Source organism: Marmota flaviventris, chromosome 19, assembly GCF_047511675.1.
Source record: "Marmota flaviventris isolate mMarFla1 chromosome 19, mMarFla1.hap1, whole genome shotgun sequence".
NCBI classification, from domain to species: Eukaryota; Metazoa; Chordata; class Mammalia; order Rodentia; family Sciuridae; genus Marmota; species Marmota flaviventris.
The window spans coordinates 27,264,695-27,333,155 of NC_092516.1; the positions used below are offsets into that span (position 1 = coordinate 27,264,695).

Sequence of the window (68,461 nt, forward strand, 5' to 3'; positions counted from 1 at the left end):
GCTTCTCCGGACCCACAGAGCAGCTTCAAGTGCAAACCCAGCCAGAAGCCTGGGGTCTTTGGTCTGTCTGGCAGCCTTGGGGGTCCTGGCCCTGGCTGTCCCGTCGGTGCTCCTCTGTCCACTCCCACCCAGGTTCCCCTCTTCCCAAGTCCTCCAGGACTCCTGAGCCCCGGCTCCTGCGAGGCAGCCAGGCTGGGCTGGCACCGAGTCCTGGCCCACGGTGCCCAGAACCGAGGGAGGCTCCGGGGGTGCCCAGGAAGCCGCGGGGAGAAGCAGACAGCGCAGGGTGCTACACCTCGGTCACAAGCTTTATTGTCCCGAGCACAGAGGCGCCACACTTCCACAATTCCACTGGGAGGGGGGCGGGGAGGCTGAGGGGCGTGGCCGGGCCACACTGGGGCCACCAGGGGAGGCCGGGGCTCCCGGGTGGCTTCTCGCACACCTGCTACCTGCAGCCCCCGGCCCTGGTCCCTCGGGTCCCTGCTGCGGCAGAGCTGCCTGGTTTCGCAGGACGGGTGCATTGGCCCGGATCAGCCGGAAGCATCGCATGGAGGCGGCTGTCGCTGCTACGCGCGAGAAGCTGCGGGGCGTCAGGAGAGGACACCGGGAGGGGACGCCGGGCCATCGCCCTGCGGGCTGGGCTGCGTTGGGGCAAGAACGGGGGTGGCCCTGCCGGGACCTGTGTGCTCGCAAGGGCGCCGGGGCTGTCCCTGGGCCTCGCGCGCCAGGTCTGCGCGTTGTCCTCCGCGCGGGCTGGGCACAGGGCAGCAGCCACCAGGGCTGTCACCAGGACAGGCGGGCACGGCCGGGCAGCAGGCAACTCGGGAGGCTGAAGGGGCAGCCGTCGCACTCTGAGGCGCCTGCGAGGGACACACGCCCCTGACCGTGGATACAAGTGCCCTCGGGGCAGCCCTGCCATCCTGGAGCCCGGGCATGTGCCTCTGCTGGCCGAGTGTGGCCAGCTGACAATGCCCGGCCACGTGGCGGAGTGTGGTGCGCTCCAGGGCGCAGAGGGCACACCCGGGAGGCCCGGTCCAAACAGCTGGGCGCCAGGGACGTGTGTTCCGACCCTGTCAGGGCAGGCCTGGCTTACAGGAGGTCCCTGTGGGCGCGGAGGGGCCGCAAGCATTCCCAGTACTGCAGCTGGTAGCCTTGCTGAGCGTCTGTGGGCAGCAGCTGGGGGCACATGTTGGTGAGGTTCTCGGGGAGGAAGGACCCTGTCCCAACACCTTGAACCTGGGCCCTGCTGGGCAGAAGGCGGGGAACCGGTACCACTGTGTGAAGGCGGTGCTGGGCGTAGGGACAAGAAGCCCCAGGTCCAGCCTTGGCCTAGAAGGGGGCAGAAAAGGGTCCTGCACCGGCTCCTGGAGACCAGGTGTCCCTCCTCGGTGCCCTCAAGGAGAAGCTGGGCCCTGCTCTGGCCCCAGGAAAAGGGCAGGAAGCACCCAGGGCACCCAGAGGGGCCTTAGGCAAGCTCGCCCTGCGGGGAGCAGCCCGGCCCAGTCACCGGGCCTCCTAACCAAACTCCCGATGCCGCCGGGCAGTGCCACTCCACGGAAGGCGGCTGGAGGAGCCTCCGGGCCCGGCGGGGTTCGGGCGGGGGATTGTCCACGGCTGAGTCTGGCATTGGTACAAACACTGTCTTGTCTCCAAGTTGACAGTCCTGACCCTGCTGGGAGGGGATGCCACCCTGTAGCCTGGCAGGGCTCTGGCGTACACTGGGCTGCTCCACCGTGTCCCTCAGTGTCAGTGCTTGTCCTAGAGGAAGCAAAGGTTTGATCAGTGAATCTTCAAGACCTTTGAGGGATACGCAGGTAGCAAGAGGGTCAGAAAGAAAAGGGGGCGGGGCAGGGCAGGAGAGTGTGCTGGGTAGGGAACAGCATGTGCCAAGACCCTGAGTTAGAAGAAGCCTGGGTTTTATAAGGAGCCCTAAGGCCTATGTGGAGCTGGACTGCAAGAAACGTAAGCCGGAGACTCCAAGCCTGAGTTTCTTTTTTTTTGGTCCTGGGGATTGAACCCACGATGCTTAGCCACCAAGCCATAGCCCAGTTCTTCTAATTTTGCAACAGGGTCTCACTAAGTTGCGCAGGCGGGCCTCAGCCTTGCAATCTTCCTGCCTCAGCCTCCTGAGCCACTGGGATTACAGGCGTGTGCCACTGAACCTGGCTCAGTTTCTTAATCTGACCCCTGAGCCTTGCAGGGGTCCTGAGAGGACAAAGCCTTCGGAGGTGTAGACATCAACTCCAGGGCCCTGGTTGCCAAGGCAACAAGCCGACCCAGCCCTGCCTCTGCGCTGGCCTCAGCACCTGACCAGGGCACCGACTCCTGTCCCTCCCACAGGCCAGGACCCCGTAGTCTGCTCCAAAGCTTCTCCTGTGCCTAGTGACCAGCTGTGGTCTGGGGACTCCAGTGTCGGAAGTGAAAAGACAAGGAGCAAGCCCGACCCCTGCCCTGCTTCAGCTGCCCAGGTGACACAGTGGCCAGGGACAGAGCTGCTCCCAGACAGGTTCTTGTGACACTGTGGGCGAACACTGCACTAACCGTGGGGGCATGGAGCGTGGTGGCCACCCAGCACCTCTTAGAAACAACTCTGCCCAGGGTGGGGCGCAGTGGCACCCGCCTGTGATCCTAGCTGCTCAGGAGACTGAGGTAGGAGGATTGAGAATTTAAGACCAGCCTCAGCAAATCAGCAAGGCCCTTAGCAAGTCGGGGAGGCCCTGTCTCAAAATAAAAAATGAAAAGGGCTGGGGTGTGGCTCAGTGGCACAGCGCCCTGGCTTCAATCCCTACACCAAACCCAAGACCAAGCAAAATAAAAAACAGAAAAGGGCAGAGGGTGTTCTGTAAGACATCAATGACATAAAGATCAAAGAGAAATGGAGGAAGCGTCCAGACCGAGGAGGCCAAGGAGACAGGACACTGAGGGCAGGAAGCCGGCTTCCGGCTCGGCGGGACCCTGCGCTGGGAGGAAAGGGCACAGCCAACCCCTGCTCCTGGGGACATCAACACGGGAGCGCAGAGCCCCAGGAAGACCAGGTGTGGACAGTGGCGTGGCGACCGGACCTGGGGCTACTGTCCTTTACAAAACCTGGCCCTTTTCTCAGGACTTGTGAGGCAAGTGTTCGGCCAAAGTTTCAGAAAAGTTACATTGTCTGATGTCACCCAGGCGGAGAGCGGGAGGAAGGGAAAGCAGGCGGTTCCCAGGCCATGTCCATGCTGGCCCCGCTCTGTCAGGTTTCAAATTCTTTCAAAATAAGTGAGCACACGCTGGCCCGGCCCTGCCTCTGCGCCCAGCATGCCAGCGAGCCCGTGGCGGAGGGAGGTTGGGCTCAGGCAGGTCCCCAGGAGGAGGGACGGATGAGCAGAACCACAGGCTCCTGGCGCCTCTGAGGACACCACCACTGAACTACTGACTGTCCACCAGTCGCTCAGGACACGAGCCCAGCTGTCAGCACCAGCTGCATGAAGCCCACCGACCCACATGGGGTCTCGTCACGGTCCTCTTGGGCTTGGAACACCACCCAGCCCTTCGGCACTCCTCCAGGGGGCTGTTTTGAACAGCAAAACCGCCAACAAAAAGCTCAAAATACGGAAATGTGGCACTAAACAGAGCCATGGAAAGGACAAGGTGACCAAAAGATGATCGTGCCTTGGCAACCTCAGGTGGGAGGGTGCACACCAAGTGTTTTATCTTTAATTTTTTTGGTACCACGGATTGAACCCAAGGGCACGCTACCACTGAGCCCATCCCCAGCCCTTTAAAAAAAATCTTTTATTTAGAGACAGGGTCTCGCTGAGTTGCTTAGCAACTCATTAAGTTGCGGAGGCTGGCTTTGAACTTGCCATCCTCCTGCCTCAGCCTCCCGAGCCACTGGGATTACAGGCATGCACCACAGTCCTGGCCTCTATTATCTTTATTTTTTGCGGCACTGGGATGGACCTGGGGCCTGGAGCATGCTAGGCAAACACTCTGCCACGGAGCCATACCCCTAGCCCAGGTCAGTTTGTCCTCTCTGCGCATGACTGGGAGGGACCCCACGTGCCAAGAGCACTGACTGTGGGATCACAAACACACCTTAGCAAACAGGCGCATCTGCAAACAGGGAATCTTCAAATAAGAAGGTGGACTGTGTAAGCACACACACGTCCGTGCACACACACAAATGCTGAGCTTGGGCCGGGTGCAGTGGGGCACCCCTGTAATCCCAGCGGCTCAGGAGGCTGAGGCAGGACCATGGGTTCAAGACCAGCCTCAGCAATTTAGCAAGGCCCTAAGCAACTCAGTGAGACCCAGTCTCTAAATATAAAAAAGGGGCTGTGGATATGGCTCAGTGGTTAAGTCCCCTGGGTTCAATCCCCAGTACAAAAAAAAAAAAAAGCTTGGTCCCCTTGGTCCCTGCCCCCAGAAGGCCTACTGGTCGTATATTATTATTTATACACTTGTTGGTTTCTTCCAGAAAGTCCCCCAGAGGTGTGTATCACTTTGCAATAAGCACTTTTTTGTAAAAAGGAAATAAGACTCCCAAAGCAGGGGGACCCAGTTAGCAGCAGGGGGACCCAGTTAGCAACAGGGGCCTGTGCCCTCCCTGAATGCCTGTTCCCCCACAAAGCATGCTTGTCCCGTGTGTTCTGGTGGCTTCCAGGGATTCTACCCCAGGCCTGCGTGCGTAGAGGTGCCAGGCGCCCTTACCTCTGGTTTCTGGCCTTTGTCCTGCTGGTGGAGGCCGTTGGCAGAACCGGAATTGCTGAGGGTCTGCAAGAGGCGCGGGGCTGAGCAGGGGCGCCCGGCCGCAGTCCCAGGCGCACCCACCAGGTGGCGCGCTGTCGCCGGCCTAGACCCCGGCGGGACCCCGAGCCCAGCTCCCGCCCGGCCGCCCCCGCCCCTCCCCCGGGCCGCCGCCGCGCCCCGCACCCCACACCTGCGCCTTCTCGGGGCAGCTCCTCATGGCTTCCATCAGCTTCTCCACCTGCTGGGCCTGGTCCAGTGCGTCCCGCAGCGCGTCCTCCGTGCTCACCAACTGGTGCTGCAGCCGCAGCAGCTCGGGCGCCGAGGCGGGGTCGATGAGCGAGTAGCGCCTCTGCTCCGACAGCGCCTTGTCCTTGTCCTGCAGCGGGAGGGCATGAGTGGGTGCAGCAGGGGACTCTCCCCCTCACCCCTGGGTGCAGGTCTGGGCGGTGCCCATGTCCCTCGGGTGCCCTTCCTCCCTCTGGTCCCCGGCCCCAGTTCCCAGCTCTGACACACGCTCCACCTTCTCTGGGGCCCCAACTCCAGCGCACCCCGTCCTTCCCTTCCACCTGACCCCCGGCACTGACCACGGGACCCTGGCCTCTTCTCATCGGCCCATGTGACCCATGCCTCCCCACTGTGACCTCCATCACTCTCAGCTTCCACCACCAAGGTCCGCCCAGATGCACCCACAGGAGGCCAGGATGCTCTCAACCTCTGGCCATGCCCGCTCTGTTCGCAGGCTTCTAGCCACCCATCAGGTCCTTCCCTGCTGGGCACAGTGCAGGGTGATGACAGGAGGCTGCCCTGGAGTGGGGGCGCCAGTGTGCCTGGGCCCCGGGAGGCGAGTCTGTGCTCAGCACGCCACCTGCCACATGGCCGTGTGTGTGTGTGTGTGTGTGTGTGTGTGTGTGTATGTGTGTGAAGGGGGGGGGGATTCCCCAGGCCACGTCTACCCAAGGTGTCTACCCAAGGTGGTGGGCCCGAGGGTGAGGGGTGGGCTGGTCTCCTATATCCCTCAGGGACTCAGAGCCAGGAGGACCACTGAAGGCTGCTGGTCAGACATGGTGGGACTTGAAGGTGGGCAGGGTGGCTGGACCTAGGGCTGCCCATGCTGACGCCATCAGGTGGTGCCAGAGGGCTGTGGCCGGCTCCCAGCTGTGGGTGGCTATGCCTGACCCTCCTTTCTTCAAGCCTGAGAAGCCCCAGGGCTGGGTCCCCTTTTCTTCCATCTCCCCTACAGTGTGGCAGAGCCCCGGTGGCTGGAGGGCATGAGGGGCTTCAGATCAGCTGCCCTGTCAGAAGCTTGTCCTCCAGACCCCACCAGGGGACTGACCACAGGCTTGTCAGGTGTTGACCATGGGGGTGGGCATGGTTCTACCCTGGGCTGTCCCACCCCCCACATGGGGACTCGGTTGAGGCCAGGTTCCCCTTGGTGCACATGGATGTGACAGTTTGGATGTGAGCATGCAGTTTGGCTAAAGCGTCTGTGTTAAAATAGCCGTGTTGTGACAGCTGGGACCTAGCCAGTCCCTCCAGGTTTTCTGGGACTTGCTGGGTGGGGACTGTGGCTGGGGGAGATGGGTCACTGGGGGCTGCCCAGGAGGGCTCCCTTCCCAATCTGCTCCCTGGCTGCTGGGAGCAGGGCAGCGCTGCCCCTCCGCGCCCTCCCGCCGTGATGCTCTGCCTCCCTGGGCCCCAGCCCTGGAGCAGGCCAGCGGTGGACGAAGACCTCCGAAACCAGGAGCCCCAGGTCAACTCTTCCTCCTCGAGGCTGACCCTGTCAGGTGTTCTGGTCACAGAGATGAAAAGCTGACCAGACAACGAGAAGGAATCTCAGGGCCCCAGAAGCCCTCGGCTGAAGGAGACTGAGGCCGCCTCTCCTTCTGAGATGGGCGTGTGTGCGTGGATCCTCAGGGCAGGATCCTCAGCAAGGAGCTCTGGTTCCAGGCTGATTACCTCCCTGCACGGGGAGCTCACCACCTCTGCCAGCCCTGGGCCTCTTCACAGGTCAGATGCACCCAGCCAGGTGCAAGGTCTCCTATAGGGGCTGCCCAGTCCCTCCACAGGCCCTGCTGCTGACCCTGCCTGTGACTTTCCAAACCTCACTGTGACTTTTTTAAACCTCACCAGAGGTCACCAGGCTCCACAGCCCGGCAGCAGGGCAGCCCTACCCCACCCTGCTGCCCGCTGTGCCCACGTACCAGCCCGGTCAGCTTCTCACGAAGGCCCCGGATGTCCTCCTTGAGTTTCTGCTCCTTGATCCGCCACTCAGCCTTGTGCACCTCGCGGCTCAGGTCCCTCTCGGGCCCCGGGGAGTGGCGGCTGGCCTCCAGCAGCAGCACCCGCAGCTCGTTTAGGCTCCTGGGCGGGGTGAGAGCACAGAGCAGTCGTCAGCTCCCCCTCTGCCATGGGCTGAGCGCTGGAGACCCACCACCCTTGGGGGCACCAGCTGCATGGGGGCCAGGACCTGGGCATGGCAAGGTCAAGAGGACTTGGCCATTCCTGCAATGTTTTTTTTTTTTTTTTTTTTTTTTAAAGAGAGAGAATTTTTTTTAATATTTATTTTTTAGTTTTCAGCGGACACAACATCTTTGCTTGTATGTGGTGCTGAGGATCGAACCAGGGCCGCATGCATGCCAGGCGAGCACGCTACCGCTTGAGCCACATCCCCAGCCCCTCCTGCAATGTTTTAAAAGTTACTTTTGAAATCGTTTTGTAGTAGATGGACACATAACCTGTATTTCACTTATTTATGTGGTGCTGAGGATGGAACCCAGTGCCCCACACATGTGAGGCAAGGGTTTTGCCACTGAGCCCCAGCCCCCACCCTAAGTTATTTTGAAAAAGCAAGTGAGAGACAGAGAGAGAGAGAGAGAGAGAGAGAGAGAGAGAGAGAAAGGTCTGGGGTGTGGCTCAGGGGTGGGCAGCTTGTCCAGTATGCATGAGGCTCTAGGCTCCAACCCAGCACAGGGGAGGGGGAGAGGGAGGGGGAGGGGAGGGGAGGGGGAGAGGGAGGGGGAGGGGGGGGGAGGGGGAGAGGGAGAGGGAGAGAGAGAGGGAGAGGGAGGGGGAGGGGGAGAGGGAGAGGGAGAGGGAAGGGGAGAGGGAGGGGAAGGGGAAAGGGAGGGGAAGAGGAGAGGGAGGGGGAGGGGAGAGGGGGAGGGAGGGGGAGGGGAGAGGGGGAGGGAGGGGGAGGGGAAGGGAGAGAAAGGGAACATATTTAAGTTAAAAAAAATTAGAAAGTTAAACATTCATTTCTGAGAAGATCCCAGGTGGCAGGGTGTTTTAAATGCCTGATGTCAAATAAGCTTAATACTCCATGTCAACGCTTCGTCAACTAGCAGGAGCTGCTTGGCATACTTGGGGGGGGGTTCCCAGGCCACACAGGGGTTCTGCAGACAAGTGCAGTGATGGATCAGCAATGCCTGCCACAGGCAGTGCCAACTCCCCAGCCCTTTCCCTTGTAGCCACGGATGAGCAGTGCCCGCCATAGGTCAGGATGCCGATGCCCTCCTGAGCCTGCTCCCTCGCCTGCATATACCAGGGAGGGGGGGACTCCATTACTGGTTAGCCACGTGTAGTTAAGAACAAAGCAGAAGCAGCAGGCACTGCCCCTTTCCCTTCCCTCCTCCTTTCCTCTGAATGTGATGGCTGGAGCTTCAGCTGCCACACTGCACTATGAGAGATAGATGAGGTGAACTGTAAATGTGTTGGCACTGAGTTCTTTTTTGGGGAGGGACTGAACCCAGGGGTGCTCTACCATTGAGCTTCATCCTCAGCCCCCCCTTTTTTGGGTGCCAGGGATTAAACTCAGGGGCATTCAACCACAGAGCCACATCCTCCCAGCCCTATTTTGTATTTTATTTAGAGACAGTGTCTTACTGAGTTGCCTCATCATTGCTGAGGCTGGCTTTGAACTCGTGATTCTCCGGTCTCAGCATGTGCCACTGTACCCAGCCATCGTCAGCCCCTTCTTAATTTTTTTTTTTTTGATACAGGGTCTCCCTAAATTGCTGAAGCTGGCCTTAAACGTGGGCCCTCCTGCCTCATTCTCCTGAGTTGCTGGATTACAGGCGTGGGCAGCACTGACATCTTGAGCTCCTAAACCAATTGCCAGTCACAGCCACCTCCAGATTTCTTGTTATATGAGGAAGGAAAAACTCTCCCAGTCCAATCTGCTGCTCGCTGGATGGTGCATCACAGTGGCCAAAGCAGCCTGATCTTTGCCACATCTGAAGCACCACAGGGGTGTGGAGGAGCCCTCTGTGGCCTCTAGCGATCAAGAAAGGTTTCGCTGGGCGCACACCTGGGATTCAAGCAGCTCAGGAGGCTGAGGCACAAGGATCGCAAGTTCAAAGCCAGCCCTAGCAACCTAGTGAGGCCCTGAGCAACTCAGTGAGACCCTGCCTCAAAATAAAATTAAAAGGGCTGGGGTGTGGCTCCATGGTTAAGCACCCCTGGGTTCAATCTCTGGTACTGAAAGAAAAAGGGGCTTCAGAAAAGCGTTGGAGTCTGACTGGAGCCTCGGGGACTGCCTAGCCTTCATGAAATGACCCAAAGGAAGGAGGCTTTCCAGAAGGCTGTACTCGGTGCGGGGTGAGGCCAGGGAGGAAAACCCCAACCCTGACCGAGCTGAGGCGGGTCAGCTTTTGAGAGTCCCTGGGCTCCACCCCTGGCATTATAAAAACATCCCCCAAACAAAATCCCCCAACGGAGCAATGATACAACGGGTTAAAAACTCCAAGGAGCTCTACTGGGACTCAGGGGCAGGGAGCGTCCCCGTGGCCTGGACAGTCCAGGAAGACTCCTCGGAGAGGTGCCAGGGCTGGGCACCCGGCCTGACATCTCCAGGAGGACAGAGGGGAGGGGAGCGGCGCACCGCGGCCCCGAGAGGGCTGCCGCCTGCAGAGGGCGCTGTCGCTCCGCGCGTTTCTGTGCTCAGGCGCCGCCCGTCCGCGCAGCAGCCCCGCGGGAGGAGTCAGCATCCTACAGAGGATGCTTGTGGCTCCTCCGAGAAAGCAGAGGCTGACGGCTGCAGAATCCCACCCATGAAAGTAACAAAGGCGGTGGGGTGGGAACAGATCTGTCAGCCGGGCGTCCGCAGGCCTCCCAATTTCAAAGGGAATCTGGGGCAATCGGATTTTATAGGACATCTTCTGGTTTCTTAGGTGCTAATCTAGTTATTCACTAAAAAAAAAAATCAAGCCCAGCGATTCTCAAAGTATAGTCTGGGGAACCCCAAGGGGATCTCCAAGGCCAAAACTATTTTCATAATAAAAACAGAACTATTTTCATTGTCACTGAGCATACCATGGGTTTTCCCAGAGCTACAGGGCAAGCTGGTGATCGTCTGGAAAAAATATTATAAATACTCCAAATACATATGTCAGGGCAGATTTTCATTAATCTACTTCAGCAGAAACGACCAACTGCAAAGAACAAATGTAGAAGATATCAGAATCTGGCTGTCTTCCTCCAAGACACTTGCAAAATCACGAGAAGACCCCAACCTGCTCAGTGAACATTTTGTGTGTGTGTGTATGTGTGTGTGTTTTGGAAATATTTATTTTTTTACCAGAAGCATTTTCATATTACATGCTGTTGGTTTATCATGCAATGGATTAAGAAATATCTTTAGCCTGAGAGGTGGCACATGCCTGTAACCCCAGTGGCTTGGAAGGCTGAGACAGGAGGATCCTGAGTTCAAAGCCAGCCTCAGCAAAAGGGAGGTGTTAAGCAACTCAGTGAGACCCTGTCTCTAAATCGAATACCAAATAGGGCTGGGGATGTGGCTCCATGGTTGAGTGTCCCTGAGCTCAATCCCTGGTACCAAAAATAATAATAATGTTAATAATAATAACCGTTAGCCTGCGTGGTGGTGCACATCCCAGTGGCTCAGGAGGGAGGCTGAAGTAGGAGAATTGCAAGTTCAAGGCCAGCCTCAGCAACTTAACAAGACCCTGCCTCAAAATAAGAACTAAAAAGGGTTGGGGATATGGCTCAGTGGTTAAGTGCCCCTTGGTTCAATCCCTGGTTCAAACAAAACAAAACAAAAAAAAAGAAAAGAAAAAAAATTTAAATTTCTCAGTTTTAATTTCTAATATGGTAAATAGGTAAATAAACAAAAGCTTCTTGGGGCTGGAGTTGTGGCTCAGTGGTAGAGTGCTTGCCTAGCATGCACGAGGCACTGGGTTCGATCCTCAGCATCACATAAATGTAAAATAAAGATATTGTGTCCACCTAAAACTTAAGAATAAATATTAAAAAAAAAAAAGCTTCTTGAGGGAAACTTGATTTTTTTTTCTTTTTTGTACTGAGGATTCAACCCCGGGGGCGCTGAACCACATCTCCAGCCCTTTTTATATTTTATTTAGAGACCGGGTCTTGCTAAGTTGCTGAGGCTGGCTTTGAACTTGAGATCCTCCTGCCTCAGCTTCCCGAGCTGCTGGGAATACAGGCGTGCCCCACACGCCTGGTGCCAAATTGGTGATTTTTAAGAGTTTAAAAGGGTCCCTGAGAACAAAAAGTGGGGGCGCTCATCATTCCTAAGCTAAGCGTGGAGATCTGCGTTGAGAAGGGTTCTGAGGCTTCGTGGTGCCAGCAGCTCTGGTGACCAGCCTCCTGCCCGCGGGCCATCCCTCCTTGCCTCTAGAGAAGACTGGTGAACGCAGGGTGGAGCGAGGGACAGGCCAGAGGATGGTCACCAGCAGGAAGGCGGCAGACTCACCGCTCCTTGCGCAGCAGCTCCTGGCTGATGAGGACCAGCTGGCCCGAGGCGTCGTGGGTCTTCCGGGACAGGGCCTCCAGCTCGGCCTCCAGACGCCGCTTCTCCTTTAGGACGGCATCCATCTTCTTCTCCCCCGACTTACACTTGTTCTCCAGCGCTGGGGGCGGCCGGCAGGGAAAGGAGGCAGAGGGTTGGGATGGCCTGGGAACGCCCCCAGGGCCCCGGCTGGGCACGGAGCTGGCCTTCCCAGGGACACGCTCCACCAAGGTGAGTCAAAAACTCAGGGGTCTCTGTGGCCCTAGAGAAGCAGGCGGCAAGGGGCCCAGGAGGAGCGACACCAAGCAGACCAAACCCCAAAGCACAGCAGCCCGGGCCTGGGGCGGGGGCAGCGGGCCACCCTCCCAAGAGGACATGGCTATGGCCACTGCTGGGACAAGGAGAGGCTGCCTTGGCCCTGGCCTGCAGGAGTCTGAGGTCCACTGACCTTTGCCGGGACCCATTAGGCCATGTGAGCGTGACGGGGACTGGAGAGAAGAGGGGGTGGGAACCATTTCCCAGGAGGGGCGCCGTCACAGGGCCACCACCACCACTGGCGTTCTGGTGGACGAGAAGCAGGGCCAGCTTGTCACGCAAATCACCCATCCAGTCCCCCGCCTCTCCCCAGGTGCCCCGTGCGCCTGGCTCTTGGCCACAGCCTGCGTCCTTTCCCCCAACTGGGACTACTCCTGAAATTTCTATCGAGGGTGACACTGAATCCAGGTGACTGTGAGAAGCCCGAGGCCTCAAGACCAGAGAGAGAGAACTCGGGCAGGACTCGGGACAGAGGGCTGGCTCTGGGGACAGAAGCCATCTGCGGGTCCCGGATTCTACTTCTTGCCCACTTGCTGTTGCCCAGGGGCCTGTCCAGGGAGGGGGAACTGGCCCCACTGCTACCTTCTCAGCCCAGAGTGTGGGGACACCAGCCAGCCACCACCCACTGCATGCTCCAGAGCCTGCGGCTCGCACAGCCCCAGGGAAGCCCGCGTCTGCCCTGTGGGAGGAGACTTACCACTTACTTGGGCCCTGAGCACCTCGGTCTGGGACGTCAAGGCTGCCACTTCTTTGTCCCTCTTGTTCAGCTTGTCCTGCAGGCCTAGGGACAGACAAGACGCCATCAAAGCTCCCGAGCCAACGGTGCGGGCCAGTGGGCAGTCCTCCCACAGGGATCCAAAAGCAAGGGTCCAAATCCTCCTAAGAGCGGCCCTTTCTCTAAGAAGCCCACCCCGAGGAAGAGGGTCCCACACTGTGGTCCTGGGCAACTGGACTCTCCTCAGGAAACCCAAAACAGCGGCTGGTCAGCGGTCATGAGGATGCCACACTGGCCAGCTTGGAAGCCACCAGGTAGGTGCTCGGAAATAGTGTGACTCTCCCTGATTCCACAATCACTGGGCAAAATAAAGGCGAGCAGAGCCGAGAGGCCTGGTCCCACCGGCCCAGCCGCCACTCACCCTCCACAGTCTCCTTCATCCGGATTTTCTCCTCTGAAAGGTCATTGGACTCGATCATCTGAAAGGAGAGGCCTGTAAGGGGCGCCCTGGCCGCCACCTTAGCCGCTGGATGTCTGCAGGCCTCGCCCCTCGACAGGCGGCCCAAGGGAGGGATGAGCGCCTGAGCAGGGCCCAGGCAGCAGACTCCTGGGTCCCACCTCTCCGGAGACGCCTCTGTGGGAACACCGAGGACCCTGTCCTCTGTTGGGAACATCTGCATTGGACAGACGTCTTTCTCCCTGGGACACCTAGAGATCTGTCCTGGGCACCTGCTGCCAGCACCTCTGCCAGAGTCAGTGTGGCTAGGCTTGGTCTCCCACCCGTAAAACAAGCAAGCCCTGAGAGCCCTGGGCACCATGTGCCACATGCCCAGGGCCAGCTCTTGGAGGGGTGACAGTGCATGTCCATTCCTTCCTCTCTAATGCTTCTGTTTAGTAATAAACTCAGAAGCCAAAGAAGAAAAAATTGATTAAAGAAAAAAACCCATCAACTTGACAAATACTGCCATAGGTCAGAAGACACCCACAGGCTGCCCGTCACCTGCTCCCACTGGATGTCCTAGGCCAGAAGGCCAGAGTCTAAGACTGCAGATGAGTTATCACAGGGTGGGGCAGGCAGTCACCTCCCTTACCCTGCCTCTCATTCTTCTCTTCATACATCCTAAGCCCCATTCTAGTCTCCATGAGTTGTGATTGACTAAGACCCCTTGATCTTTGTTTGTTTTGAGTACTGGGGATTGAACTCAGGGGCACTCAACCACTGAGCCACACATCCCCAGCCTATTTTGTATTTTTATTTTAGAGACAGGGTCTCCCTGATTGCGTAGCGCCTCCCTTTTGCTGAGGCTGACTTTGAACTCACAATTCTCCTGTCTCAGCTTCCTGAGCCACTGAATTACAGGTGTGTGTCACGGAGCCCGGCCAGCTCCCTTGAGTTTAATGCATAAACATTTCAGTCAAGATGAGGCACACACTAAAAGGATAATTTTTTTTTAAATTCCTGTCCACACTTATAATGAGACCAAAAAGAAAAACAAATCCAGTTGTCTCTGGACCTAAAATTCTTTTGTTTTTGGTACTGGGGATTGAACCCAGGGGAACTTAACCCCTGAGCCACATCCCTAGCACTGTTTTGTATTTTATTCAGAGACAGGGTCTCACTGAGTTGCTTATAAATTGCTGAGGCTGGCTTTGAACTCGAGATCCCCCGGCCTCAACCTTCAGGGCTGCTGGGATCACAGATGTGCGCTACTGGGCCTGGCTAAAACCTAAACTTCTGAATCTTGGGGCACACGGCGTCCAGATGGGAGGATCTTTCCTGAGGCTGCCACCCTCTCTGCAGCCAGGAGCCACCGTGACTGAGGGGTTTGGGGCAAGAGGCAGGGCATCCTCAGCCTGTCCTCCAGCTCTGAGGGACCACAACAGCCAAAACCTCCCTGCAAGGGGATCCAGGTCAGGGGTTGCGGGCTCTGTCCACCTGCCCCAAGTGGCCCATCTGGCCCATGCACCCATCAGCTAGCCAGAGCTGCCGCCTCCTCTTCCCCCCAGGGTCCTGGGAGAGCAACTGCTCGAAATGGTCCCTCCTGGGAGAAAGGGGCAGGGAGGCCCTGCAGGGGACGGCAAGGCACCAGCAGGAAGGTCTCCTCTGACAGGAGAAGGAAGCCGCACTTGGGCTGCAGAAAACTGATCCCAATGCTTAATTCTCAGAAAGCTCGAGCTCCCCCAGGGATGGGGAGCCGGCACCCCAGTCAGCTCTACTGCCCTCGGGGTCTGGCATCTCCACCACGGCCGGGCAGGGCACCTGGGAAGGGGACTCGCTCTTGAGCCACTGCTCACCGTGATGGGAGCAATGCTGACCTCTGGGGAGTTAGGGTGAAATGGGACAATTCAGGGCCCAGCACGGAGGTGCCCAGAGGCACTCAGAGGCTCTTGCAGCCCTGCTGGGGTAGACAGAGTCCCCCCATGGTCCCTAGGTACTGTGCCAGGCTCAGTGGCAGGGGAAGGGCCAGACATTTAGGGGATTTCTAAAATTGAATATTGGTGCAGTGGCCTAAGGCCACCACTCTCCAGCCTCAGACCCCACCTCAGGGCCCCTGCACTGGAACAGTGGCTGGTCACTGTGGCTGAGTCTCTTCAGGGCAACCCCCTGCACCCTGTGGGTGCTTGCTGGGCTGGGGGCCCCCCGCGGGTGCACCTGCCCTGGGCACTGTGCTGTGGGCGTAGGGGCACCTCGATGAGAAACCAGTGGCCCCCAAGCCTCTCTCCAGCCTGCTCTGAGGGGGCCCCGTGGGTTCAGCCCAGCCACTGGCATCCCACCGTCCCCTCCTCTGAGCCAGGTGCCCGCGATCCCCTTGGGCACGCGCCCGGGAAGGAGCACGCTCTCTATGGACCCGCCCAGCCGCGCCTACGTGGGTGTGCTGGGCCGCGCACAGGGACTCCACGGCCTGCAGCCGGTTCTCAGCCACCAGCAGCTTCTCCCGCAGCCGCTCGGCCTCCTGCTTGCTCTGCGCCTCTGCCCGCTGCAGCAGCTCGTGGTCCAGCATCTTCTTCTCGGCCAGGGAGATCTGCTCCTTGAGGAACTCGATGGCCTGCGCCTGCCCGCGGTACTCGGCGTCCAGCCTCTCCAGCTCCTGCACGCGCAGCTGGGCATCGCGGCACTGGTCCTGTGCCTCCTGCAGCTCCAGCCGGTGCTGGCCGGCCTGTGCCTCCAGCTGCGCCCGCCAGTGCTGCTGCAGCCCGGCCAGCTCCTCCTGGGCCTCCTGCAGCCGCTGGCGCAGGCCCTCCTTCTCCTTCACGTGCACGGCTGTCTCCAGGTCGTGCTTGGCCCGCAGGTTGCCCAGCTCCAGCTGGTGCTCCATCTTGATCCCCTCCATCACCGCCTTCAGCTCGCCGAGCTCCTTCTGCTGCGCCCCGGGGCCCGAGTTGAGCGTGGCCTTGAGGTCCTCCAGGGACTTCTGGTGGTCGGAGGCCAGCGAGTCCAGCTTGGATTTCCAGTTGTCCATGAGCCCCATGTTCTCGCTGGTGGCCTGCTGGACCTTGTCCTTGAGGTCGGCCACCTCCTGTGCGTACCGTTCGTTGGCAGCTCGGAGCTTCTCCACCTCGGCCTGATAGGCCTTTAGGGCCTTCTCGTACTTGTCACGCAGCAGGCCACTCTCCCGCTGGCGCTCCTTGCTGGCCGACAGCAGCCGTTCCCGCAGGCGCAGAGTCTCGGCAGCCTCGGGGTGGTCAGGGGGTGGGGGCCCTGAGTGCAGGAGGCACTGCTGGAGCTCCTGGATCTCGCCGCATCGGAGGGTCAGCTCCTCCTCCAGCTGCAGCACCCGGGACTTCTCGGCCACTGTGGTCAGCTACCGGGAGAGAGGGAGATGGGTCAGAGGGCTGGAACAGCAGGAGAGGGGAAGTGGCCCACTCCCACCTGGTGCTGGCTGTACCCCAACCATGAGGTCAGCCGCATGATGGGGGTGCCCCTGATGCCCAACCGGCTTGGGACAAACTGGTGGGTAAGAGGAACCACTTCTTTAAGGTGACAGCTTTGTTGATCTAAGGTCACCACTTTTAAATTTTTTGGTGGGATTGTACACTGAATCCAGGGGTACTTTTCCACTGAGTCACATCCCTAGTCCTTTTTTTTCCCCTAAATTTTGAGACAGGGTCTCCCCAAGTTGCTTAGGGCAAGTTGCTGAAGCTGGCCTGGAACTTGTGATCCTCCTGCCTCAGCCTCCTGAGTCTCCAGGATTACAGGCGTGTACCACTGCACAAGTTACTAATGTTATTTTTAAAGGGCAGAGACCAGAGGCCAGAGGCCAGAGTGAGTTTTGCATTGTCTCACTGGAGAGAGATCAGCTTAGGCCAGAAAGGGTCAACTCACAGAGGGCCTGGCTGAAGATAGTGGTCAAGGGCGGCTGACTTTCAAATCTTCAGCAGAACAGAACTGAGGATTCCAGACCCATCAGGGCTCCACCCTCCAAAACCCTACCTGGTTGCCTCAGATCTGGAGGGTTGGGGATTGCACAGGGGGTTCTACCACTGAGGTACACCGCAGCCTCTTTATTCTTTTAGACAGGGCTTCACTAAGTTGCAGAGGCTGGCCTCCAACTTGTGATCCTTCTGCCTCAGCCACTCAGGAATGGCTAGGATATCAGGTGTGCACCATCACGCAACCTATTTTGAAGATTCAAATCTTTTACAAACTTCAAAGCTTTTGTTCGTGAAGGTCTTTTGGTTCAATAAACCTGTTTTCATTGTGTTAGCTGATGACAAGATCAGGTGCCTCCCGTGGAGGCTCCAACCCGCCCACTATTGCAGGTGGGTTTCTGCACACAGTCTCCCTGCATACGGATGAGCACATGTGGTCACAGGGCCATGGCCAGCGAGTGCCACCAGACACCTGGGACTCTCCAACATCACACAAGAGCACCCATCCAGGGCTGTGCTGTGCCAACCCTCGTGCTGTGCAGAAGGTGTCTTCCTGTCACCGCTGTCGGCTGGGTCGGCCCGAAAAGGGTGCTGGCCTCAGTGTATGCACAGTGGCCATGCATGGGCCAGCCAGGCCTGGAGTGTGACATAGAACCATACCCTGGTGATTCAGGGAACTCGCCTTCCAGTAGCACTTTCCTGGGGCTCCCCGTTGCACCCCCTAGGGACCCACTTCCCCAACGCCCTGTCACTTCTCAGCCCAGCTCCGTCGGGCCAGGCCTTCCTGCCACTGAGGCTAGCAACACGGGGGCCTGCGGCTCCCGGGCCTGACCACATCCAGGAGGCCCATCTCCCAACGTGCCCACACCCTGGGCGAGGCACAGGGTGGCTCACAGGGCCATCCCAGTGGCCTGGGTCCTGAGCCAGGAGATGTCCCCTCCAGTGAGCAGACGTAGCCGTGGAGCCTGAGCACACTTCTAAATCCTCCTTCCCTCGGAAAAAGGGAGCCCAAAGGAGAAGGCAGTGGGACAGCAGCAAGGACAGCAAGGGGCACAACAGAGAAGCCAGGGGCCTCCAGGCGGGGCTGGCGGGCGAGCGGTGGCGGCGGCGGCGTTACCCGGTTGTCCGCTAACTCTCGGAGCAGCCGCTCTGCCTGCGCCTTCTCCAGTAGCAGGCTCTGCTCCAGCTCCCCAATGCGCGCGTGCTCCAGCTGCGTCTGGGTCTGCTCCGCCCGGGGACGGGGGAGGCGGGCGCAGGGGGCGGGGAAGAGGAAGCCGGAGAGAGAGAGGGGGAGAGAGAGAGAGAGGAGGCGTCATCTTCTGTGCACAAGACAGAGCAGGTCGAGGAGCCAGAATTGCTCAGGGATAGAGGCCTGCGGAGCGGGGTGCAGAGCCCCCCCCCAGCAGGGGGCCTGTCTGGGTGGTTTTTGGGTGGGAGAGTTACCCTTGATTGAACCCAGAGGTGCTTAACCACTGAGCCACGTCCCCTGTCCTTTTTATATTTTAGAGACAGGCTCTCCCTAAATTGCTGAGGTTGGCCTTGAACTTTGGATCCTCCTGCCTGTCACCCCTGGGGCCGCCCTGGGATTTTCAGGACTCCAATGTCTGCTCCGGGGAGGGTCCCTCCTTCTCCCTGCTGCCCCTCAGGGAGCCTGTGGGCTGGGACTCATTTTGGGAACAGGGTTGGGCACACAGGAGGCCTTTAGGAGGAGGAGGAAATATGTGGTCCCAGGAGTGACAGGTCCCCAGGCCAGTGCTGACAGAAAGCAGCGGATTGGGCAGATTACAAAGATAAACTCACATGCACCACCCTGGTTCTCCAGCCTGAGCTCTGGGTGGCGCTGGGACGTGCCTCCCACCGCCTGCCTGGTCGCTGACCACCCCCCCCCCCCCCCCCCGGGGTGGGCATGGAGGACGCCTGGTCTCCAGGAAGCACAAGAGCACTTCTGTCCCCACTACACAACACCCGCTTTATCCGCTAACAAAGCCTGGCATTCTCAGGGCGCCACGATGGCATTTGATTGCCCGTGGCGGACCCTGGTGGGGAGGCAGGGAGCGGAGGGCTCTCGCCCTCGGTACCCTGGGGAACCAGTTTGAAAACCAGGCTCATCTCCCAGGAGACAAAAGTAGCACCAAGTCACAGGCGCCTCCACGAAACAGCACGCATGCGCCAACAGCGGAGACCCTCCGCCCGAAACAGCCCTCCATGCTGGTGGGGCTGCGTCCGCAGACCCCACTAGCCCCTAGTTGAAAATAATTTCCTTCCCCCTTTTTTTGGTCCTGGGGAATCTAAGGGTGCCTCACCACTGAGCTGCATCCCCTTTTTTATTGATATATTTTTGTTTTGAGAAAGGGCCTTGCTAAGTTGTGAGCCTGACCTCAAACTTGTGATCCTCCTGAGCTGCTGGGATCACAAGCACACTCCACCAGCCTGATGAGAATATTTCTTACAAACTGAACCTGGGCTGGGTGCGGTGGCGCACACACCTGTAATCCCAGCACTTGGGAGGCTGAGGCGGGAGGGTTGCAAATTCAAGGCCAGCCTCAAAACTTAGCAAGATCCTGTCTCAAAATAAAAACCACAAAAGGCTAGGGACTTGGCTCTGTGGCCAGGGGCCCTGACTCCACTGTCTGGTACCCAAAACAAAACACCCTCAGTCTGTACTGAGCCCATACAGACTTTGTTCCATGTCATCATTCCCCAGGAAGACAACTGTTTACCCAGCATCTGAGTGCCCCTGATGGTTATCTAGAGGTGACTGCAAGGACCTGGCAGGGGATGCAGGGTCTATGCAAATACTGCGCCATTCGCACAAGGGCTGAACATATGACACTCTTAGTGTTTCTGGGGTCCTGGAGCCAGCCACTCCCTGGACACTGAGGGGTGACTGCACTTCCCTTGCAACGCATAAACAGCGATGGAGATGTTCAGACGCCCTGGCTCATCATCTTGTTTTCTGAATTTCCCTCAAGGAATAACAAGAGCCCCATCCAGCTGAATGGTGTCAGTTTGGGAGGGGAGGGGCTGCTCCAGGGAGGGCCAGGGCTCGCAGCCACCAGCGGCTTCAGCAGGGCGGGGTCCAGAGCCAAGACGGCCACATCCCCAAGCGGGCACTGCAACGGTTTAGATGTGTGGTGTCCCCCTGAAGCTCACATGTGGGACAAGGCAAGGTTTGGAGGTGAAGTGAGGGGCTCTGAATTAGTCCCCAGGTGGGGAGTAGCTAGGGGGTACCTGGAGACCGGCGGGGTGTGGCCAGGGGAGGTGGGCACCGGGGACGAGCCTTTGGGGTAGATATTTTGTCTCTCTGCTTCCTAGTCACCACGTGAGCTGCTTTGCTCCCCACACCCTCTGCCAAGATGTCCTGCCTCACCCTGAGCCCCAAGAATGGAGCCGACTGTCTGTGGGCTGGGTCCTCAAAAATCATGAGCCCCCAAATAAACCTTTCCCCTCTCTATTGGCACTGGCAGTCAGCAGGGAAACTCTGACCAGCGCAGGCGCTTGCTGGAGTCCTCAGCTCCTGCACCCGTGCACAGCAGCCAGGGTCTCCTGCAGCGGGAAGGGCAGGCTGCCCGCTGCCCTGCCCCAGCTCAAGTCCTGGCAGAGCTCTGCCAACAGTCCTTCCTCGTTCCCTCAAGCGGCGTCCACCCCACCACCTGGGGACAGCTCTCTGGTAGTCCAGGGTTTGCTTCATGAGTGAGCTAGGAAGGGCCCCTGAAGGACAGAGGCCCAGGGCTTCCCTTGGTCTCCTGTGAATGACAGGCCACTCAGAAGCACCAGGTGCTACCAGAGGGCATCACAGCCGGGGTGACTCACAGCAGACCCCCAGTGCTGTCAGGCCTAAAGCTGTGACATCCAGGGCAAGGCATGGACCCCAAACTTGTTCTCAGCTTGTGACACAGGAAGCCCACCGGAGGACAAACGTGCTCCTCACCACGTCCTGGCCTCAGAGACACAGAGGTGAAAAGCTGGACCAGGTGCCACCCTCGAGGGGCAGAGATCCTGGGGAAGGATGCCAATGATAAATGCAGAGAGAAGGTCATTCTGGGAGAGACCTGGGCAGTGGGCAGAGGGAACCTGGGGTGGGCCTGGGAGAGGAGTCTACTTAAGGCAGGGTGCGGGTCAGGGGCTTCAGAGGACCCAGCACAGGCAGAGGCACGTTAGGGCACACAGGAGCCACCAGGCCTGAGAGACCAGGAGGGGCTGCATCTGAGGGTCTTCTCCCGGCCACTCCAGAGCCTGGCGTTACCTGCAGGTGTGAGCAGGGAAGGGGCAGGACCTGGGGGCCACAGGGAAGCTTTGGTCATAGGGTGAGTGTGATGTGATGGGGTGGGGTGGGGGCTGAAGCTGGATCAGCCACGAGTTGGCACCTGGAGGAGCCGGTGATGGGACCTGGGAGCTCGTGACATTGTCCTCTCTGCTGCTGAACAGCTTTAAAATTTTCCACTATTAAAAATTTTACAAGATATTTTTAAAAAGGCTACGGTGGCTTTGTGTGGGGGAGCAAGGGTAAGGACCGGGGTGGGTGTGGGCTGGTGCTGTATCCCAGGGGGACAGCTGTGGGGACAGAGGTGACCTGGGCACCAAGGTCAAGGCACTTGTTTTGGAGCGATGAGGGGGCAAGAAGATGGGAACGGCTGGGGGTGCTTGGGCAAGGCAGGGACAGGAAGCCAGAGCCTGTGGGGACAGGTCCCCCTGCCCAGAATCTCAGACGGGGCCTTGTTCGGTACAGGGTCTCCGTTCTTGTCATGACTGAGATCAGCTTGGACTGGGGTGGACCCCGAGCCCCAACCCCATGACTGGTGTCCTGGAGGAAGGCCACGCGTCAGTCATGGGAGAGCTGCCAGCAGGACGGGTGGGGGCTGGCCAGGCGCGGGCAGCTGGCAGGCGCCAGGAGGGTGCGCCCAGGCCTTCCACAGCCTCCTTCCGCTGGGGACCAGCCGCGCCCAGCACCGCCAGGTTAGGCTTCTGGCCTCCAGAACTGGGAGGCTGGAGTGGGTGCCGCTTTCAGTCGCTCGGCTGGGGAGATTTGCAGCCCAGGGAATCCTGGTGGCAATGTCACAAGGGCATGCCAGGAGGGCCCCACAGGGACGCTGAGGCCCTGCCTGGACCAGAGGCCAAAGGCCCAAGTCTGCACTCGGAGGTCAGGGGGTGGAAGGCCAGCAAGAAGGCCAGGAAGTGGGAATGGGGACATGGGCTGTCACTGGGGGAGGGGACAGAAGGGGAACCGCTCTCAGGGGCAACTCCCTCGCTGTGAGCACTAACAGAGAGGTGGGGTGACACAGCCGGAGGGGGCCCAGCGGGCGCCTGGTTTTTAATTTTGACTCTTAAGATGGGTGGGGATGAGGAGACTCGGGGTCAATTTGCTTTCTGGTTGTCACGAATATGGTCACGATTCAATTTATACATACAAACGTCACCATGGGATGCGACAGCCCTTCCCCAGGAACTGGCCATCACTGTCTGTCCTGCGCCTGCCCGGCCTCTCCCGGCCAGGCCGCACTGCATCTGAGGTGGGCCCCTGATCAAAGCCCACCCACCCACTGGCTGGCCTGGGGCCAATCAGATTCTCCTGTGAGAGTAACTGGGGGGTGATGGGTGGCACTCGCAGGCTGGAGCTGGTGGGTGGAGGGGGACAGTGAGCCAGGAAGGCAGACAGGCCCAACTCAGGAGAAGAGGGAGGCTCTGCTGGGGGGCTCGGCTCCTGGCAGATCTGGCTCCCGGTCTCTGCCCTGCCTGTCCTTGCAGGGCATGGATCCCCATATCCCTGGGGACTGGCACTGGCTGGGGAACGGGAGCTCTGTTCTAGCGACCCCAGCTGCTTTCCCACAACCCAGCCCAGCCCCTGTAGGGGGACAGCTGCCTGTGAGAAAAACTGGCCAAATGTTTGGCTCTGAGGGACACAGGTGTCAAAACGGCCTGATGCCACCTCAAGCCATGCAGACCTGCTGACAGAGGCCACTGGCAGAGACTCTACGCAGGGTGCACGTCCCCCTCCCATTGCCCAGTCGGGATGGCCCAGGGACAGGATCCCAGTGCAGTTTTGCTGGTGGGGAACTGGAGGTCAGGGGTCTTCGCGTGGCTCTCGAGGTCAGAAACTGTGATTTCTGATTTGAGCTCAAAGCTCACTGCTGAAGCAGTATGCTAGGGTTCCCAGAGTGTGGCCCCTGGATGGCACCATCACGTGGGGGAAGGCAGCTTCTGGGGTCCCAGGCCTGCCAGGGATGGCCCGGCCTGCCCTCTAGGACACAGGCTCAGGAGAGGGAATAGCCAGAACCAGAGAGGGGAAGGGAGTGATCTCGCTGTCCCCATTCCATCTGCCAGCTCTGGGAGCTCTGTCCCTTGTCACATCCCAGGAGGCAGAAGGTGCTCTGGCCCCTTCAACTGTGGCCCCAGGAGCCCTGTGGTCTCTGAGTGGTCTGGGGAGGCTCCAGGGCCACGTCCATTGGCCAACTGACCTGAGTAGCCCCACCCCTGGACCCGACGGGTGGTTGTGACTGCAGAGGGAAGGGCGCCTAGAGCCAGGAGTGAGGGTGACAGCTGGAGGCCCAGCGCCCAGGACAGTGAGGGTCAGGGCCGAGTCCTGCTGGCTCAACTCGGCACGTCCCTCTGCCTTTCTGAGCCTCAGTTCTCTGTGCCTTCGGAGACCCCACGAGCTTCCAGCCAGACAGCACCTGGAGTCCCAGGTGAACCGACGGCCCAAGGGACAACTCTGGGGCTATTGCCCAACGGGAAGGGACAGGAAGTCCACTACTTCATTCTCAGGCCCAGCTGGTGTCCTCACTGCCCTGATCCATCCTGTCCCCCACCTCAGCCACCAACACAGGCTCCTGTGGGGTTCTGACAGAGCCATTTCCACCTCCGCTCTACTCGGATGTTTCCTGGTGGCCTCTCCCGCTCTTCCAGGTGTGACCCCTCCTCCCTGTTCCCGTTGTGACCCCCCAGCCTCATCCCAAGGAGGCCCACAGTGCTGCCAGCACAAGCCGGCAAGCCCCCCAGCGGGATGCTGGGTCAGCTCAGGGAGGGCCCTAGCCTTACCTCCAAGTCCCCCTTGGTGATGGACTCCTCCTCTACCCGGAACTGCAGGTCCTCCACCTTCCTGCAGGGGGGAGAGAGGGGACTGACTGCCTGGCCCGGAGGAGGGCTGCATCAGGTCAATGGCGGCAAGAAAGGTGAGGCTGCCTGCAGCTGGAGTCCGAGCCCAGACCACGCGGAGGGACCGTCCCCAGGAGCAGAGCTCTCTGGAGGCCTCCAGATCTCCCAGCCCACCCTGCACTCTGAGCAGGACCTTCCTTTCTCCTGGGGTGGCTGGGGGGAGAGAGGATGGTGGACTAGTAATGGAGTCACCACCATGTTAGTGAGGGCTCCGCACGGAGCAGATGCTGCCAAGTGGACCAATCTGTGAGCTGGGAGGAAGGACAGAGGGTCAGAGAGGGCAAGTTGCCTGCCCAAGGTCACCCAGCAAGCACAAGCCAATGCTGGCCCCTACTGGACACAATTTCTGCAATGCCTTACAGAACTGCTTTCGATGATCAGCTTCAGTACCATTGCCATGGGAGCCAGATGTGTGGGCTTCGATGACCATGGCCTCTGATGACCGTCTCAGCAGATAGAAATAAACCCTCGTTTCTGGGAGTCAGACAGAAACAGCAGCCTGAGGAGCCCAGGCCCTGGCTGAAGGCCCCAAACACAGATGCAAGTGCGGGCTTGGGCCAGGGGCACGGTGGGGGGCTGGAGGGTGGGAGGGGGAGAGGCTCTGGGACCAGGCGAACCTGCCCACATCACTCCGCCTCCCTCCTCGGGCTGGGCTGGTGGGAGGCGCAAACATCTGACTTTGCAGGGTTTGTTGGTACCGTGACCCCCTGGCCAGGAGCTTTCCTGGGAGAAGGGGACGTATGCCCCATCCTTGGAGCTGCCTCAGAAAGAGACGGGATGTCCCCACAGCCCCTGTGGTGGGGCAGGAAACAGCAGCACCCCCTAGGTGCGCACCGGGTCTGCTTTCCGCCTGCGATATGGCAGCCCCCAGGCTCATCCTAAGAGGGGACAGTGCTTGGCTGGCACCACGCAAGGCGTCCCGTGTCCTTCTGCTGCCGTCTCTGGGCCTCAGCTTCCTGGCATGTGAAGTGGGGACCAAGCCCCAGGATAGGAGCTAGAAGCTCTGTGCAGGGGACCTGGCCCAGGGGCTCAGTGGCAGCCATGTGGGGCCCCGACCCCAGTCTTGGCTCCCAGGAGGGCCAGGCTGGTGTCCTGTGATGTGCCACTGGCCGGTGGGAACGTGCAGTCTACAGCACGCAGACACAGCGTCCATCTGTGCCTGGACTCTGCGGGAGCTCTGCTCCCGTCACCCAGTCCCCACTCAACAGGCAGGTGACCAAGGCCCAGGGATCAGGCTCTAGTCCAGGTGACAGTGCTGGGGTGGCAGAGCAGGACTGGAGCTGGGGCCTGGACCCCGGAGCCCGAGCTCCTCCCGACCTCCTGGCCCAGCGGGGTGGCCGGGCAGCGCGTACCTCCGCTCCTCCTCCAGCTGGTTGGACAGGTCCACCTTCTCCTTCCGCACGCTCTCCACCAGCAGCCGTGCCCGCTGCAGCTTCTCCTCTGCCTCTGCAACATACTGGCCCGAGCAAGGGCCACGGCAGGGTCAGGGCCAGGCTCCCGGGGCGGGCGTGGGGTCCAGCAGGGGCAGAGGCAGGGCAAGGAGGGCGAGGGCAGGCCTGGATGCCCCGCAGCCCCTGCTCCCCGGGCAGGCGCAGCTGGGCGGGCTGACGCCCAGAGACCCAGCAGGAATGGCAGAGGAGGCCCCGCCCAGGGGACTGCCAGATGCATGAGGTTGGCCCAAGACCGTGGCCCAGTTCCTCCCACTTCCCAGCCACCAGGCGGAGGCCCCCACAGGCTTTTTAACTGAAGGGGGCTGCCCACGCTGGGCAGGCGCCACATCCCTAGCCTCGGTGAACCTGGCTTTCCTGATCTGGGCGTGGGGGCTGTCACTCAGAGACATCAAGGGATGAGACAGCAGCGGCCCCAAGCTTGGGGCAAGGGCCCTGCCCCGAAACCCAACCCCAGATGTGCTCAAGAGCATGACACGCAGACGGCTATGTCCCCAAGACGTCCCGGTGGTATTATATAGAAGAGAAAGACTAGAAAGTGTAAATGACAGCAGGGGTTGGCCACGTCACAAGGACACAGGTCACGATGATGGCCACACAGCCACTAACTTAGTGAAGGATTTTCATGACCTAGAAAAGCTCGCACTCCCGCAGGACGGGCGGCTCCGTGGCTGGGCTCCCAGAAGGGCCCGGGGAGGCCACTGGGCGGCTGCGGGTCTGGAAAGTGGGGCGAGCGCGCTGCTGGTGCACGCTGGGTATTTCTCTGCGTGTGAGTGGCACTGGGGACTGGCAGGAGGGGTCTTGGTGGCCCTGGGGGCCCCGTGGCTTGGCGCCCACCTGCTCATGCTGTGCCTTGAGCAGGGCGATCTCCTTCTCCACCTCGCAGATGTGGCTGGTAGCCTTGGCCACCTCGGCCCGCTCCAGGTCCCGCTCGGCCAGCAGCTGCTCGATGTGCTGCTGCTTCTCCTTCAGCGCCTCCTGCAGCGCCGTGGTGCCCGAGATCTTACGGGCGTAGCGTGAGGAGGTCTCCGTGAGCTGTGGGGGTGCAGGTGGGACTCAGGGACCGCGGCACCAAGGTGCCTGGACCCTGGGGCCTGCTCTCTCCTGGCCAGTGCCTGGACACCCCAAGGCACACCGTGACGACATGGTTCAGGGAACTCCGGGCCGGTTCCTCCCAGACCCCGAGGGGCCCTGCGCCCAGGCCGGACGGAACAGGGTCCCGTGCCCACTCCTGGAATAGCCTCCTCTCCACCACACGGGGCTTCCACCAGCCTCTCTGAACCCTGCACGGGCCCTCCGTCCCCCCAGGAAAGGCATGGGCGACCACTGCGGCAGGACACAGGAGCAATGAATGGAAATGGCTCCGTCACTCCCAGGAAACACGGGCACCTCCATGTTTGTTCAAAACCCCAGACTGTGGGACACTGGGAGCCGGGGCAAGCAGAGGGCAGACTGGGACACCGGGTCCCACCCTCTCCAAGGCCCCCTCACCAGGCCACTGCGGCTGGGCCGGCCCCCGACGGAGGAGGCCACAGAGCTGACGGAGCTGATGGAAGAGCTGCTGGGGCTATGGGTCAGTGCAGAGACGCCCATGGCCATGCGCTTGGTCTTCTTGGCCTTGGCCGGGCTGGTGGATGGGAAGCCGATGCGGAGGACCTTGTGGATGGGCGCGAAGAGACCAAACTTGGGTGGGCACTGGAAGTACCTAGGAAGCAGGGGAGACCCAAGCTGCCACCGCGGCCCCACAGCCGGGTACCACCTCACCTCCCACCTCTTCTAAGCCCAGCAGAGACGGGCACCTGTCTCTGGCCACCCGCACCTGGGCAGAGCCCTCCAGACAGAGGACAGGATTCTCAGAGGAATGGAGGTGACCAGGGCCCCAGGGTCCCTGCAGCTGCGAACACCTGCTTTTGGGGGGTGGGGAGACACCAGTCATAGGACTCAAGTGCCCATCCCTTTACGGGGACGTTCATCTCACCTCCCCAGTGTTGTCTACATTCACAAACGAGGACATTAGGCTCAGAGAGGTCAAGAGACTGGCTCACCATCACACAGCTGTTTGGTGGCATGTTGGGGTACAAAGTCCCCAAACTTGGCTCCCAAAGGACCCCCAGCCATGGCTGCAGCCCTGTTCTCACAGATGTCCCTAATCACCCCCAGATCAAGGAGTCCCATGAGCTCTCTGTCCAGGAGTCCCCCAAACAGAGAAGCAAAAGCCAGCAGAGGACACCTTGGGCTGGGCCAGGCAGGGGCGGCTGCCTGGCAGCTCCTGAGTTGAGAGCGGATGAGAGACACCCACCCCCAAACAGGAAGGCAGACGTTGTCATGGAAACCGTGGACTCTTCTGTTCCCAAAGCCACTCCAGTCCTAGACGGCACACCGGACCACAAGGTCCCACCAGGTGCTCACGCGCTGGGGGGCTGCCACTGTCCCACCCCCTGGCCAGCAACCCACCTTCATGCCAAGTAAAGGGCTCTCCAGCTCAGGGCCCACCTCGCTCCCAGCCCACCCAGTCCCTGTTGCCCCCCAAAACAGTCCCGGGGAAGCCCCGAGTACCTGGTGCCTGCCACAGCCCCGTCATTCTTCCCAAGGGGCTCATCCAGTTCCACGCCACACCACTCGCCCTTGGCAAAGTCTGTCTCCCCCACATACCGCACCACACCAGTCTTCGTCCCACCAACCTGTTGGCACACAGAGAGATGGGTCTGGAGGACGAGGCAGGCACCATGGAGACAGTGTGCGCACCTGGACTTATCCCATATGGGCAGGGGGCACACGAGGAAGAGGAGGCTCACGAACAGCTGGGAGGGACGCAGGTTCCAGTGCCTCCCAGTCTGACCCATGCAAGAGCACAAACAGGCTGGGGAGGGACATGTATCTGCACTCAAATGCAGCCACCGACAAGCTGTGTGAGCCTCACCAACATCTCTGAGCCTCACCACCTTCATCCATAAGGACTTTTGTGAAAATTAAGTACTGTAGATAGAGTCGGATACTAGAAACGCATCACAGGTAGCCCTGAAAAGCAGTTTGAAGGGTGGTGTGGGGGCCCTGCCAGGGAGGAAGTTACTGTTAACAGATCCAGAGTTTCTGTTTTGCAAGATGAGAAAATTCCACGGGTTTGCTGTGCAGCAACGTGAGTGTGTTTAATGCTGCTGGCCTGTGCATTTGGGGCTGGGACGGTCGATCCTATGTCATGTGGTCTTTACCACAGTGGAAAAAAAAAAAAAATCACAGGACAGGATAATAAGAAAGGTGGCTCGGGAGGCTGAGGCAAGTTCAAAGCCAGCCTCAGCAAAAGCAAGGCACTGAGCAACTTAGTGAGACCCCATCTCTAAATAAAATACAAAAGAGGGCTGGGGATGGGGCTCGGGGGTTTAATCGCCCCTGGGTTCAACCCTTGGTACCAAAAAAAAAAAAAAAAAGAAATGTGGACATTACTGTAGCAGTTGTTTTAAAATTCCAAAGTCCCAGCTGCACTTGTGAGTATCTGAGTCAAATACCTGCAGAGCCATCAGGAAAGCCCCAGTTTCTCTCCTCTCCCCAGAAACAATCGCTTGGAACAGGGGTGGGGGTGGGGTGGGGGTGGGTGGGGGTGGGGTGGGGGTGGGTGGGGGTGGGGTGGGGGTGGGTGGGGGTGACGGGACACCATTCCCCCATTGACCTCCCTGTCTCTGAGCAGCATGCTGACGACCTCAAGGTTTTGATTTTTACTGTCTCAGCTGATACAAAGCTGGGGTGACATTCTGACTGCATCCCCTTCACTTGTGCCTTGGTTTCTGCAGGGCTGGGGCTGGAGTCCCGGAGGCGCCACCTCTGAGGCCCACTACCCTCGCTCTGAAGTGCAGCTGGATGGACCCTATAGAATCTCCGAGTCCCCCGCTGTCCAGGGTCCCTTGCAACTCTCAAAGCCACATGCAGTCCCAGCCCGTATGTGGGAGCAGCTGTCCACCCAGGAGCCCCGCGGCATGTCTATGTCCCAGGTTCTGTGGCTTCTCCTTCCCCCTGCAGGCTGCTGTCCTGGCTGCCCAGGGGCCAGGCACCTGCCGACCATGGGGCGCTGCTCCAGTCCTTCCCGACCCCAGCCTCCCTCCCCGGGACCCCTCCTTCTGCAACCCCAGCCCCTGCGCCCTCAGCGAGCGCGAGTTCCTGCTGGTCCTCTCTGCCCTTGCCCCTCCCTTTTTGCCCTCCTTTCTCAGACATCTCTGACACCTCCACGGGGCTTATTTCTGCACTCACGTCTTTCATCTCCAGAGCGCCTTGGCTCACCAAATAGGAGTCCCTGTGAACATTCACACCATATGAATATTCATGAGCACGAATATGCATGTGGGCATGTTGAGTGGCACCGTGTTTGGCTCATGCCTGCATCACCTTCTCTTGTTCTCATTTTCCCTGGAGAAGCTTCTTGTCATCTCCACCATGGAGGGCACAGCTTGGGCCACCAGTGTCAGCGGGTGAGAGAGGAGGAGACCGGCTGGGGACAGGACTCCGCCTCCAGAGCAGAAGTGTTCCCCTTACCCTCCTTCCTCAGCCCACACTGCCTGGATCCCCTCACCCGAAGGTTGTCTTGGACCCCCTTCTGGGGCCAAGTGTCCATCCCACAGAGGGATGGAGGAACAGACACCAGGGTCAGGGCGGGGACTAAAGATTTTTCAACCAAGCCAGGCATGGTGGCTCGTGACTGTAATCCCAGCAACTTCAGAGGCTGAGGCAGGAGGATTGTAAGCTGGAGGCCAGCCTCAGTAATTTATCAAGACATTGTCTCAAAATAAAAAATAAAAATAAAAAAGGGCTGGGGATGGCTGGGGTCATGGCTCAGCAGTAGAGCGCTCGCCTCGCACATGCGAGAGACCCTGGGTTCGATCCTCAGCACCACATAAAAAAATAAATAAGTGAAATAAAGGTATTGTGTCCAACTACAACTAAAAAAAATAAATATTTTTTAAAAAAGGGCTGGGGTGTACCTCATAGTAGAGCCTCCCTGGTTCAACCCCCAGTTTCATTAAAAAAAAAAAAAAAGGCAGCCCTGACTTTGCCTGGTCCTGAAGGTCACACAGTGGGAATAATCCAGCACATCGACTTTTCAGGCTGGCTGTCACTTACCAATACATGTGATGGCCTTTCTAGGCCAAATGGCTTATTTCTTCCCATTGCCGAAAAACGTTCCGATGGCAGATGTGCCACCGCCCAAGGCCACACAAGGTCCTCCCAGTGGCGAGGCTGAGTTGTGACCATTGGGAACCTGCTGCTTTGAGCAGCGGTGGTGGGTTGTATGGCTTCCAGCTCACCTGGGTGAACACCAGGGGGGTGACAGCTGGGTCACACAAAGACATGTTTACTTTTATTAGAAACGGCCAACTGTCCTGAGTGGGAGTGACAGTCGTGTGGCTCCCGGCCACCCCAGGAGCGGTGTCATCGGTGTCTGGGCCTCGCCCCCACACAGGCCGGCTCTGCACCCTGCAGAGTGGACACCCCTCACTGGGATCCGATCCTGTCTCCACCCAGAGTCCCAGGAATGTCCGCTCCAAGGCAGGCTTTGCTGAGTGAATAAAAGAGGTGGCCGCCACTGCCCCTTCCTGTGCCCCGCAGGCTGTTATTCAGGGCCAGGCCACCATCCCTGTGTGACAGTGGACAGGCCCAAGGTGACAAGGCACAGCGTGCTGGACACAGTGCCCGGGTCGGGGCTCGCTCCCAAGGGCAGACTGCAGCCTCGGTGGGCTGGGAGCCCGAGTGCCAGCCCCTGGCGGACCAGCCCTGCTGCTGGGCCAGCTGGACGGTCCTCCCTGTGTGCCCAGCCTCTGGGCACTGGATACCCGACACAGAGAAGTGTCCACTCCCTGCAGGGAGCAGGGACCCAAGGCTGGTCAGTAGCATGCAGAGCCTGAGCTTCCCACTCCACAGGGGTGAGGAACCCGCAGGGGGTCACGCATCCTGCCTCCCCTGGGACCTGCCCTGCAGCCGGCCGGCTCTTGACCTCGGATCCCGAACCCACACTGGGCAGCAGGGAACCTGCCTCTCAGGTTTTCTGCAGCCTCCACTGTGAACAGGCGAAGCCCAGCCCCACCAGGGCCTCCCAGGCCAGCCTCGGGGTGTGGTCCTGCCCCGAGGCTCCTTGCTCCCTGCTCAGACCCCTGCTCCTCTCCAGCTTCTCTGGTCTCTCTGGCCACTGGTCAAGAAGCTCCTGGGGCTGGGGACATGGCTCAGTTGGTGGAGCGCTTGCCTCACATGCACAAGGCCCTGGGTTCACTCCCCAGCAACCCAAAAAAAGAAGCGTGTGTCCCTGTCACCTGGTTATACCAGCTGCAGACCATGTCTTAAAGCTCTGGTCCTTAGGGAGGCCCTACTGGGGAAGTGGGGTGCAGTTCTTCCAGGTCCTGGAGGTGTGCCCTTGAGGGGGGCTGGGGGACCCCAGCTCTTCCTCTTCCTCTTTGCTCCCTGGCTATGAGGTGAGTGGTTGGGCCCCACCGTCCCCCAGCCATGACGTGCCACTCCATGCCCAAAGACACAGGTTAATCAATCACGGACTGCAGCCCCCAAGCCCCTGAGCTGAAATAAACCCTTTTTCTTTGTAAGTTAGCTGCTTGGGTATTCGCTACAACCACGGACCGCTCTCAGCATGCCGGCTACTCCCCAGGCTCAGCCCTAACAACGTCCCCCAGGAAGCCCCCCAGGCCAGGCCTCTGAGCAACCGGGACTGCTGCTTCAGGACATGCAGCCGAGTCTGTGGGGAGATAACCAGGTCTGTGACACCATCTCCCCTCCCCTGCAGGCTGGAGGCTGCCGGAGGCAGGAATCAAGTCTGGCCATGCTCACCACAGGGCCACCCCAGGAGAAGCTCCCGAGGGACAGCCAGCCCTGAGGCAGCCGAGGGGGGCATGGGGCTCAGAGAGAGGTGGGCCTCAGGCTGGTCTGAATCAGGCTCTGTGCCATCACCAGACAGGTCACTCAACTTCTCCAGTCATGGAAAGCAGGGGACAAAGCTACTTCACAGCACCAGCCCGAGGGTCCAACTGGCCCTAGGCACATACACTTCCTCTCCCTCCCCTACCCCAAAGGCTGTTCCCAGAAGCCTCTGGGAGAAACCTTGGTTTGGGGGAGCAGGAGGAGCAGGGTCTACAGGGCAAAGAGAGGGGCCCAGACAGCCATACCCTTGGGGACCCCACTCTGGAGTCTTGGGGCTCCAGGTGAGCCCCGCTCTCCCGAGTCAAATGCCTCCCATCGGCTGTTCATGCCAGGCCACCTTCAGGGACCTCCCTGTGTGTTGTCCCCTTCGCAACACTGTGGTCCTGGGAGGGCAGAGACAGCTGGGACACATCAGGTGAGGCTCTGTCCTGTTCATCTTGGTACCCCCTCAGTCTGGCCATAGCAGGTACCCAGGAAATACTGCCATGTTCAGAGTATAGAAGGACAGATCCAGATTCCAAAGGAACTGGGGGCCACTGTCCACTTTCTAACATTTGGGACCACCAGAGAAGAGGGACCCCTGGAAGGAAGCCTTCAGTGACCCAATTCTCCCGGCGTCAACAACACTGGTCACTCAGGTTATAGCTGACTGGGCGTGGGTACCACCTGGCCTGGGCAGGGGCTGGGAGCACTGGTGCCCAGCCTTCTCCAGGGCACGTCTGGTGCAGCCATGTTGGCAGGCTGGATAAACGGATGTCAAAGATGGCCAGTATTTATGGAGCATTTGAGTAAAAATCAGTGACCGTGTGAAGGCAGGACAGTAGTAACACATTTCAACCTTCCAGTCAGGTGCTATTAAAGTTGCCATTGTGTAGATGGGAAGGCTGAGGCTCAGAGAGGTTCAGATGCTCACTGAGGTTCACACAGCAAGTCTCCAGAGCCTACTTCACCTGGCTCCCTTGTCCCTTGGTTTGGTGCTGATGAGGACATGCCCAATTGTGGACCCCCTGTAAGGCCCCCAGTCCCCTCCCTGTCCCCTCCCTGCAGCTTGCCTCTCTGGGTGCCACCTGCACTCACCAGCACACGGTCTCCCAGGCGTAGGTCCTTGTCGCCCCGCTTCACAGAGCCGCTGTCCGAGAGGTTGGAGCCAGACTCGTTGCCGGTCTTGACAGAGCTGTTGAGGACGCTCTCCCGCAGCGGGATGACGCGGCTGGTCAGCGGGGGCGTGGCCGTGCCGGAATGCAGCGACAGATTCTGCGCGGTGAGCGACTCCACCGAGTGGGCATCGCTGCCCGAGCCCTCGGCCGTGGGCTGCCGGGTCAGCTTGGAGGGCCGTGTGAAGATGCCCTGCAGCGCCGGGCACTCGAAGTAGCGCACTCCGCCCACAGCGCCGTCGTTCTTGCCCACGGGGTCGTCCAGCACCACGCCCGCCCACTGGCCGGGCGCGAACTGCGTCTCGCCCAGGTACTGCACGACGCCGGGCTTCACGCCGTTCACCCACACGCGCTCGCCCACCACCAGGTCCCCCAGGAAGTCGTCACCCACTTCGGCCGCCTTGGAGCTGGGCTTCTCGGGGGCTGCGGTGGAGGACGGTGAGCCCGAGGCCTGCTTGTGCAGTGGGGAGCCTGTAGACAGGGGGGCTCAGGGTTAGGACCAAGCCTGGCTGGGGCACATGAGCCCAGTGAGCAACAGCGTGGCCCTGGGCACCCCCTGGGCACTCCCCACCCTCCCAGCCCTTCTGGAAGGTCTCAGCGCTAAGAAGGGCTTCCTGGTAAGCAAGGTCACTTCCACTGCCCAAGGTCACTCAAGATTCATAGACCCATCCTAGGGGATGCCAAGCTGCCACCTCCCCACTGGAGGATTCAGGCCTCAGCTCCTAACTGGAGACCACCAGGACCCTGGTGGGACCCAGATGTTAAGGGAGTGGTCTGTGTCCTCCTCCTTGTCTCAGAGGGTTCCAGAACCCACTGCAGGTTCCCAACCTGCTCCTCGGCAGCCTCAGAGCGTCTACCACCAAACTCCCTCCCCACCTCCTCCAGCAGCAGCCCCAGCCCAGGGCCAGCCTCAGACTGTGCCAGGGGTAGCAGGCACCTAACTCGCTCCCTTCTTGGGGCTGAACCCCGGGCTCTGGTCTGAACTGGTGTTGAGGGTCCCCTGGGCCAGCCACTGGGCTCAGAGAGGCAAGGGCCTTGCTCAAGGACATACAGCAGCAATGGGGCTCCAAGGGAGGACGTCTGCTGCCAGGCCTGGGCTGGGCGTGCTGCGGCAGGATAGGGAGCAGCTCACTCAAGGTCACCCACAGAAAGGGCTTGAGCTGTGCTCTGGGTGTGCCTGGCTGGCTCCACTCTGAGCCGCCTGAGGGTTGGGTCCTACTCAGCCTCCTATGCCAACCATCACCCTCTGAGCCACTCCCTGTCCCCAGCCCAGGGTGAGGCTGCCCCCACCATGCCACCGAGTCAAGCATCAGGGGACAGTTCACAGGCAGATGGGCCTTGGTTTGCGGCTGGGGGCAGAGTACCGCCAGGCCCCCCCAGAGCTGCCCATTTCCAGTCCTTCCCACGGCCAGCCAGAGAAGGGCCAGAGGACAGCGGCTAACACCACCAGGGTGCAGCCTAGCCAGGTACTCTCAGGAGCCAGGAAGCCACTGTCCTGTAGGGCTGCAGCAGAAGTATAGGGGAGAGCAGGGTGGGCTCTCTGCCACCAACGCAGCCACCCTGAGCCTGGGCGGTCACCACGGAGCCCTGCCCAGGGGAAGGTGCATCCTGCGTGAGAGCCGGGCTCTTGGGGGTCCAAAGAGCTTCCCTGCACTGGGATGACCACAGGCCTCAGACACCCATCCAGGCTCTGCGCGGGGAGTCTCCCCTCGTCCTCTGCCCCATTTACAGGTGAGACAACGGAGGCTCAGAGCTACCAGGTGCTTCACCATGGCTCCCAGATGGTGGGCAGCAGAGCTGAGCTCCAGCCAAAGGCCTCTGGCTCTTGGTGCCGGCACTTGGGTTCATCCAACAGGGGGTATCAGCACCCGCCATGTGGCCATGGTCACCCCAGAACTTGGATTCCCCTGAGGGATCGGGTCCCAGAGTCTGAGCGAACCCTGCGGCTCTCTACAGAGGAATGGTGTCTAACCCTCCAGCTCAAGGACCCCTGGGTCTTGCTTAAAGGGAAGCTCTGGGTGGGATCCTGGGCTGCGGAGCCCAAGACTCTCCTCTCCCACAATGACTCCAGGAGGCGGGTCCCCGTAGCTGAGGGAGCTGGCCTCAGGGCCCACGGACCTGCAGACGGGTGCTCTCCCCGTCTCTCCGTCTGCTACAGGCTTTTCCTGGGAGACAGGCGTAAAGTGCTAGGCCACACAAGGGGGTTTCTACGAGAATGATTCATACTCCACCTCAGGGACTAAGACTTGGTCTGGGGGACAGGTCTCTGAGGACAGAATCCAGGGGGGCCCCAGCCCAGTCCTTTTGAAATTTTGAGAAAGGGTCTTGCTAAAGTTGCCCAAGTGGACTCGGCTTTGCAGTCCTGCCTCAGCCTCCGGGGCCGCTGGCACTGCAGGCTTGCGCCACTGCACCTGAAAGGCCCAGGAGGTGCAAGAAGGGCTTCCAGGCAGGCTCTGGTGACCTCGGGCAAACTGTTAGAGCCCTCGTGTAGAGCGATGGGCCCTCTGCAGGGTTCCTGGGACGTGAGTCGCGATCCTGCGGCTCAGAGACCTTGGCTGGTTCTGTGCCTGTACGCTGAGCTCCTGGGAGGCCTGCCCTGCTCTGTAACAAGCAGCCTGCATCGGGGACAGGCAGGCCACAGGTGCTCACAGGCCATGGCCTGCCAGGCTCCCATGCCCCTTGGCCTCCACCAGGTCTAACGGCCCCCTATTAGGGGAGAAGCAGCCTTGAAGGAGAAAACTGCACACACCGTGATGCTCCAGCTCCCAGACCCTCCTGACGTCACCCAAGGACCTGTGGGTTTTGCCGCCGTCACCGACAAGGGTCAGCGCTATGATTACTGAAACGGCAGCTGCCACTTAGAGTGAACAGGGCGCCTTGAGTTCGCCACATTTGTACCTTGCAGATAGGAAATGGGGCAGGGAACGTGCTGAGGTCCCCGGGCCAAAGAGGGCAAGCTGGTCGGGCTCCAGAGCCGTCCCCCGGAGCACACGGGCAGCTGAACCTGGCAGGTGGCAGCCCCTTCCTATCTGTTTCTGGACACTTGCTGTGACAGATCACCAGAGCCCGGCAGGGCCGTCTCTACCTGCCGCCTTTGCTTAGGGCACAGAGGGGGCTTCCTGGGGCTCCACAGACCCAGGGGACTATTCTTAGTAAGAAGCAGCCTGCTCAGCTGTCCCTGTTCCCAGCTGTCCTACCCAGGGGACCCTCAGGTAATCTCTCCCTGACCCCCGCCCCCTCCAGGGGTCCCAGGCCCATCCACCAGTTGTTTCAACAGCTGCTAAAATCCAGATCGCAAGCCAGAGGCGCCTGAGCCTAGCCATCTGCTTCTTTGCCCTCTGCAGTAGTCGCAGGCTGCCCGCCTAAAGGCCACACCCTCCTCAAGTTCCCCTTCAGCTGCCTGAGGTTGGGGACAACAAAGAAATCCCCCTGGAAGCCCCCATCTCCCCAAAGAGTCCTTGGAGTCATCCTCCCCATGTCCGTGCCTCAGTTTCCCCAGGAGTCCATAAAGGGCGAGGGGCCTGTGGGTGCTAAGCTGTGAAACTCGGCTGGGGGAGGCCTCGCTCAGCCCACACCCCCTCCCAGGTGAGCCCCTGGAAGCTCCCTGAGGGCAGGGCCTGGGCCTTAGGACCCCTGAGTCCACCACTGCCCAGAGCAGCAGGGCCCAGCAAGTACTGTGCCCAGCCTCAGCCAGCACCCACTGGGTGCCTGATACTGCGCCGGCCACTGGGGACCACAGGCGTGGCCGAGAGAGGACCAGCAAGGGGTGGGAGCAGAGGTGGGACACACAGAAACCAGCAGGTCCCATGCCACATCCCAGGCAGAGCCAAGAAACGGACCGAGAGCGTGGGGGTCTGGCGTGGGAAGAGAAGGACTCGGCCTCGAGTGGTCTCCTACGATCTCTTGCCCCAGAAGTCACGGAACCAGCGGCCACCTCACCCTCTCAGAGGGGGCTGACCCGATTGTCCTTTCTAGAGGCCATCAACCCCCAGCCCCCTCTAACAGGAGCGGAAATCTTGGGTCTCTCCTGCACCCTGCGCGACCAGCTCAGACCCCCCCACGCCCAGAAGGGGGCTCCCAGCCCCCTGGCTCCCGGGGAACTGGGCGCTGCCTCCCTGGGAGCCAAGGGGCTGGCAGCCCCCTTCTGGGCGTGGAGGGGTCGGCCCTGAGCTGGTCACGCAGGGTGCTGGAGAGAGATCAAGCTCTCCGCACCACCGCAGCCAGCAGTTGGTCATTCACTAAATTCACACCATCTATTTCTTCTTCTGTGTGTGGTGCTGGGGACGCACCCAGGCTCTCACACATGCCACCACCGAGCTGTGCCCCCAGCCTGGTTTTTAAACAATGTCTCTATTACCTGACTTGCAAAACTCCTGAAAGTTCACAATTGGTTCTTAGGAGCCAGCTGGGCCAGTTCCCCTGGACGCAAGGCCCACCTAAGACCCACCTCCCTACAATGCACATGGGAGGAGGAGAAAGAGAAGCCACAGGTCCTGACCTGCCCCACCCCTGTCCAGGGAGTGAGCAGGGCTGGGACCCCCTCTCATGCTGTGCCCACTCCATGATCTAACTCACGCCCTGGCAGCCCTGGAAACTGCCCACACACTACCCTGTTACTCCCTTAAGCCGTTCATAAATCCTTGGGGTCCGCCCTGAGCTGGTCGCACAGGGTGCAGGAGAGACCAAGCTTTCTGCTCCTGTTAGAGGGGGCTGGGGGTTGATGGCCTCTAGAAAGGACAATCGGTACAGGATGTGTAGGCCAAGCTGGTTCCCAGTAGCTCTGCCCAGCCCAGACTGCGTTCCTGTCCTGTCCAGACCTGCCCAACCAGCAGCCGCGTGCTGCCAGATGTCCCCCAAGGCCTCAAACAACATTCTGATCCAGAGAGACCTCCCCAAGAGCCCGTCTCAGGAGGCCCCAGCCTGCCTTTCACTGGGCCACACCCATCCCCTGGCTGTGCCTCCCTCTCCCAGCCTGCCACTGACCAGGACCCTGAAGTTCAGAACAGCTCCAAAGGCCACACTGCCTCCTGGGTCTCAGACGATCGGAAGGGTCTCGCCCCTGCGCCATCAGAGCAGAAACCCAACCCGTCTCCACAGCCCCAGCTCATTTCAACGTTGGGGCTGCTTTGCTTCCTCCCTCCCTCCCTCCCTCCTTCCTTCCTTCCCTCCCTCCTTCCTTCCTTCCCTCCCTCCTTCCTTCCTTCCTCCCTTCCCCCCTCCTTCCTCCTTCCTTCCTCCCTTCCCCCCTCCTTCCTCCTTCCTTCCTTCCTTCCTTCCCTTCCTCCCTCCCTCCCTCCCTCCATCCCTCCTTCCCTCCTTCCTTCCTGTGCCGGGGATAAAACCCAGGGCCTCACACAGGCCCCAGAGCCCTGGACCGCTAAGCCACCCCAGCGGGCCCGGGGTCATTCCTGCTGACCTCTGACCTTTACCCAGAGCCCACGGAATAAAAATATTGAAACGGATAAAGTACAATCCAGGTAAAATATAATATTCTTAGGAGAAAAAAATAAAAGCAAGGGACTGTCATCCTTGACCCACTTCCCAAGGGAATGATTCAGAAAGTATAAAAACCCTTCTGACGTTCACAAAACTAAAAAGCCAGAATCCTAGCACCCCCAGATAGAGGGGCAGGTCCCTAAGCCTCAGTGTCACTCAGACCAGCAAGCAGCCCTTAGAAGCCATTTCTCCAGGTCACATGGAGATGCACTGGTCACATGCTGCCTGGTGGGAAAGTCGCTCTAGCGAGAGCCCCACATAGGCACCCGGCACAGATGCAGGGGGAGGGAGCAAGGGAATAGGGAGCAGGGGACACAGGGATCGATTAAGAACCACGAGGGCCCTTGCAGGGACCCGTGAAAAGAGCATGTCATGATCCAGGAGCACGGAGAACTCCATCCTCCACCCTGATAGCCTCAGAAGGGAACGAGGGTCCCAGGCCAGGACCTGGACCCTCGGGGAGGTGGCCCCCGCCCTAACTGCTCCACAGGACACAGTTCCACAGGCTGTGACTAGATATCATGAAAAAAAATTAATCTTTAAGTTCAAATAAGCTTGGGAAACAGCATCTTCAACACAGCTAAAGGGGCTCAAGGTGTTCTCCGCTGGACCCCTGGAGCCTTTAATGCATTTAAAAGCACCCTGGCCACACACGGGGGCTGGGAGTAAGGGGAGCACCGGTCACCATCCACACCAGGACCCTCTGGAAACGGGAAGTAGTTGTAATAGAGGTAACGCCCTTGTAGTCCCAGTGGCTTGGGAGGCTGAGGCAGGAGGATCATGAGTTCAAGGCCAGCCTCAGCAACGGTGAGGCCCTAAGCAACTCAGTGAGACTCTGTCTCTAAATAAAATAGAAAATAAGACTGGGGATGTAGCTCAGTGGTTAAGTGCCCCTGAGTTCAATCCCTGGTACCAAAAAAAAAAAAAAAAATAGAGATAATGCCAAGGGCACAGGCACCAAGCAGGAGTGTTCCAAGTGGAGCAGGTCCCCGGCTCTTGGCATCACCTAAGAAATCTCAGCTCCGGACTGCCCTTGTCCCTGTCGCCCATGGCACCTCTCCCCCTCCCACCCCACGGGGCTCCATCCTCCCGGGGATCACAGCGTGCCTGCCGGGCTGCCTGGTGTAAATCTGTGCCCACCTTAGGCACACGCCTGGGAGATGGACCCACACAGACTCCCCTGCATGCCCCAGCTGAGATGCAGCTGGTCCCCACCCCACATGCCCTCTGCGATGGCCCCAACTCTGCGGTGGCCCCGACTAAGGAACACACATAAATTCCCACGAGACCCAGACAGCTTCCTGCTCAAAGCCCCTCCTCTCCCCAGAGGTCACCGGGCAAAGGAGGCAGCCCACAGGGAGCACCCCTTGCCACAGGGAGCGCCTGCTGGCAGCATCCGCCAGACTTGGGAGGACTGAGTCTGTCCCTCCTGGGCCACCCTGGCTGAGGCAGGGACCTTCCGAAGGTCATCCATCCAGCAACACCGCCACTATGCCACCGTCCCTAAGAAGGGACCTCAGACCACCCACAGGGGTGGCCGACTCCACAATTGCTCAGCATCCTGTCTGAGCCCACGGAGCTCAAAGCCCCCCGTCCCCACTGCTCCCAACCTGGTGGACAGCGCTCCCACCCGGGAACCTCGGGAACCAGGAGAGGGTGATGTGGTGGCTTACCCCGGAAAGAACAAAGCCAGCTCCCCATGGAGAAGCCGTGCAGCCGCTGGGCCACCGGGCAGCAGGCGCTGGCCCCCGCTGCCCACTCTGATCAATAGTGGACGACGTCAGGAACGTCAGGCGGCCCTGCCCCCGGCACAGCCCCGGAAGAGCTCAGCTTGGCTCCCCCATCCTGAAGCCATTAGAAAGTTTAGGATGTGGTTAGGGGAGGGGGCGGAGGAGCTGGCCTTGAAGGGAGCGGCTGACCTTGGCAGCCTGGGCAGGGACGTCAGAGGCAGCAAGGGCTTCGAGGGTCCTGGTCCTGCCCTGCTGGTACCCTTGAAACCACATCCCACCAGGGGTGGCTCGAGAAGGAGCCTGGGAACAGCAGGGACAGACATCTCCCTGCAGACTGGGGCCCTTCGCCAGCTCCATGTCCACAGCACCCACAGGCGCAGGGGCCTGCAAGCTCAGGGTGCCAGGACAGGAAGGCTGTGGAGCCGCCCCGTGTGATGGAGCAAGAGCCCCACCCTCAGGGCCAAGTCTGTGTCTGTCACGACTCACACACTTGACTTCCACCTCCATGTCTCCAGCGTGAGGCAAGGCCACACTGGGGACAGTAGTGACCAACATTACAAGGACACATGCTCCTCTCATTCCCACCTGCTGGCCACAGGAGCAGAGTGTCTGCAGTTGCGACTGGCCTCGGGCCCCAGGCAGCCCCTGGTGGGAGGTGGCCAGTGTCAGCTCTAGACCAGGGCTGGACCAGGAGTCTCAGCTCCGACCCCACACCCTTGGCCCTGTCACCTGGGCAACTTGACAGAGTGCTCCAAGACCGTGTCTTGTCCTCGTTTTATTGTTAACTTTTCTTGTTGCCCAGGTGCGGCTGCAATTCCTAGGCTGGAGCAACCTCCTGCCTCAGCCTCCCGAGCAGCTGGACGGCAGGCCAGTCATCTTGTCTTTACCGTGAAGAGAGGGGCGGGCCTGGGAGCGCACACCTCTGACCCCAGCTGCTCAGGAGGCTGAGGCAGGAGGATGGCAAGTTCAAGGCCAGCCTGGGCAACTCAGGAAGGCCCCCGTCAAAATAAAAAGGCCTGGGGGGACATGGTCCAGTGTAAAGTGCCCCTGAGTGTGACCCCCAGTGTTGCTACAAATAAATAAAAACAAATTTAGAGAAGGTGACACCGGGGTTGTTCATGAGGAAGAGCTGCCTAACCACCCCCACAGAGCTTGTGCCAGGTGGGTGACAAACACTGTCCTTCACAGGTGAGCATCTCTGGGGTGGGGCCACAGCACAGGGACTGGAGAGCCCTTCAAGGACCCGCCCGCCCAGTTGGCGCCTCAAGCACAGAGCGAACACAGTGGTGGCTTGTGCCTGTCCGCTCCACTCGGCCGCCCCGGGGTCCTCGGCCAGGTCCCCAGAGCCCTTCTTATTAGGGCCAGGAGGGATACCTTGGCCACTGCAGCCCAGCTGCCCCTGCCTGAGGTTTAGTACCAGGCCCAGAGAAGGCATAGACCTGTGGTTCAAGGGGAGGCCACGCCCTGCAGCAGCCTCTAGCTGCAGCCTCCAGGCTGAGCCCCGCCTCCCACCCCAGGCCCACAACAAACTGCAAGCGCCTGGGCACCAGTGTCCTTGCCTGGGCAAGCCTGCCCTGACTGCCTCTGGGCAGTCTCGGATACCTGTCCTGTCCTCCCTGCTCCCGCAGGTGCTCCCAGACGCCCTCCCTCCTGGGCCCTCTCACCCTCCCACACCCTGCTGTTCCTGCAGCCTTGGCTCTGGGGACCTGCAGGACCCTCCCAGCTCCATGGGGTGGGCAGGGGCAGCCGCCAGGCCGCATCCCTTGCCAGACTCTCTGCCCAGGGAGTGAGCTCATGCTTTGGGAGGCAGCCGAGCACTGATTCCCAGAGCAGATGCCAACTGACACGCCAGCCCCCAGCCACTGCCAGTGCCCTCGTGCACGGTGCCAGCCTCGGACAGGGGGTGGGCACCCTAGAATTACAGAGAGCAGTTCTGCAGGCGAGTGAGGGAGGCTGAGAGGCCAACAGGAGGAAGGGACTGTCCTCACCTGGCACTCCCATCTGCCCCTCCCCCAGGACTCCTGTCACTCGAGACCCTGGAATAGGACAAGGCAGGTCTGTGGTAGCCGGGATCCCCTGCCCCACGCCCAGGTTTTGCTCCCAGCTCACTGCCCCGAGCCTGGGTGGATGAGCCTGGGTGGATGAGCCTGGGTGGATGAGCCTGGGTGGATGAGCCTGGGTGGATGAGCCTGGGTGGATGAGCCTGGGTGGATGAGCCTGGGTGGATGAGCCTGGGTGTCTGAATCCACCCGCTAAGGCAGCAGCCAGCCCCAGGGGGGAGGCAGGCACTGGGCGTCACCAATGGCCACAGGAGGGACAGGCACACCTTCCTTTGTCTCTAGAACTGCCCAGCAGGAAGCAGACCCAGGGTCCCCCAGCTCCTGCCCCCAGGGGCTTCCAGACCGCAGGGCCTGAGATTAGGGAGCAACCAGGGGTCACACTGCAGTCCTAAATTGATGTCACCATCACTCAGCACAGAGGCAGAGGCACAGCTGACTGGGAAGGAAGATGAACTCAGCTCATGTTTATCATCAGAAAAAAGCAAATACACAGCAGCTACCCTCTGGCAGGAAGGCAAAGGCCAAGGTCAGGTGACAAAGGCTACCAGGGCAGGGGTCTTCTGGAGAAGATTGGCTGGGAGCAGAGGCTAGCCCCGAAGGACAGTGGGGCTTCTGGAGGGAGGGACTGAGGCTGGAGCACTCAACCTGGCTGTGCCCATGGCCCTAGAGACCTAGGCAGGTGCCAGACCTCCGTGGGCCTTCTTTCCCCTCTCAGAGCAGGGCCATGGGTGTGCCCACCACCCCAAGGGGGGTAGCACAGAGAGGGCTGTTCAAAGCCTGCTCAGTAGTTAATTAAAAGGATCACAGATAGACATAAAGAAGAACTTGCAGTGATCCACTGGCCCCCAGGTTGGTCACACAGCAGCCTGTGTTCCCAGAAAAACCCCCTTCCCCACACAGCTCCCTGCCCGCCCTTGATCCCACGCACCTTCCTTGGAGCCAGTGGCCGCTGCCGCCGCCGCCGCAGAGGCCGAGGCTGACCCAGAGGACGTCCTGCCCATGGGGCTGGAATGCTTTCCCCCGCGGCCAGGGGGCTTCAGGCCACTGGGTTTCTGCATGGTGGAGCCACTCGGAGGGTGGATGAGGGTGGGCGCAGGTCACGTTCTCTCTGCCATCCTCTCTTCCTCACCTGCCTGCGGGTAGGAAACAGGAAGCTGCATCGTAACCGTGGTCGGCACTCACAGGCGCGGGCCAGGCCAGGGCCCGTCCACTGCAAACACGGCCACGCCTGTCTCCCGGAGCCAGGTGGTGGCAGCCCCATAGCTCCAGATGCTGACAGGCACCCTCGCAGGACTCTGGCACCCCCACCCTGTGCACAGGGACCATCGCCACACCAATTCTAGGTGGGGAGACAAAGGCACAGAGACGCAGCAGACGGGGGCCCAGGTCACACAGCATGGCGGTGGGGCCAGGTTGGAAAGCAAAGCTAACCCGTCAGGATCTGCAGGAAGGGCTGCATCAAGCCCAGGGGGGCCGGGCTGAGTGACCTCCCCCAGGCTGGGTATGGCTCTCCCTAGTCAGGCAACCCCAGGGGGGCACGTTCCCAAGGCCCCAGGCCCTGCAGGACCCCCCAGTGTCTCATGTCCCTTCTGAGGTGGCCTGGACCAGGCAGCACCTGATTCCCGCCATTAGCCTGTTCCTCCACCTTGCTTTTTGGCTCATGGTCCTGCTCCCACTGCCCATGCATTCCAGGCTGGGGACACACAGAGGAGGCTGTAGGCCACCTGCCTCACCCCACACCAGGCGGGGCCTGCCCTCTGGGTACCTCTCCACCATTACAGCTCCACAGTGCCCTGTGACAGAGACACGGGGACAGTTCAGCAGGTGGAGGGACACCTCAGCCGGCGGGGGGACACCTCAGCCGGCAGGGGGACACCTCAGCAGGCAGGGGCACCAGCATTCTACAAGGGGGCTCCTGGCGGGGCAGAGCTCCAGGCTCCCAGGAGACCTAGGATCGCCTGGGAATGGGCTGCTGTCAGGTTTGTTTTGTGGTGCTGCGGAGGGCACCCAGGGCCCAGGTGCTCAGCAGGAGTTGTGGCTGCACCCAGCCAGGGAAGGGTTCTTAACTCCACCGTCATGCACAGGGTCCAGGGGCCGTGGGGTGCACGAGCCTTGGGCAGGGAGGGCTTGTGGGGCTCACTGTGGCCATGTCCATCCCACCCAGTCCTGGGGAGCACTGTGCAATGGGGACAGGTGGAGGGGAGAGCACCGTGGCCTTGGGACCGGGGACAGGCAGTCTAGGCACCTTGCTCTGAGGCCATGGGGACGTCACACCCAGCAACATTCTTGTCCCACCCCTGGTGGCAGAACATCATTCCCCTCTGAAGAATTCGACAATTTCCGTGGATGATCCTGCTCCCGCTCCTGCAGTGGAAACGTGGCCCAGGCCCGGCCATCCCAGCCCCTGCACTTGGCTGAAGGAAGAGCATGCATCCAGGGAACATCAGGCCCGGATCTGCTGGGTCCTTTAGAAGTGGTGCGCTCCCTGCTCTGAGGCCACCTGGGTGTGGGGTGGACGCCAGGGATGTCACCTAGGTGCCATCCCGTTACCTCGTGGAAGAGCCTGCCCCAGCCTGCTCACCAGGAAAGCAGAGCCGAGCCCCTTGGTCCAGAGAGCCTGGATCCAGCCGAGCCTGCAGCTGGCCACGAGAGCTCTTCCCCATGCCAGCTCACACACCCCCACGCTAGCTCACACCTTCACCAGCTCACACCCCCCATGCACACGTGCACTGCTTCACTTTTTTTTTTCCTAAAACTATCTGAGGGACACTGTCACTTGCAAGCAAAAGAGATCTGAATGCTGGAAGCCAACCTGCACAGCAGGAATATGCAAAGGGTCCTCACAATTGGCTTAGGCCAGCAAGATGTGTCCTGGCACAGCCAGGGGAGGGGACACTAAAACCAACATTCCAAGTCCCTGGTGCGCTGGGGATTCTGGAGGCCGGGAGCCACTTGGTCGGGCCGGGGGACCGGGGGCTGCTCCCTCGCTGTCACTGAACCAGCAGCAAGAGCCTGCAAGGTGGCCTCTGGTGACAGTGGATGTCACCGGGTCTTCTTTACCAGGCCGTCCTTGGTCCTGACCCAGAAGCCTGGCACAAACGGTGAGTGAATGAGTAAACGAGGTGGTCCAGCGGGTGGGGCCAGGATACCTTCACCTCCTCAGAACCCTCACAGTGACCAGCCCAAGTGGCCACCCAACCCGGCCACTCTTAGGGCAACCATTCTGGCCTCCCCGCTAGCCAGCATGCACCCGGGAGCGAGGACTAGGTGAGAACTGTGCCCCTGGCATTGGAGGCTGCCCAGTCCCTTGCTGCCGACGCCCCGGACGTCCTCACCACCAGCTTGACACTTCCCACCTCCAGGCCCCGGGGGGCCTCTCCTCCGCCTGCCTCACTTCACCTACTGGACACCTACACGCCGCCCCCTCGAGGGAGGCTGCCAGCAACCTGGCCCTGGAGACCTGGGACTGCTCGCCTGGGGGGTCCTCTGTGCATGGAGCCTCCTGGGAATCTGCGGGTGAGCCCAGGCTGGTCAGCGTCTGTCCCCTGAGAACACAGCCAGAGACAGCAATCCAGAAACCCTACATGGGGACACACCTGAAGTGACACAGAGGGCACAAGTCCCCAGGGACAGCTCCCACAGGTGCCCTCCTGGACCACAGCGATGCCTGTGAGCCTGCTGCAGGCCAGGGGTTCACTGGATGTGGCCTTAGTCCCCTTGGTCCCCTGGCGAGAGGTAGTGTGGCCTTCTTAAAAGGGGAACACCAGAGGCTCAGCAAAGTTCAAGACTCACTCAAAGTCGCCGCCAGCCACTCTGTGCTGGAATGGGACCCAGGATGGGCCCCTCCCTGCCTCCCAGCCTCCCAGCAGGGCCCTGGAACAGCATTTATGAGACCCCTGTCCTCTGGGGACAGTGTCTGCCCACTTACTGAGGCTCACAAAGGAGACCAGGGAGCTGGCCGGAGGACCAAAGGGAGGACCAAGGGGGCATTCAGTCATGGGCGACCAGCAGGGGCAGGAGAGGGAGCAAGGGGGAGTAGCCTGGCCCAGGGACACAGGGAGGGGGAGGGAGAGGCTCATGGTGGCGGGAGGGGGGAGGGGCTGTGTGACTCAGCCTCGCTCATGGGACACAGGAAGCCAGCCGAGATGCTTGGGAAACATGGTGATAAACTGGCCTCTGGCCACACTGTGGCTGGGGCTGGCGGGGGAGCCAGATGGGAGGAGGGCTCCCACCCAGTCAGGAGCCCAGCTGCACCCCCTGTGCGTGGGGAACGGCGCAGAAGACTGAGGAGGGGACACACCCGGGAGCCCCAGGCACAGCCTCAACTCTCCCACCTCATCAGGATCCTCCAGGGACCAGGCTCAGCTGGGATGGGCTGGCCGGGTGGGTGACCTGAGATGGACAGGCCCTCTGTGCCACCGTCAGTGCCTTTTTCCACAGACAAACCGGCCGCACTGCAGGGCTCCCATTTCAGCGCCTGGCAGTGGCCCAGCCCTGGTGGGGACGAGGCCATGGACTCTTGGCAGGGGGTGTCAGGTGGGGCAGCAGGAGCCGGGGACCAGGAGAAGGGTGCCCTTCCAGACCTGCCGCTGAGCCCCAGCCACTGCTCGCAGGTGGGCTTCTGGGCCAGGAGACCAGCGCGTGGCACAGACACTGCTGTTGGCTGAGGCTGGGCTGTGCCCACGCTCCCCCAAGCCACTGCCCATCCCTCCTACATCTGGCCCAGCAGTTCACGGTACCCAGACCCACAGCACCCCGAGGGGGACTCAGTGCTGCCCCTGACCACTTGCTGCAAGTCCCAAGCCTTCCTGGCACTGCAGAGGGACAAGAGCCCAGGGCAGGGGTCCTGGAAGGATAGAAGGCCTGGGGCCCCACAGGGGGAGCTGGAAGAAGCACAGACCACACTCGGCCAGCCAGCCAGGCAGCCAGGCAGCCAGGAGCTCAGGGTGGTGAGGCTGGGAGTGGGCACCAGAGACTGGGAGGGCCAGCGGGGTCTGGTGGCCACCCCACAGCATTGCGCTGGGGGAGCTGGGAGCTAGGGAAGTACCTCAGGCCGGAGAAGTACCTCAGCCCAGTCGGCAATTCGCAAACCTGCGGGGTTTAGTGCCTCTGGGAGAGACAGAGAGGAGAGAGAGAGAGAGAGAGAAAGAGAGGGGGAGGAAGAGGGAGAGGGGAGAGAGAGAGAAAGGAGAGAGAGGAGAGAGAGAGAAGAGAGAGTGGAGAGAGAGAGAAGAGAGAGTGGAGAGAGAGAGAAGAGAGAGTGGAGAGAGAGACAAGAGAGAGTGGAGAGAGAGACAAGAGAGAGTGGAGAGAGAGACAAGAGAGAGTGGAGAGAGAGAGAAGAGAGAGTGGAGAGAGAGACAAGAGAGAGTGGAGAGAGAGACAAGAGAGAGTGGAGAGAGAGAGAAGAGAGAGTGGAGAGAGAGAGAAGAGAGAGTGGAGAGAGAGACAAGAGAGAGTGGAGAGAGAGAGAAGAGAGAGTGGAGAGAGAGACAAGAGAGAGTGGAGAGAGAGAGAGAGGGAGAGAGGGAGGGAGGGGGAGAGAGAGAGAGAAAGGAGAGAGAGGAGAGAGAAGAGTGAAAGAGTGGAGAGAGAGAGGAGAGAGAGAGAGGGAGGGAGGGGAGGGGGGGAAGGGAGAGAGAGGGAGAGAGGGAGGGGGAAGAGAGAGAGAGGAAGGGAGCGGGGGGAGAGAGAGAGAGAGAGAGAAGGGAAGGAAGAAAGGGAAGGGAGGAAGGAAGGAAGGAACAAAGGAAGGAAGAGAACAGAACCCAGTGGGCCTGGAGCGGGAGGACAGCCCCCCACTCCTGCACACCCACCAGAGGAGGGAAAGCCCCAGACACCATGCACCCCTGGGTGCCGACACCAGGCCCAGATTCCCCAAGCCAACAGAGAGCCCCCTGGGTGGGCCTGATGCGGCCCCCAACCCCCATCTGCATTGGAAACCCAGTGACGTCCAGCGGCAGGACCGCTCAGAGCGGGCACCTCCTGCCCATCCCTCCAGCTTGGAAGGAGGCTCACTTTGATGGAGGCTCAGGGAACTTGAGAGGCAGACCTGGGTCACCCAGGGGTGAACCCAGCTCCCCACGTCCTCCCAGCACAGGGCAAGTGAAGGGCAGGGCAGGGACGTGCCCCTCCTCAGGAGTCCTGGCAGCCTTCAGGCAGACATCCAAGCTCTGAGCCTCACATCATCTACGCCTCGGCCCGAGAGCCAGGGAGAGGGCGCCGTCTGCCCGAGCCCCACGCCCACCCTCTGCTCTCACCTGGTCACTAACGCCTGGCAGGAGGCTGGAGCCAGCCCTGGCAGTGTGTGCCCAGCACACACAGCTGCCAGCCACAGTACGGGCACAGAAGAGCCCAGGAAGAACAGGGCTGGGACGGCCCCAAGCGAGGTCCCCAGTCATCCTGAGAGCACCAAGAGGCCGGTGGCCATGGAGATGAGGGGGGCAGCTGGGATCCAGGATGGGGAGGGGCCTGTTCACACCTCCAAGCAGAGCTGGGGCTGGAACCCGGCTGCAGGGGGTGCGGCTTCAAGGAGAGGAGGGGGTGCAGCTGGCAAGATGGTGGCAGGGCAGGCAGGCCACAGGGAAGTGAGGACAGCAAGTGCAGGGGGACAGGCCATGGCAAGTGCCCCCAGGCTCATAACCTCTCTGGCACCTGAGGCTGAGCCAAGTGGGCGCCTGGGTTCTGGCCCCAACCTACATCCCCCCATCTCTGGACGCAGGGGCCAAGTTTCCATTTGTAAAGAAGCCAACTGCCTGGCCCTGCCAACAGCCTGGGGAGACTGCAGAGCCCTGGGAATGGCCAGTCTGTCCGTCTTGCCTGAGCCGGGACACACATACACACATATACACACACACACACACAAACACAGTTGGCATTCTCAAAATCAGGGCACAGACGTGGCCCCAAGCCAGGGCCAGCTGTGTGGCCACCCACAGCTGAATGGCTGGAGCCCCCTCCTCGGGCCCACCATACGAGGCAGGCAGCAGCCTGGTCTGCTGGCTTGGCTCCCCACCAGGCCAGGGAGAAGGGGCTGGGATCAACCACAGCCCAAGCCACCCTTGGACCCCCTTTTATTCCTATTTCACAGAATGAGAAACTGAGGCCTACCGTAGAGAAGTAAGGCACCCGAGCACAGAGCAGGTGACCAGGACAGCAAGACTCTGCTGTCCAAACGGAGAGAAGCTGTGCTGGGCAGGAGGGCCAGGGGCCCCGAGGATAGGGCAGACCAGGCCCCAGCATCGTCTCTGCCTGGAGGGTGATGACCCAGTCCAGGCGGCTGTAGAAGGTGGTCCAACTCCTGGTCTCCCCGACCCAGCCTGTCTGGTCCCCCCGCAGTCAGATCTGCACAAGAACTGACATCACCCCAGCACAGGACAGGATGGCATTCACAATGCTTGAGCTGGGCCAACCAGAGGACAGCGGGCACGCACCACCCTCCTCCTGCCAGATGCCCACGCACACCCACCACTTGGCCTCCTCTGTACACGCCCTTCTTCCCGCCCGCAGCCATCTTGGGCCTCTCAGGGAGAGCAGCGAGTGCCCCCCCCTTGGGCATCTTGTTCCTTTCGGGCTCTCAGGACCAAGGACAGCACCTGGCACAGCTCAGAGAGCTCAGGAACACGCCCGCCGCCACACAATGGGACGCCCGGGGCAGCTGCTCACATCCTGGCTCTGGGGAGGGGACAGGAGCACCTCAATGTCCCAACCGACTTGCACCCTGCTAGGGAACCCGACACTGGTGCTTGCCAGGGGCAGGTCCCACCATGGAGGAGGCAGGCGGGGTGGCCGTGGCAGGGTGGCCCGTGGCTGGGGGGGCAGAGGTGGCCCCCAGGGTACTCCTGCTGCAGTGGGCACAGTTGTCCTGAGAGGCTCTCCTGGGCTCACCCCCAGGGTGAGGCCACACAGGGACATCCCCAGAGCCCAGAACAAGCCTGCTGATGACACAGGTGCCAAGAGGGAACAAGACATCAAACCAGGAACCCAGACACCTGGCCAGAGGTTGCCCACTGCCTACTGCCCACCAGACAGGGCCACAATGCTGCCACCCCCCGCGGAATGACAGATGTCACTCTCAGGGCCAGATTAGTTTGCTAAGGCTGCTGTGACAAGGTGCCATCGACCGGGTGGGACACTGAATGGCAGAGGTGCCCTGCTCAAGTCCTGGAGCCGGGGAGTCTGAGGTTGGGGGCTGCCTGGAGCCTTTCTTTTTCTTTCTAGCAGCGCTGGGTTTTGAACCCAGGGCCTGGTGCGCGCTGGGTGAGAGCTCGCCACTGAGCCACGCATGCCCCAGTGCGCGTATAGACCAGGTAGGCACAGGTGTGTTAGTATGTGTCTACAAATACCTAAAAGAACACACTTACACACGCGTGTACACACACACACACACACACACATACCCCTTCTGTTTTTGAGATGGGTCTTGCCCTGTTGCCCAGGTTGGCCTTGAACTCCTGGGCTCAAGCAATCCTCCTGCCTCAGCCTCCCCACCAGTAGCGGGGACTACTGTAGGTGACACCATGCCCAGCTGGGTGGGTTGGCTCCTTGTGACACCTCTCCTTGGCATACAGATGGCTGTTCTCCCGCGGGTCCCTGCATGTCCCTCTGCACATGTCCACGTCCAAACTTCCTCTTCTTACAAGAGCACTGGTGGTACTGGACGAGGGCCCCCGTCACCTCCCTTGACCTCCATGACCTCAGTGAAGACCCCATTCTTAAACAAGGTCACATTCTGAGGGTCCAGGGGTTAGGAATCCCCACAGAAGTTTTGGGGTGGACATAATTCAACCCTTAAGAGGCACCAAAAGCCACTTAGATATAACCACAGTCTGCCGCTCTCCAAAGGCCACAGTTGTAAAAAGAAACAAAGTCCATCCACAGGGGCAGCGTGAGCCTGGTGCTGGGTCTAGACAGGGGGAGGGGCAGGGCAGTGACAAGTGTCCAGAGCTGCCAGGGACAGGAGCTGCACTCTCTGGCCTTCTCTGTTTTCATCCACACACAGGAGGTGACAAGGCACCACTGCCCTTGGTCTCATAGGGTCTTAACAAGATTCTGTCTAAACTGGTCCAGCAGACAGAGTGGGTGGCGGGGACCACCCTCCCTCCACCCCCATCACCGAAGAACCATCAAGATATCGTCACCCGCCTGTCATCCCAGCAACTTGGGAGGCTGAGGCAGGAGGATCACAAGTTCAAGGTCAGCCTCCACAAATGAGTGAGGGTCTGAGCAACTTAGTGACACCCTGTCCAAAAAAATTAAAAAAGGGCTGGGGATGTGGCTCAATGCTAAGAAGCCCCTGGGTTTAATCCCTGGCACTAAAAAATAAAAAACAAAACAACATCCCGGCCAGGGACGCAACTCCTTGGTGGAGCGCTGGCCTAGCCCGGTGAGGCCCAGTGCTGCAAAGAGAAAGCAAAAATCGCCATCTGGCCACATCACGTAGTTCTATTATGCGCACGTAGAAATATGTGACAATGACTCCCGCCATTACGTACAAGCAGGATTCACCAGTAAAATCACAGGAGAAAGAAAACATCGACTGGAGCCCGGCGAGCACCCTGGGCCCCACCCCAGGCTGGCCACCACGGGGGACAAAGGGTCAGCTGATGTTCACCCACAGGGCGGCACCTGCCCCTTCACTATGTTGGACCCAGAACCCGCGTAGGTGTTCGTGGTGCTGGGGGTCCCCGTGCAGTGACCCCTGCTGTGTGAGCCGCTCCAGCCCATGCCGGCCAGGACGGCCACCGCTCTGCGGCTCTGATGAATATCGACTCGCTCTCACCAGCCCATGAAGACACCTGAGCGCTGCTTACCAATGGGGACACGGAGGCACAAAGCGACGGTTCCACAACTAACCAACAGCTCCTCGGGGCTTGCACTCATGCCCTCTGGCCGTGGAGCAGGTGCCCTGAGTCACACTGTCCTGACATCCTCAAGTCCAAAACCAACTCTCCTCCTGGAGCTCAGGGTGAGACAACCAGGGCAGAGCTTCAGACTGGAGGCCAGGAGGGCACCTGCTGTGTGGAGCCCTGCAGCGCCTCCGCCCACTGGCCCTGGCCCTCGCCCGCCCCAGCTGTGTGTCCTGTGCACCTTCCATTGGGTGCCCGGCCTCCAGGGGCTCTCCATTGCTCCTGCAGACGCCCGCCTCTCCTTGCTCTGCAGGAAGTGCCTCTCCCCTCCAGCCCTTGGCACGTGCCCTCTGCAAATGGAACACGGGCTGCCTGGGGCAGGTGGGTACATCCGGAGCCATGCACACCCGCACACCCAGCCTCGTGCCCTCCGTGTGGGAATGGGGGCGGCGCCCACCTCCAGGAGAAACCCTTCATGGAGGAGCATAAACCCGGCTCCTGCAATTGCCACCGAGGACCCCAAGCAGGAAGATTAACCGGATGAAAAGGTACTGCCAGCCACCATCCCCTCTAGTCCCCCTCTACTTGCATTCCGGACCCTCTGGGGCTGTACTCAGGACCACAGAGCCGCCATCCCTCTGTCCTATCCACTGTCCCTCGCTTGGGCATTAATGTTAAGTACGGTGACATGAAATGCCACTTCCACAAGAGGAAGTCACTCCAAACTCTGAGCTCCCTCGGTTCTGGCTGCTGGAGCACTCAGAGTCAAGTCACCTCCAAAGGACAGCAGAAGTGTCCTCCGGCTTCGTCAGATTTGGGCGACCCTGGGTTTCCTTGGCCCTGATTTTCTTTAATCTCGTTCCACCACATTTAGCACAGTGAATCATCTGAGTCCTTTCTGGAATCGGAGGAAGAATATACGAGACCTTTCAGAGATGTGTCCCCTCCTCTCTGTCCCCTCCCAGGGGAGGAAAGAAGCTGAGTGTGAGCCAAGTAGTGAAGCAGGAAATAGCTCGCGCTTCACACAGGGAACAGCCTGAGCAGGAGAGGGACGGAGGTGGAAAGTCCAAGGACACAAAGTGCCACTCCTCCTGCCATGTGGCTGCACCTGAGTTCGTGGAGGGCGGGTGGAGCCCAGCGCTCACACTGCGCCCTGCTGGGGAGCTCCTGCGGCCCCTCCCTGAGGGCCTCCCAGGGCTACCTGGGACTCAGCGCTGCATATGGAGGTGGCCGGGCAGGCGGCAGGCTGGACTAGAGCAGCCCAGGACTGCCCAGGGCACTCGAGGAGCTGGAAACTCAGGCCCTCCCTGGAAGCCGGATCTTCTGCCCTCCCATCCCCAAAGGCAAGGAAGGCAAAGAAGGGAGGGAGTGGGAGGGAGGGTCACCTCCCAGGCCGCAGCTGCAGGCGGGAGTGTGACCCCAGCCAAGGAAGCAGAGATGCTACACTAGAGGGAAGCCGCTGCACGGGGCCCTAAACTTGGACCTTGTTGACAGTAACCACCTGCCTGGCCCCTCTGCTTGTGCAGGGAGACGGTCACTAGCCTTCTGAAGCACCCTCCCTGGAGGCAGGACTTCCGGGTTTCCGTTGTGGTGACCCTGATCGCGCAGCCCAGAGAAAAAGGAGGGGTGGGATGGTGCTGGGACGGCTGGGGCCCAGGTCCACGCTGGCAGCCTCACCCCACTCTCCAGGTCATGGAGGGAGAGTCTCCCCTTGTCCCAGGCCAGGGCTGGGGCAGGACAGGCAGCTTGGGCCACCTCGTCTATTCCCCACCCCACTCCAATCAGAGCAGAGCACTCGGGTCCCCCACAAGTCGCACTGCGGAGGGTGGACACCCACACTCTGTGTCCTATAGTAAATAGCTGATGGACCATGGGTCTGCCTCTGCCATCAAACTGTGAGCCCCCAGGGACAGTGATGCCACAATCCTCAGGTCCTCACCCAGCACACACAGGTACCCCAACTGCAGCTGACCATTACACCAAGTGTGCCCAGCTCCGCGTCCTACTCCCAGCCCCAGAGACCATGTGGCCTGTCCCTACCCCGCCGGCAGCTGAGCAGATGGGGGATGGCCCCTTATACAGGCTGGGACATCAGTCAGGGTCTGTCTCCCTCTCCCTCTGTCTCTTAGGGAGCGCCATTCAGGGACCCAGGGACTGCAGCCGAAGCCCTCATCCAGGACGGCCACCGGGGACCAGGCCAGGCTCACACTCAGGAGCCAGGAGGGCCAAATGCAGGGAGCAACAGCAGAGACCAGAGACGGACAGATGCACCCCGAGAGGCTGAGAAAATGAAACAACAGTCCAGAGACAGGGAAGGGGGGGCTTCCAGGGCCCGGGGCCAGCTGCCCAGGACTGCCCTCTGCCCAAGGTCCCTTTCCCTGCTCTTAACTCCCTTTCACTTAACCTAATTGAAGGACACTTCCTTTCCCTGAGACAAAATAATCCCAAAGCCGGGACATCACAGGGTGCCCCCCAACCGCAGACCATGTCCACCACTCACAGTTTATAAAGAGCCAGGTGGCCTTGGACGAGGCTCGTCGCCGGGGTCTGGCCAGCGTGGGAATGAAGGGAGAAGAACCCCAAATGGAGGGAGCCGGGAGCCCGTTTAGACTTTGTTACTGAGCAGGGGGAAGGAGGTGTGGGAGCAAGGCGTGACCACAACTGTGCTGTAGGGAAGTGAACTCCGAAACAGGCAGGAGGCAGCACACTCCAAGCACACAGTAGGTGCTTAGCAAATGCAGAGGGTAAACACAGCAACCTCTCTGCACCAAGATGTCCTGGCCTGTAAAACGTGGACAGCGTTGTTAAAATGCCCACAAGTGACCGTGTGCGTTTGAGGCACTCCCAGCAGCTCCAGGCAGAGCGGCCACCTCCTCGCACTTTTTTTGTTTAACCTGCACAAAGGTGCAAGTGGTTGTCCCAAGAACCCCTGGGCAGGGGCCCAGGGGGACACCAACACAGCTTCTGTTGATGTGGCAGGGTCAGGGACCTGGGGGACCCCACAACAGGCAAGTCTGCCAGGGGCTGTGGGCTTTCCCACGGCCAAGGGAGGAGGTCACAGTGAGGGAGGACAGCAGGCCTGGGCAGCACCAGCAGCAGGGCCGCTGCAGGTGGGCAGGACAGCCCAGGCAGCGGGTGCCTCTCTCCCCAGTGGAGGCTGCAGAGCCACAGCCAGCACAGTAATGACACACACTCTGTCACAGGGCAAACAAGTCGCTCAATAACTCAAAAGGCAGATACTGAAGTATCAGGTTTACAAACGGGAAATCGGGCACAGAGAGACATAGTGACTTGCCCAAGGTCACACAGCTGCTAAGCAGGGCAGGCTCAGTCTCCGAACCCAGGCTTAGTCTCAGAACCCTAGAGCGCGGCCGAGGTGCTGGGAAGGGATCAGTGCCCCTGCAGGCAGATCCCCTTGCTGGGATTTCAGGTGCAAACTTCTAGCTACTCTCTTCCTGGCAGACGCTGCCAACTGCCTGGGCTGGCAGGTGTGTTTTTTGGGGGGTCCTCTCAGGCCCCTCCACCTGGCTTTTCTGCCTTTGGGGTGCCTGTCTCCATCCTCCTTGTCTGTCCGGGAGCCTGCACACCAACATCACTTCCAAGCCAGGCACTGCAGACACGGATGCCTCCTGTGCTCGTAGGCACCTACTGTATGCAGGCAGGTACCTGAGAGACTTCCTCTGACAGCAACCCCTCTCCTCAGCAGGGTCTCCCGAGCCTTGAAACCCATGCTCCAGGCACCTAAATCCTTGGCTGCCCCTCTAAAGTGACTAGACCCCCTACCTCCTTTCCTGACCTCAAGCCTTGGCCTGAGCTATTTCCCCAGCAACAAGCCCCCTCAGCGTCCTCGCAGGAAGCTCCATCAGGCTCCTGGTCCCCCCAACACAGTCCACTGGTCCCTCCCTCCTCTATGCCCCAGACTCCCCACCAATGCAACCATCAGGCACAGCTGTGCTGTGCTCCTGGGGAGCAGCCAGGCTGGGGTCCTGAGTACCTGGCAGCCCCTGGCAGTGCTAGACCGGGTGGCAGCGGGTGGGTGAATGAAGAGCTCCTTGTTTACATTTACAACTCAGGGAAGGAGGCCTCTGGCACACAGCGCCCACGTGGTGCTCCCCACACACCCCAACACAGCCCAGGTCGCCCATCCCACCAGCCTCTCTGGGGCATCTTACAGGCTGGGGGAGACCCCCTCATCACCGGCTCCAGTGTCTTACCCAGGCCCACATCCCCAACTCAACCAGAACCGAGAAGCGGGATCTCAGGTTTGGGAAAGCGCTGATTGTGTCACTCCCCCCAAGCTGTCCCTCTGTCCGACTTTCCTGGGGTGGGGCTCGGCCTGCGTGGCAGTGCCCAGTGGGCACTGGCAGGACACAGGCTCCGCCTGAAAGGTCCACGCGGGCGGGCCCAGGAGGCCCAGCCAAGCATCCTCCGCCACTGCCCCTCCCTGGGGGGAGGGCAAAAAATCTGCTGCCTCACCACCCACCAGCGTCAGCTTTGAGGGGAAGCCCCTGCGGAAAACCGCCCTCCCGGATCTCCCCTCCCCACGCTCGGCCTCGCACTTCAGCCAAGTTTTGCAAAGGCTATCGGCCGGGACCCCAGGCGGCGGGGCGGGGGCTCGCGGTGCTCCCAGACCCCGGGTCTGGAGACGCGGCTGGATGGCCGCGCCCACCAGGCTGCGCCCGGGCTCGGGAGCCGAGCACCTGCGGGCGTCCAGCCGCCTGACCCTGCCCTCGGAGACAGGGCGGAAGGGCCCCCCCAACCCCCGGCAGATGCGCCGGACCCCAGTCCGTGGGTGGAGACACGGACGGCGCCGCGATGCCTTCGCCACGGGAACCCGCAGACCAGGATGCGTCCCCAGCCCCGCAGGCGGCTGGGAAATGGGGTGCACCGGTCCAGTGGGGTCCACCGGCCGTCCGGGCCCTTCCGCCAGCCCACGCCGACAATGCCCCGGCCGCCGCCCGGCCTCCAGCCAGGCCGGGGCTGCCGCCGCCCCCCGCGTCTCCGTCCTTTGTTGCCCGCGACCCCCGCCCGCGGCCCCTCGGGCGGCTCCTACCTTCGCCCTCCGCAGCAGCTCGTCGGCGGGCCCGGCGCCCCGGCCTCGTCCCCCGGCCCCGGGGTTCAGGGGCGAGGATGCTGCGGCCCCTCCCTGCGCGCGCTGCCCGCCGGGGACCGCCCGTCCTGGAGCCCGGGTCGGCGCTGCGCGCTCCGGGCTTGTCTCGCGCCCCGTCTGCGGGCCGGCGGCCGCGGGAAGGCGGGAGGCGCGCCCCGAGCAGCCCGGCCGCTGCCTGCGCGCCCCGCGGCCGAGCCGAGCCGAGCCGAGCGCCGGCGGAGCGAGCGGCCGGGCTCCGGGAGGGAACAAAAGGGGCCGGCGCTGGGGCGGGCGCGGGAGGGCGGGGCCTGGCGCCGCGGGGGTCAGACGCGCGCGCGCGGCATCGCGGTTCTCGGGCCGCGGCGCGGCGCGGCAAGAGGGCGGGCGGGCGGAAAACGCGCGGGCTCCCGCCCCCCCCCCCTGCAGCTGTCATTTGCCGGGCGTCGGGGGATCGCCCACACCCACCTAAGCTGGGGACACCTACAGGCGCTCAAGCCGTGCTTGGCGAGAGAGCATCCTTCAGCCCTGCTCTACTTACAAGATATCCCAGACCACAGGCAGAGTCAGAAGCTCGGGACGCGACGATGGGGGCGGGGGTGCGTCCTGGAGTTTCTGGAAGGCTTCACAGAGGAGGTGACTTGGACTACACAGAAGGGGTGCAGAGGACATTGTGAAGCCGAGATGAGACCATCAGGTCTCGTTTTGAGGCCAAAGCCATGTATGGAGCCGCGACATGGCCTCAGGGTGACTGGTCCCCAAGCGCCTTGGAAAAAGTGGTCTCCGACAGGCAGATGCACTCCGCACCTAGGCGCCAGGACAGATCTGTCTCCTGCGGAATCAGAGGAGTTGACACTGCTGCCTGGGTCCTTTCCTGGGTGGGGAGAGACCACGTGGCATCTCGGGACCAGGAAAGGAAGGAAGGAAGGAACGCACTAACTACCACCCCTCAGCTGGCCAGCATTCCACCATCTGGGAAATCAGTTCACCTCTCACCCATTTTCCCCATCTGTACATTGAGGAGAGTGTTTCAATACAATTCAGCAAAAGTGTGATGTTATAATGATGGTGGCTGGGTACTGGGCCAGCCCTGAGGAGGCCCCCAGCTGGTGGGAGGAACTGGACCCAGAGACTGAGACAGGAGATGCGCAGTGAGCCCAGGGGAGACGGAGGGGATTTCCACCTGCAAGAAAGGAAGGGAGTGTAAGGTAGAAAGTGTGGCATTTAAGAAACAGGGAGCTATGGTCCAGCGGTGAGAATCCACTCCTTCACCTGCTGGCCTCTGGGCCAGTCACTGAGCCTCTGTGTGCCTCAGTTTCCTTATCTATGAAATGGGGCTAATGACACACTGACAGCCTCCTGTGACTGTTGTTGAGACTGAGTATACTGATCAAAGTGAGGTGCTTAGAACAAATCGTGCCTGGTATGTAGTTTGCCACCAAGAAATGTGAACTTGGGCCTGTGATCCCAGCTATTCAGGAGGGGCCGCGGGCGGGGTTGCGGGCAACAAAGGACGGAGACGCGGGGGGCAGGAGGATTACAAGTTGGAGGCCAGCCTGGGCAACTTAGCAAGACCCTGTCTCAAAATAAAAAACTGAAAGGGCTGGGGATGTAGCTCACTGGTAAAGTGCCCCTGAGTTGAATCCCTAGAACCAAAATAATAATAATAATTAAAATATTTTAAAATAAAAAGAACTAGGGATATAGTTCAGTGGTAGAGTGCCCCTGGGTTCAATCCTCAGTGTGGAAAAGGAAAGAAGGAGGGAATGAGGGAGAAGGAACAAAGGAAAGAAGGGAATGTGAACTTTGATAATAATTTTTAATAATTAAAAATGAAAAAATTGAAGGCTGGGGATGTAGCTCGGTGGTAGAACACCACTCAGCATGCGTGAGCCCCTGACTTCAGTCCCTGCTAACATTTGGGGGCGGGAATCCCACATTGAACTCAGGGCACTCGACCACTGAGCCATATCCTCAGCCCTGTTTTGAATTTTATTAGAGACGGGATCTCACTGAATTGTTGAGGCTGGCTTTGAACTCACGCTCCTCCTGCCTCAGCCTCCCAAGCTGCTGGGATTCCAGGCATATGCCACCACACCCTGTACTGCCAACATTTTTAAAAAAAATTTTTTTAAATAAAGGAAAATTAGAAATAAAAGGTTGTAAGTCATCTGCCTAGAGGTGGTGAAAATATTTATGAGAGAATTTAATAAGTCAAGGATGCATAATTTAATCATAAGTGTAACCACCCTCCAATTTTTTACATGATTGTAAAACTAACAAGTTTATAGAGGAAATAATGGATAAATAAAAATAGTTAATTCAAATAAAGTCAAGCAAAGAGTAAGAAAGAAATGTTACTTAAGTAAAAAAGCAGGGAGAATAAAATGGTTGAAATCATCTCAAACCTATCCTAACTATATTACCCTAAAGGTACCAAATATTCATTTATTTTTAATTTTTTATAACCTTATATTTTATTATTATTATTTCTTTATGTGGTGCTGAGGATGGGACCCAGTGCCTCACACATGCTAGGCAAGCGCTTTACCACTGGGCCCCAACCCCAGCCCATGTTCATTTATTTTGAAGAGTAAAGTGACCTCTCTTGTTGGATTAGTGGGGAATTCTATTGAGCATTCTTTTATTGTTAAGCATATAAGTTTCTAATTTTTCCTTCCTGAAACCATGTTGTATGAAAATCTAAGCAGATTGCAACTTCTATTTTCATATCTGTAAAGCATATTTTAAAATGTCTAAGCCTGGGGGAAATGGAAAATGTAGACTGAGACAGGCACAGTGGTGCACGCCTGTCATCCCAGCAGCTCAAGAGGCTGAGGCAGGAGGATGGCAAGTTCAAAGCCAGCCTCAGCAACTTAGCAAAACCCTGGCTCAAAATAAAATATACAAACGGGCTGGCGATGTGGCTCAGGGGTAAAGCTCTGGCCCTGGGGTCAATCGCCGGCACAGAAAGAGACTGGATTTTCCTCTGTGGTTTCTGACTGGGACTTCCCTCTCTTTGGAGAGGAGGAAGCACAAAAATTAGAGGGTAGGGATTTTTCTGGTTACTTCCTCCCCAGATGCTGCAGAAGCCTCCCTCCGTGGGCCTTGGCGAGTGTTGGGATGGGAGCCCAGGAGGGCTGCTGGGATGGCGGCGAGCTGTCCTGGCAGCCGAAGCCACTGGGGCTCTACAGGAGGCCATCTAGAATGTTCTTCTGGCCCCTCACGTGGGGCAGCCTGAGAGGCAGACCCTAAAAGACCAGCTGATGGCGGGAGGGGTGGCTGGACACAGGCTAGAGGCTGTGGGACCTGGACGCGGAGGGAGGGGGTCTCACCCATTCAGGTCTGAAGGTCAGGGCCCCGCACCCTGTGGGGGTCTGAAACCCCAGAAAGACGCAGAAGGCTCATGGCCATGTGCACACGGGGACAGTCACTTTACAGATGGGCTCAGGGGTGTCCTAGGGCCCTGGAAGCCCCCCTGGTCTGCACACCCAAGTTCTATAGAGGAGGGGATTCAGAAAGGACATGGGGTGCGGGGCAGAGGGGACAGTGGGATTCGTCCACACAGGGGAGCTTGCTCCAGATGGACAGCCTCTTTGGCTCTGGCCACCTCTGGAAGCAGGGAGAGTCCACAGCTCCCAGGACATCAGCCCTTCAGGATGAACTAAATGCTTCCTGGGCTCCAACGACACCCTCATGTAGTCCTGGCCTGTCCTTGCACAGGTGGGGAAACTCAGGTCTGAAGAGGGGCGGGTACTGGCCCTGGTCACACAGGTCCTGCTGTGAGGCAGCTGAGCCCACCTGTCCCTGCCCAGCAGGTTCAGCAGCCCCCTCCCTCACCGGGAGCCCCCAGAGTGATTCAGAGCAACACCGTGCCCTCAGGCAGCACACTGGTTTCCTGGGGTCCCAGAGGCCCGCAAGCCTTATCTAGCCGGTAGTAGGTGGAGCCTCAAAAGGGCCAGGATCTTTGGCCCTGGCTGCTGGCTGCTGGTTCTTGGTGAGAGAGGATTGATTGGCTTCTCTCCTGCTGGAGTTTGGATCTGGAGTTTTCTACTTCTTCCAGTAGCCAGAGGGAATGGGGAATGCCTTGAGATGTGGTGGACGGAGTTAGGTCTGGCTCCTATGGGGGCCCCAGAGATGGGGCAGGAGAGCCGGGGGGCCAGGGGGAGGGCTGGATGGGGTTCTCCCCGCAGACCTCTCCCCAGGCTTTTGTCTCAGCTGAAGCGCTGACCTGCCCTTGTCTTGCCCAGTGGGCTTTGGCCTGCACGAGAGGGGATTTCATGGGCGGCTGGCTTCGTTGTGACCAGGGGCCAGGGCAGAACTCCCAGGGCACCACAGGGGGTGGGGGCAGCTGCGGGAGAGGCCTGGGTCGCTCCCAGGTGGCTGATGCACTTTTTGATATTCACTTAGATCCAGGAGGACCTGGGCACATGGAACCCGGGCCCCCGCGCATGCTAAGCACGTGCTCCCCGTTGAGCACGCTGCAGCCCCTTGGTGGAACACTTTGCAGACTCTGAGTCGCTTTTTACAGGGAATCAGTGACAGCACAGAAACACCTATGTGTTTAGATCCCAGAGAACCTGTGACCTCAAACTGCAGGTCTCGGACCGCAGAGGGGAAACCAGAACCGCGGCAGCTCTTGGGGGGACAACCGGAGGGACTGTTTTCTCTCCCTCTTTGCTTTTCCTGTAACAGGAATGTGTCACTTGAAGGACAAATCAAAGGAACTTGAGTCTAAACCGGGTGCTGTGGAAATGGGGGTTTGGATGTGGCCCTGGCCTCTCTGCCCGCCTGAGCAGAGGTGGCCCTGGGTGGCACCGGCTGGGCGGGGCGTCGCCATGGAGACATCTGCTGAGCTGGTGGCTACACCCCTGCTTTCAAACACAGGGCCTTGGCCTGAACCCAGTGCTCTGCCCACCAGGAAGCCCTGGCGCCTCCCTCCAGTTGGTACAGCCCGGGAGGAGGGAGCAGCCACCAGGACCCGGAGGCAGCCCTGCGGCTGGGCCTTGTGGGGGATTCTCCCAGCCAGGGCTCCTGAGGTCTTGGGGGGCTCTTCCTTGCAGCCTCCTGGGTTTCCTGGAGGCCAGTAGAAGGGAAGGCCTCCCTCCCCGAGGGAACAAGAGCTGGCATTTCTGTGGGCACTTGTCTCAGAGCCTCAGAGGATGGCTGCAGAGGCCTCCCACCCGGATCCCACAGCCTCCAAGGTGCCTGGTGTGAAGGGTGGAGCGATCACACCAACCTAGACATGGCATCATAGCAAAAAGGAATTTGAGGACAGGTACCAGTCGCAGATGGAATTTGTTGAGAGAAAGAAAGCAATGCTGAACAGGGACAGGAGTGGGCTGAGGTCAGGTCGGCTAGGGCCTCTGGGCTGGGAGCATCGTCTGTACACAGGGCACCATCTGAGAGCATGTGTCCTCGGTTATGTGGGTAACTGGTACATGACGGTCACCAGGATGGGGACTTTTACTGACGTATGGGTCATTTCTGGGATGGGTTATTTTCTTCCTTTGTTTCTGGAGCGTTCTGCTTTGTGAACACAGTTCTACCTCTGCGCACCTGTGAATAAGGTCTAATAACTGACTCAATAGTATTGTTGGTGACCATGGTATGCAATAGTGACTTCATTTTTTTTTCCAGTACTGGGGATCGAACCCAGGGGTGCACTACCACTGAGCTAAATTCCCAGCCCTCTTTTTTTCTTTTTTTTTCCAGACAGGTTTTACTAAGTTGCTTAATCTGGCCTTCAGTTAGGATCCTCCTGCCTCAGCCTCCTGAACCATTCGGTTTCCAGGCAGTTGCCACCAGGCCTGGCTAAATCTGGACTTGTAACCCACTTGAAATCTGAACTTTAAACCATGGCCACTGTTGCAGGTCTGGTTTCTCTCCACCCCACCTCACTGCGGTAGACTTGAAATGACTGACAGATGACAGGTAATACCTGGTACAGGGTCAATGCCAGGAGGATGGTCCTCATACTGTATTTTTCAGGGAACAATGTGTTCAGTGCAGATGCAACTTTCCATTTGTGACAGGTTGAGCCGGGTCGCAGAGGCCTGGAGTTTTTACAAGCCACACTGCAAGCTAAGAGCCTCGCGTGGATTGTGGAGATAAACAAAGGCCTGGTGATTCTGAGCTTGCCGTCGCACGGGGCTCTGCCACCATGGAGACCCACAGGCAAGCAGGGACTGTGGGAACTTTAGGGTAGAAGAAGTTGACCAGCCCGACTGGAGGCTGCTGCTGGAGAAGGCTGAGGCCGGGTTGGTTGGCGTCATTGGTGAGGGGACTATACTTACGTTATCAGGTTGATCCTAAACTGGAAGTGGAGGCAAAAATTAGGGAACCTCGTGGTCAGTGATCAAGTCCTGGCCCTTGGGGCTCCTACAGAGGTCATCCTTTGGCCTCCTGGATTGGTTGTTACCCACAGCTCCTCACAGTTCTCTTTTATCTGTGGTCCAGCCGTTGTCCGTTTGTCCAGTGTGCCCGGGCTCTTAGTATTTGTTACGGTTTGGATGTGAGGTGCCCCCAAAGGCTCCTGTGTCAATGCAGGAATGTTGCGAGGTACAATGATTGGGCTGTGAGGGCCGTGACCTCCTCAGCCCACTCCAGCTGAAATGGACTGACGGGGGGGGGAGGGTGTAACTGTAGACAGGGGGGATGTGGCTGGAGGAGGTGGGTCACTCGGAGCTGCCCTGGACGGTGCAAATGCCCTGCGGCCCCCTCCTCTCTCCCCTCTGCTCCCCAGCTGCCATGAACAAGGCCGCCTTCCTCTGCCATGCCCTGCCACCATGATGCTCTGCTCACCTGGGCCCAGAGCAGTGGAGTTGGCTGTCTATGGACTGAAGCCTCTGAAACTGTGGGCCCCAGATAAATTTTTCCTCCTCTACATTGTTCTTGTCAGGTGTTGGGTTGGCAATGAAAAGCTGACTAAGCCAGGTGCACCGGTTCACACCCAGTGACTCAGGAGGCTGAGGCAGGAGGACTGCAAGTTTGAGGCCAACCCTGGCAACTTAGCCAGATCCTGTCTCAAAATGAATAATAAAAAAGGGCTGAGGATGTATCTCAAGCCCCAGTACCGAGAGAGAGAGAGAGAGAGAGAGAGAGAGAGAGAGAGAGAGAGAGAAAGTTGAATAACTATATTTATTAATTCATCTGGGCCCTGCCATGGTGAACGTGAATTGTCAACTTGACTGGATTAAGAGATGATGGTTAAAAGGGTTATGGGTGTGTCGAGGAGGGTGTGTCTAGGAATGATTGGCATGTGGGATAGCCAACTAAAATGGAGACCCTCCCTAAGCATGGCAGCACCGACCAATAGGATGGTGGCTTGGATGGATTAAAAGTGGACAGATCAAGGAGGACGCAACAGCAGCTGCAGGTGCAAGCTCCATTCTTCCTGAAAGCTTCTTGATTGCCGCTGCGACCCTCTGAGGACATCCGCCTCTCGCTTCTTCATCTTCCAGGGCAGATCCTCCAGGAGCCTTTGGTCAGGGACTAGGGCAGCACCGTTGACCCCTCTCATTCTGGGACTTCAGCCTCTTGGACTGCGCAGCTACGGGTTCTCCCAGCTCTCCGCCTGCAGACGGCCAGTGGGGACTGTCCACCCCGCGACAAGGGCCCATCACACACTGCGTGCCTTGTTCTTCAGACACCAGCACTTTCTCCACACCTGAGACTCAGAAGCTGGTCATTGTCACCACACTCTGGGAGGCTCTGTCCACCGTACAGAGGCAGCCACATTCACATAGCAGGCGGGTGGCAGCGCCACAGGGGGCCCATCGCTGCAGGAGGGGGCCAGCAGCTGGGAGAATCCCCCACAAGGCCCAGCCGCTGAGTGGGCTTCTTCAATGGGGGACCTTGGAATTTGGGGAAGGTGGAGCAAAGACGCCCCCTCTGTGGTGGACAGCGCCCCCTGCTGCCGTGGAAACGCCCCTTAGGTGCCCACAGCCCCTCTAGGGCCACGTCTTCCTGGGTCCTGGGCAGGGCTGTGGGCTCCCTGCCTCCTCCTGCCAAGAGAAGTCTTTGGAAGGTGCTGGCTGCAGTCCCGTCCGGCCCTCTGAGTCCCTCATCTGCACATCTGTGCATGTGTCACTTGGCTAAGGCAGTGACACAGCCTGGACACTTGTTGACTCTGAGTCCCCATGAGCCTATGTTTTTCTTTTTTCTTTCTTTCTTTTTTTTTTTAAAGAGAGAGTGAGAGAGGGTGGGGGAGAGAGAAAGAGAGAATTTTTAATATTTATTTTTCAGTTTTCGTCGGACACAACATCTTTGTTTGTATGTGGTGCTGAGGATCGAACCCGGGCCGCACGCATGCCAGGCGAGCGCACTACCGCTTGAGCCACATCCCCAGCCCCGAGCCTATGTTTTTCTTTTTTGCAGGGCTGGGGACAGATTTTTTGCAGGGCTGGGGACGGAACTGGGACCTCATACTTGCTGGCAAGTGCCCTTCTGCTGAGCTAAGCCCCCGCCTTCTGTGAGCCCTTTGCCTAGGGACAGGGCCCTAGGCCATGCAGGGCTAATCCTCCCACTGTCCCCTGCTCCCTCCACAAGACCGCACAGGCCTAAGGGGACACCTCTTTGCAGCTTTTGGGTCTTCTCGAGAAGCCACACCAATGAGGTCTCCCAATTCTAGGGACTGATGGGAGGTCACCCAGAAATGTGGTTCCACCCAGAAAAGATGCTAGAAAAAAATAAGTGCTGTCACGGCGGTGTCCTAACAGAAAGGACCTGTGAGTCCAGGGACAGCCAGAGCGTCCTTGTGAAATGGAGGCGCGTCCTGTGCAGTGAACTTGGCTCCGTGGACAACGTGTTCCATTTCCGCGGCGGCTGGTGGGAGGGACATGTGGTCAGGGTTGTTCCTCTGGCCTGGAGGCCTCGGGGTGGTGACGTCCCTGGACCCAGCCCCTCTGGTGCTCTTGGCCACCTGGACTCCTGATGGAACTGCACTGCCCCGAATGGCTCTTCTTGGTCACACCCTTCCGGCCCCCTGAGCCTTGGATGTCGCCACGCCACGGTGTCTGTGGCCAGCTGTTTGGGAAGCAGCCAGGAGTTTCCTGGCCCAACCTCTGCTGCTGTTCAGCAGGCACTGTACAGTTCCATCAGGCAGATCACCCTCAGGGGGGCTGTCCAGCCTCTTCAAAACAGAAGCCTCCTGTGCCGAACCCCTGGGCCTCGCCGTTTGTAACTGCCCCTGCATCCCACAGATGTGCACAGCCTGCAAAAGCTAGAGTTCACGCTCAAACTACTGTCCCAGCAACAAAGCCCCTTTTGTGACTTTTATTTAAACAGGGTCTCACTATGTGGCCCAGACTGGCCTTGAATTTCTAGTGATCCTCTGGCCTCAGCCTCCTGAGTAGCTGGGGCCACAGGCCAATTCCATCCCACCTGCCTCTTATGGCTTTTAAGTCTTCTAGCTCCTTCTGCCCAGGGTGACTCCAAAATTGCTTTAAACCAATGTAGGCACAGACAGGAGCCCTGAGGGAAATAGGGGCAAGGTCCCTGGAGCCTGCTTGCTTCTTTCTTGCTTGCTCTACCACTAAGTGACAACCCCCTCCCCTTTTAATTATTTCAATTTGAGACAGTGTCTCACTAAGTCAGCTGCCCAGGCTGACCTCGAACTTGCAATCCTCTTGTCTCAGTCTCTGATTACAGTTGTGCACCACCACACACCTCCACAGCCAGGTCTAATTCTCTTTCTTTTCTTTCTTTCTTTTTTTTTTTAATTTTCTTTTTTATTTTTTGGTACTTGGGATTGAACTCAGGAGCACTTAACCCCTGAGCAACACCCCCAGCCCTTTTTATTTCATTTAGAAACAGGGTCACACTGAGTTGCTTAGGGCCTCGCTAAGTTGCTGAGGCTGACCTTGAACTTCAATCCTCCTGCCCCAGCTTCCCGAGCCGCTGGGGTGTGCTACTAGGTCTATTTATTTATTTAGTTAGTTAGTTAGTTCTAATCAGTTATAGAGGACAGCAGAATGCTCTTTGATTCACTGTATACAAATGGAGCAGAATCTTTCATTTCTCTGGTTGAACCCAAAGTAGGTCTAATTCTTGATATGTGGAGCTGGTGGCTTCCTGGAGGAGGTGACTCCCTGGAGTGTCTCTAAACAGGTGTGCAGCAGGCTGAGAGCAAAGGTGAGAAGAACGTCAGAGAGCTGGGGGGCTGGAGCCCCGGGCACTGGCCCTGCCGAGGGAGTGGAGAGGCATCAGGTCCTGCTTTGGGGGGCCTCCCATGACGGCCAGGTGCAAATGGCTTTTCCTGCGGGGGACAGGGAGCTCTGACAGGCTCTAGGCAGGGGAGGGACGTGAACTTTAGCCCTCAGCCTAACTCCCCGGCCTTGTGGGGAGCATGTGCTGACGAGGGGAGGGGGCAGGTGGTCACCATCCAGCCTGCACTGGGACAGTGGCCTCAGAGCCCGGGAGGGAGTGGGCTGAGAAGGGACAAGCCATGCAGGACGGGAGCCCTGCATTCTGGGTACCCATCTGCTGTCTGTGGGACGCAGCTCCTGAAGCCTGAGGTTGGGGTGAAAGGAGGACCTCAGCTGTCCACCTAAGGAGCTCCTGGTGGCCCAGGCTGGCAGGGACAGGGACAAAGACACACTGGTGCCCCAGGCCTCCCAGGCCACTGCGCGCATGCTGGATCCCTGCGTGGTCTTGAGGGGACACAGTGCTAGTCTCATTCTCCATGGA

At 59.6% G+C, this 68,461-nt stretch overlaps 1 protein-coding gene across 4 annotated transcripts; it reads right to left on the minus strand.

The window, feature by feature from the left end:
- Positions 1-287: 287 nt before the first annotated feature.
- Positions 288-57,976, minus strand: Clip2 (CAP-Gly domain containing linker protein 2). 4 transcript variants are annotated; one of them, XM_027948412.3, is made up of 17 exons: positions 57,740-57,959; positions 43,767-43,971; positions 33,476-34,023; positions 28,049-28,173; positions 26,984-27,197; positions 26,330-26,527; positions 25,397-25,500; positions 23,928-23,988; positions 18,010-18,114; positions 15,389-16,324; positions 12,943-13,000; positions 12,504-12,587; positions 11,456-11,612; positions 6,930-7,089; positions 4,919-5,104; positions 4,690-4,752; positions 288-1,758 (listed from the first exon to the last, which is right to left on the minus strand). In XM_027948412.3, exons 2-17 carry the CDS (start codon positions 43,894-43,896, stop codon positions 1,747-1,749), a joined length of 3,141 nt encoding a protein of 1,046 aa, XP_027804213.2. In that variant the 5' UTR covers positions 43,897-43,971; positions 57,740-57,959; the 3' UTR covers positions 288-1,746. The 4 variants fall into 4 exon arrangements, with proteins under 4 accessions (XP_027804213.2, XP_071461828.1, XP_027804214.2 ...); XM_071605727.1 differs by lacking the exon at positions 4,690-4,752 and having other exon boundaries at positions 57,740-57,963; XM_027948413.3 differs by lacking the exon at positions 18,010-18,114 and having other exon boundaries at positions 57,740-57,957.
- Positions 57,977-68,461: the final 10,485 nt, after the last annotated feature.

Excerpts from the sequence above, each read along its gene's own strand:
- Clip2 (XM_027948412.3), bottom strand. The coding sequence starts at position 43,896 with ATGCAGAAACCCAGTGGCCTGAAGCCCCCTGGCCGCGGGGGAAAGCAT. Across the intron at positions 13,001-15,388 it reads GCGCGGCCCAGCACACCCAC|ATGATCGAGTCCAATGACCT; the intron begins GTAGGCGCGGCT and ends CTCTCCTTTCAG. Across the intron at positions 4,753-4,918 it reads GCTGCCCCGAGAAGGCGCAG|ACCCTCAGCAATTCCGGTTC; the intron begins GTGTGGGGTGCG and ends CGCCTCTTGCAG.